At 43.4% G+C, this 72089-nt stretch overlaps 3 protein-coding genes and 1 long non-coding RNA gene across 5 annotated transcripts; 3 read left to right on the plus strand and 1 right to left on the minus strand.

Annotated features, from left to right (window-relative positions):
• The first annotated feature begins 10879 nt into the window (after nt 1–10879).
• On the plus strand, nt 10880–15417 carry LOC129586081 (uncharacterized). Of its 2 annotated transcripts, XR_008690099.1 has the most exons (5): nt 10880–11628; nt 11980–12456; nt 13388–14023; nt 14548–14761; nt 15052–15417. XR_008690099.1 is itself a non-coding variant. In XM_055479083.1 (3 exons), exons 1-3 carry the CDS (start codon nt 10906–10908, stop codon nt 13679–13681), a joined length of 1494 nt encoding a protein of 497 aa, XP_055335058.1. In that variant the 5' UTR covers nt 10880–10905; the 3' UTR covers nt 13682–14227. The 2 variants fall into 2 exon arrangements, 1 of the variants encoding a protein (XP_055335058.1); XM_055479083.1 differs by lacking the exons at nt 14548–14761; nt 15052–15417 and having other exon boundaries at nt 13388–14227.
• An 8783-nt stretch (nt 15418–24200) lies between these two features.
• LOC129586025 (E3 SUMO-protein ligase ZBED1-like) lies at nt 24201–25936 on the plus strand. The gene is made up of 2 exons (XM_055479004.1): nt 24201–24824; nt 25136–25936. The coding sequence occupies exons 1-2, from the start codon at nt 24201–24203 to the stop codon at nt 25934–25936; spliced, it is 1425 nt and encodes a 474-aa protein (XP_055334979.1).
• A 31570-nt stretch (nt 25937–57506) lies between these two features.
• Nucleotides 57507–58489, plus strand: LOC129586078 (uncharacterized). The gene is made up of 3 exons (XR_008690098.1): nt 57507–57692; nt 57968–58118; nt 58254–58489. It is a non-coding gene; the product is annotated as an uncharacterized LOC129586078 (long non-coding RNA).
• Nucleotides 58490–65433: 6944 nt separating this feature from the next.
• On the minus strand, nt 65434–66699 carry LOC129586095 (uncharacterized). Its single transcript, XM_055479103.1, has 2 exons — nt 66132–66699; nt 65434–65754 (listed from the first exon to the last, which is right to left on the minus strand). Exons 1-2 carry the CDS (start codon nt 66580–66582, stop codon nt 65645–65647), a joined length of 561 nt encoding a protein of 186 aa, XP_055335078.1. The 5' UTR covers nt 66583–66699; the 3' UTR covers nt 65434–65644.
• Nucleotides 66700–72089: the final 5390 nt, after the last annotated feature.

Genomic DNA, 72089 nt, shown 5'->3' on the forward strand with positions numbered 1-72089 from the left:
AGGCTGCACCATTGAGGTTGTAATGTTGTACGCACAATACAGTAATACAGCGCATCTGCCGAAATTTATTAAGCGCCCCGGGGCGATAATATCTGGGAGGGGGCGTCTATTCGGAATTTATGGCACATACAAACTTAGCCCTGGAGTGGACAAAGTTGTGAACATTCCGATTCACAATTTTGCATTCCAACAGCGCGTGGCAGGGGCCACCGCCTTAGTGCTTCAGTTACGTTGTCACTTAACAATCAGCAATTTCCCACCCAGTGTGGCTGAGAGGTCAGAAAATAAATTTGTTTATACTGCACGTCTGAACGTAAAATACATTTGTAGTTTTGTGCACTGTTCATTTTCCAACACCGCGCGTTCTCTGTGCACGTGTACTTGTATACATACAGTACATATGCGCCTGCATAATATACCGGAAGTGGATCGATCGATTATCGCATCGATTACGTCTTCAAGGGCGCTATCCCACATATCCGCATATCCGCATGCATATTCCCTTATCTAATCGACCGGAGCGTAGCGAAGGTCCTCTATATTCAAGACCAATGCAATGGTTGATTTCTGTCCGTTACGAAAATCCGTTACGGAAGTTCGTTACGGAAGTTTGTTACGGAAGTGTGTTACGGAAGTGCGTTACGGAAGTTGGATATGGAAGTGAGACTACGGGATCATGCAGCTGACCGGTGTGATGCAGTCGCAGCCAGTGCTCTACGACATCGTGGTTCGCTGCCGTTGCCCATGGCGTCTCGGCTACAGAATACACAGCGGCACTGCAACCCTTGAATTGTTTCCGTTACAAAAGACTTTTACGGGATAACGCTATGACCTCAGGATATTTAACCTAATGCCACTTGTGGTGCCTGTTGCTGTGGGTCTGTACAAAATCTAGAAGCTCACCGCTTTGTCGTCATTTTTGACTGCCGTGACCCAGCGCAGCTTCACTACATAAATACTCGTAATATTCTTTGCTTCTCGACAATTCACATCGGTCTGATCAACTGTAATAAATAACTCCCGACAAAAATTTCCTTCTGAAAATTTTACTCCTGTTCCCTACGCTACCGTCGCTGAAATAGTAGGTCATAATGGTCATGATGGCGAAACCCAGGACTGGCATGGGTTTTCGTTGTGGATGCGACACTTCTGCGACACACTTCTGCGACACACTTCCGTAACAAACTTCCGTAACGAACTTCCGTAACGGATTTTCGTAACGGACAGAAATCAACCATTGCATTGGTATTGAATATAGAGAACCTTCGCTACGCTCCGGTCGCCGGTCGCTACGCTCGGTCGAAACCCAGGACTGGCATGGGTTTTCGTTGTGGATGCGACACTTCTGCGACACACTTCTGCGACACACTTCCGTAACAAACTTCCGTAACGAACTTCCGTAACGGATTTTCGTAACGGACAGAAATCAACCATTGCATTGGTCTTGAATATAGAGGACCTTCGCTACGCTCCGGTCGACGAGAAAGCTTTTGATGAGAAAGAAACTTGGGAATATCTTTTAAATGGGACAACAGTATCTGTAGAAGTATGGTAAGCAATAGCACAGCCGCGTTTTCTTTATGCGACAGGGATGACGTAGTCGACTGTTGCTTAGTCCGTTCCCAGTCCGTACAATGTTTGATGAAGTTTGATGAATTTTTATTTTCTCTGAAGTTTATTTGCTATCTGTACACTGTTTAAAAAAATTCTGCATTACAAGAGGAGTCAGACTGATTTTCGAGGTTATTTAAAACAAAATGACTACCCACCTCGCATGTACTGTGTTGTCGAGTCAACTTGGCACCTTTCCGTACAGTGAGTTATACGTTAAGCGGATACGACTCACTGTTAAAAAAGGTCCCAAGTTGACTCGACAACACAGTACTTGTTCTTTTTGCAGATGTGGAAGAAACTTGCCTGGATGAGCTTGCGCATCCGATTCTAGCTGGCATTCTACTTAATCTGGATGTAGTTACCAAGACCCGAATGAACCGGTATGTCACCTGCTCGTACTATAATCTCATTGAAGAATTAAATTTTCTCAAAATAAACTTACTTAAATGTTGATGCAGCGATGCCGATAGAGCATCGTAATGAATTGCTTATTTAATGTCATTGTACGCATTTCGTAACACGGTAGGCTTCTGGTTAATTATGTAATAGTCACGGTTCAGTTTTCTTTCTTTGTAATTTATCGATCGTCTGAATTTATCTGATACCTGAATTTATTTTTGAATTGATATCTTTTACGATTAATCTTTCTCCAGTAACGCTATAAGAAAATCAGGAGTCAGTTATCCTTAAACAAAACACCATTTTCGGCAGTACCAATAACATAAAGGTTGTTTAAAAATCACGGTTGGGTTCGTTATAATCAGGGTGTGCCCACTGTGGATGCTTCTATTGCGAGAATTCGCCAGTCCTCGGGATATTATCATCGACATTCGCCGGCTGTGCGGACAGGAATCCGAGACCGCGGAGTTCCGTTTTCACTATTACAACTTCCAGTATAAACTTGTCACGATCCTGGAGCGAACCGTTTCGCCGTGCACGCAAATAGTGGCTATGTTGGAAAGTGGATTGGCTACGGCATCAAAGGGAGAAACCTCCACGTCTTCGTCCAAACTGTGGATTATCGAAAAGTTTTTAGAAACAAACGGGTTTAACGGGTTTCGCCTCAAGTTTATCATGAGCAAAAACCCCCGTGATGTGTGTTTCGTGCGGACGGGTTTGATGCGGACGGGCGTGTTCTGGATCTTCAGCGGAATTCCCAGAACGGGACGTATGAATGCGAGAAAATGTCGCAGTTGCTGGCAGTGTGCCAGGAAGTGGTGCTAGTCAACTACACCGCATGCGACCTGACCGGGACGGTCTCGCTGCTGAAAAGGCTATTCGACAGTGGTAGCGCGGCCTGGCCGGAAGTAGCTCCAGAGCGCCGGCGATATGAAGACCATGGTGAATTTGATGTGCTCATTCCGCTCATGCGCTTCCCCTGCACGGAATCAGCGGCACAGCTGTGCCGGTACTATGTAACAGGGTTAAACGCTAACTGCCCGGACGTTTCCCATAAGACCTGCGAAAAGGTCAAGCGGATGCACGCACGCTGGGTGAGGACGTTGGCTTACCCCGCTGAATGGATCGCCGTCCGCAGCTTCTTTAAACTGTGAGCAACAGGATTCACATTAATCATTGCAGAAATAATGAAATTTTGCTCCGTCGTCGAATATCGTCTGACGAAACCGATGATTGTCGCAAACTGTACAAATTTCTTCTTGCAGGTTTAGTAGTTTTCGGCCCGAGCACAGTGCAGATTGGTGGGATACAGTGGACTTGCGGGAATTTGACGTATCGAAGCTAAGCAAGGTGGCCGTACACATACTGGACGGATGCTACAAGGACGACAACGAAAGTGGAGACGGCCAAGCTTAATTACTGATCTAGGATGCCCCGTATAAAAACGCTAGGAACTATTTTGTTAGAGCTACCGCCTAGGTGGCGGTGTGACATTTTTTTTCATTTGTGCTTCGGTTTTTCTTTTGGACTTTTGCGTTTTGTGATACCCAGCTAATTTAAGAATTTCGCAACTTTATGAAATGCAGTAGCCAAACTTTCTGTAAATCCACAACTGTTTCAAAGGCGCTTTTTCTTTATCAACATACTTAATAAGATATACAGCTTAGGACAAAATGGTCGCATACCCAACATCTCCACATTCAGTACGAATGCAGTGCAGTGCACTGTACGACTGAGTTCAAAATATCCGTTTCGTACAAGTGCACTGCACCGCTTGCGTACAGAATGCTGGGTATGGGGCTATGCGACCATTTAGTCCTACATTGTAAGGCAAGACATTTCGTATGAAGTGGAACCGCCCAATTAAGTAACTGAATAATGCTTTTTCTTATCAGCACACTAGCTGTAATGTAAGGCAATCAAATTTCTCAGATAGAATATATAATGTTAGTTTTTATAAACCCGTTACAATTTACAATGGTTAATCTATGTACGGCAGTTTTTAAGTAAACATTTGAAGGAAACATTCTGCAAGATAATACAGGAAGGGCAAACGGATCTAATAAACGGATGCAACCATGCAAATAATCTTACGAACTGGAATGTCCGTGTACAAAATCCGTTTTCAGAATAATTCCTGACTTTCAACTTTTCGGCTGTTCTGTCCGCAGTTTCTATATCGCCGTGTTAGTGCGAATTATTATGCTACGTAATACACTAATACAACGTTAGGCAAGATACTGTACAGTAATCCCTGACCTTTAACAGAACATCTTGGGGCATTCCGCTGAGCTTTCTCTGCTAACGTTATCTTGGACAGTTGCTCTCGTCAAAGGAAATGTTGGAAATTTTTCCACTTCCCGAAAAGATTTTTCGGTGGAACGCCGTGAATGTACCGGGCCCAGGTGGAGTGCTCCAGTACGGCTTAGTCATCGACGCTCCTCGAAACGGCCTCGTCGTCGACTTTGACTGTCTCGGCCAACGCTCCCAGTTAATAAAGCGCCATACAGCACAGCCTTGCCGCGGTTTCTACGGCATTGAGAACTTATCGCTCGGCACCGGGGAAGCGGATTACGAGACAGACTGGGACCTCAACACTCCGCTGCGGGTTCTAGCCCGGACGGCTGTCGACCGCCCGTGGACGTGGTACCCGGCACGGGCTCTTATACGACGGGTGCTCTGGAGTCATGGAATGTATATTCGTATCCAACTGGGTGATATGTTCCTCGATAGGTACGTCAATGTCAAAGCAGTTCGTCTCGGAAACGTGGAACAAATTCAGCTGGGGGAGGAGTTCTGCACGCGATCTTGTCGGTTACCGCGCAAATATTGCGCGGGCGCCAGTATTAATCCGGCCCTGTGGAGTTGCTGGAAAAACGTCCTTGACGTCCACTACGAATGTTACCCTGTACGAGTGGAAAACGGAACACTCTTTTATCTAGTCGAGGCGCATTCACCAAGTCTCATCTGGTAAGAGAGTCTCTTTTTTATATTTTCAATGAAGCTTCGCACAACCTCCTAAATTATATTTGTGCAAAATAAAGAGTAAATATAACTCCACGGAAATTTAAATAAGTATCACGGTACGAGTACAAACTATGCACCACAACAAAACAGCATTTATAAGCGAAACAGTTCTTCTATACTATCCTGATCGGGGATCCTACCTATTACACAAATCGCATTTCCTCGTTGTATTTACATAGATATAAAATACGAGTATAAACCATTTATGATTTAGTTTTAATTTTTTTAATTAATTTTTAATTATTATCCTTAAATATTTTATTTATTTTTTAATTTTTTTTAATATTTCTTTTTATTTATTTTCATCTACTGTTTATTTATTTTTTCATGATTTGTTTTAAATTTTTATGATTAATCAGTTTGACAGAAACACGTTGTTGTCTAAAATTTATGAATCTCACGTTTAACATTGCGTCCAAACAGGAAGAATCGCTGTCGAGAGCCAACGTCAATTTGGACCGACGCTCAAAAACTGGATGGACTTACGCAGACGGAAGCTGGTGCCCTCCTCCAGAGAAAGCGTACATCGATTCTCACCCCGAAAGCGGCAGCAAAGGCATGTCGGTTTTATCTTCGAATATTTTGGAAGGCGTTTTTCAGTCACTAGACACGATCCATCGTACAAGAATGTGCCGAGTGTCCGGATTGTGGGACGCGCTGATCAACCGGTCGAATCAGTTTAACGAGCTTTGGGTGACATTCAAACGCGAGAAAGATCCCGCCCACTTCATTGGATCCGCGATAGTGCAGCGCATGGCGACATTCCCCACCCGTGTGCTTATCGCGCTGGCCGAGGAGGCTCCAAGGGAGAGCGCTTTAACGGACTGCCTGCTCCTCGTGGCGGCGATGTACAGTCATCTGCAGCCGCGCCAGCCGAGGAAACTTCATATATACTGCAGTCATTGCCGCTGGAATCTTGGCGGTTGTGCTGACCTCCACAAAGAAGTGCAGAAAATGGCCGCGGTGCTGCAGGAGTGTGCCACGACTGTGACGAGCGTAGTGTGGAAGAACTGCATTTTATCGGGGCTTGGTGGACGCATTGGCGAGCAGCTAGTCGTCCACGATAGTATCCCGCTGGACACGGATCGTGCCCGGATGGTGGAGGCACTATACGCGCTCGTGGAGAGGCAGTTGCCGTCCCGGGACAGCAGCGTTACGGCACTGGTAAAATGGATTGGCGAATGTATCGACGTCGGCCATAGCTCATCCGGGCTTCGCGCCGTTTCCGAGGTAATGTTTGGAGATAACAAAATTGTAATGTAAGGGACAATTTATGACGGTATTCTGCTTCCGCCGGGCCGATTGCTTAACTGTTTTGTGCGTCAGACGAACGTCAGACAGTCAGACCCTGTATGGCCGCTTTTAAAGAGTTATTTTGTTCCGCTTTGTGCGATGATTTGTGACGGAACGGGAATATTTTCTGGAATTGTAATCGGTGTCGCAGTGAGCGTAGACTGTAGCCGTGTCCTTTGTGCTTACAGATTTTGATATCTTACGAGCTTGATCGGCCCAATTCGCTGTACCAATGGCCGCGCCAGGAGCTGCGCTTTGTGGACCTAGAAACGCTGACCACGCTTACGCTGTGTGCGTTGACACGGGAAATGGAATGGTTTAAGCGGAATAGCGAGCGTCAAACCGCGACTGCACGCAAAGGCCTGCCATGACCCGTTTGACAATTTTCCGCAGTGGACGATGCTGATTTCCTGGATTTGCTTGTTCTTGATGCGACACTGCAGCGACAGAATCGTTTTAATAATTTTATGTTGCAAGTCCATAGTTGTTTTGTTCCTGCTATATAAATTTGAACATTGAACCTTCGCGTGTTTAAAAATGTGTAGACACATTGTATAAGGTCACTTTTGAGGGTTTCTATACATTTTTCTGTTCAACTATTTTGAACTCTCGGGAAAATTTTGGAGCTTGGGCATTCTGCAGTCAGTTTGGTATCTAATTTATACTAGTACTTCTGGCACGCTTCATATTTTCGACGCAAGCTCGCGTAAGGCACCCTTAAAAAACGTAAATGGGTGTTTCCGCACGTTTAACGAGTGTAACTAGGGTTGTACACGTATATTACCGAGTCAATATTGTAAGTAACGTAAGGCTGTGTAAGTTTACTGTTTACCCAGGTCTATGTGTACACCCAGTACTTAAGTCAAAGTACAGATAACTGAGATAAGTAATACAAGCGCGAATCTCTGCACTCGGGTAGTGTACGCTGGAGGGCTCGTTTTACCGCTAACAAAACTACCGATCTTGGATGCTTCGTTGTATTGCGTACAAGTACTTCAAGGCTGGACATAACTAGCCAGCAGCGCATCAGGTAGCTTTCCATGGTTATTTGGTCCCGGTTAACCCGGGAACGCTCGGTACTCGAATTAGTGCAAGTTTCTCCTTGGAAATCGAGATTTCCTGATGAAAACTTTCCATAAAGAAAGAGAATTTTTCTGTTTGGCTATACTGACCATAGGTCGCCGGCGGTGAACAGTGTGTCAGGTTACACCGTTGGGTATACACAGTCATTAGTATAGAAAATATTTAATACTCTAGAACATATACGAACAGCAATTAACAAAACCCAGAATGCCCATTAAATAGCATTTCCAGAGCACTACAAAACAGGAGTATTTTAGTGGTCAGAAAACTGACCACTGGTCAGCAAAAACAAAAGAAAAAGGGAAGCGTTTTACAGTACTCGAATGAACCTTATGAGTACAAAAAACCTATTTAGCAAATTGTATGTTTGTATGTTGGGCTATTGGCAGCTGTATTCCCTTTACATGATCCCCCTATGTTGTAGTCAGCGGGACGCGCCGATTATAGTTAGGATGCATCTGCTAATTTCCAGGTGTATTGTTTAGAAGTCTACTTTGCATGTCGAGACAGGTTTACTTCACCGGGCTAATGACCATCGACTGTCAATACAGATTGACAGCAATAAATGCATTCCTGAGGAATAACCAATATGCAAGTGCAACTTCGGCCTATCGGTGTGATAACCCGGACGGTTAGACAGAGGTTATTCATTAGAAATACAATTAATTGCTGTCTATCTGCAGTGACCGTCGGTGGTCATTAGTCCGGTATAAGCAAATGCTGTGTTATAAAGCGGGTCCTTAATTCGGGATTCTTGTTCATAGGTCTCTGCTGTTCTCCGATGAGCTGAAACGGAGCTCGTTGTTAGCTGGGGATGAATAAGAATCAGAACAAGACGGAAAAGCTGATTATCTTGCAGTAGTGCAGTGCTATGCAGCTACTGGCTAGAGTGCCGCTGTGATCATTTTTACCATGTGCAGCCGGAAGTCAAGCTGAACATTCTCCCTGCTCTGTATCTCTTCTGTCTTTCATCTATTTACTGTACAGCCGCTGAGTAGGCTGTCGAGACCAAAAAATTTTATGTAAAAAGCTCCTGCTTTTGGCGGACGTCATCACGCGTCCTAGGGCTGAGCGCACGTATCCGCGTATGCGTGCATGTTATGCACAAGTATGAAGACTTAGCGACTTTTTAAAACTGAAGCAATTCCAGTCCATTTTGCTTTCACAATTTAACTGCAATCTAGAATATTCTGTCACCAGAAGTGAACTCGCACAGCTATGTGCCATAAAAGCAATTACAACTGCTACTAGCTCATGATAGAATTAACAAAAGTGAACATGTTTTCTTCGTCCTGAAACATTATTAGAACAAACAGGATATCACTGAAAATCAATTCAATTATTCTTAATCAGACAAATACATTCGGGTACCACAGTTTTGCGAGGTAATCGTGGGTTTTTGCAGGCTGCCTCAACATAATGAAAGCTCAAGATAATATCACGTTCTTGGAATAATTTTAAGAAAACTTTCAAAAGACAAGATCCTTTGGTCGCTTATTCTACAAATTTCAATAAATTCTAGACATGGCTGTTCTTTTAACGGGAAAGCAATCTACAGGCCAAAGTGTATAAGTACATTTAAGTCCCAGCGTACAGCATAGTTTATCCCATAGTGAACTACGTAGTTGATCCCACAGTTTATCCCGCAGTAAACCACACAGTTAACCGCACAGTTCTTCCAACAGTAAACCCCACAGTGTATTCCGGAGTTCTTTGGGTATCGTTTTCGCGTGCAATTCAATCCGTAGTAAACAATACAATATATTCCACATAATATCTCGAATTGTTTTTATTTTATTTTGCAATATTTTGTAGTCTCAGAGGGATACTCGCTTATACAATTTCACAAACAAAACAACTACTGAAGTTTGTATGCAGTTGCCGACTCGCGCTTGCACTTTTGATTTGTGATTTGCAATGTTAAATAAATACATAAGTGACCTCACAACAGTTGAATTTTCGCATTTAGTATTCAATATAATTCTTTATAAACACAAACTTCAATAAAATTTATATCTGCAAACAGTTTCTGAGTTAATATTGGGATCAAAACATTAACGAAACATCATAAATCAAGTACTTTTATGACTAAGCACATAGCTGTAGATTCGATTTCTATGACGGAACTACCGGAACAAACATGCCGGAACTTCGTTAAAACAAAGAAATTTACTTTACATGCCTGCCAGTGTTCCTAATAATAGCGTTTACAAATTACCTAAAGTTGTTGCGCAAATTAGTGGCAGAAGTGATTGTTAATAAATCATCAGTTTTAAAAAATACTGCAAAAAATATTGCTCCAAAAATAATGCAAAATAAAATAAAAAATTTGAGATGTTATGTTGAACATATTGTATTGTTTACTACGGATTTAACTGTACGTGAAAACGTTATGCAAAGTAACTACCGAATACACTGTGGGGTTTACTGCTGGACGAACTGTGCGGTTAACTGTTTGATTTTCTGCGGGATAAACTGTGGGATCAACTATGTAGTTCACTATGGGATAAACTATGCTGTACGCTGTGATTAAAATGTCTACACTTTGGCCTGTAGATTGACTTGCAGTTAAAGAACAGCCATGTATAGAACTTATTGGATTTTTTAGAACTAAACGCGACCCATGGGTCTTGCGTCTTGAAAGTTTTTTTTTCAAATTATTCCAAGAACATGATATTATCTTGAGATTTTATTGCCTTGAGGCAGTTTGCGAAAACCCACGATGAGCTCAACAGACATTGTGGTACCCGAATGTATTTGTCTGAATAAAAAGAATTGAATTGCTTTTCAGTGGCATTCTGTTTGTTTTAATAATATTGCAAGACTAGGAAAAAACGTTCACTTTTGTTAATTATATCAAGAGCTAATAGCAGTTGTAATTGCTTTTTCATTTTCTTTTGGCACATAACTATGCGAGTTCACTTCTGGTGCCAGAATATTCTAGATTCCAGTTATGTTGTGAAAGCAGAATCGACTGGAATTGCTTCAGTTTTAAAAAGTCGCTAAGTCTTCATACTTGTGCATAACATGCACGCATACGCGGATACGTGCGCTTAGCCTTAGGACGCGTGATGACGTCCGCTACAAGCAGGAGCTTTTTACATAAAATTTTTTGGTGGCTGTCGAGCACATGGCACAGCACCATCGGGAGAATAAACAGTACGTACTATAAACATTATTAACAGCATCCAGGGACTTCAGTGTTTAGAATTCTAAAATCAAATCAATTCTAAATTAGAATTGATTCATTTTATATCGAATTGTTTATCTTTTAATGGTGCATTTCATTATTATTTACTAATGTATTCATCGTTTAATTGTTATAGAACCGCAAAATCCTATAAGATTGCGGTGCATTTGTACGGGCCAGTGCGGCCACATTTTTCTTTGGTATGGGAGCTACGAACCCGTACCGTCTAATTACTGTTTTCAGTGTACATGTAATTGCACTGTATATGCATTGTAATGCCGTAACCATATTTATGCGTGATGAGCAGCCACGAGATCCAATCGTTAGATCATGTGAACTCATCGCCCTTCTGTGAGATTTACCCTGACACTGACATCTACCAGTGGAACGCGGTGGACGTGGAGAATGCTGAAGGATTCCTCGAGCGCGGTCTAGTCACCAACACTGTGAACGGCGGTCTGTTAATAGATTTCGGCGTTGCCGATCGACGCTCGCAGTTGATCGAGTTAGAAAGGGCGCTGCACTGTTGCTGCTCCGGGCACGAGTTTTGCGCCGCTACCCACTCGTGGGGCCTTGACTACCACTGGGCGTCGCGCAACGAGGAGCCCCTGGGCGGCTTTGAGGTACTGACGCGGACGGCTGCCGATCGCCCGTGGATGTGGTACCCGGCGGTGTTCTTAGCGCGCCGGATCTTGTGGAATAAATATGCCTACATTGGAATCCGGTTGGGTGAGAACGTCGTGGCGAAATTCGTCAGCCCCCTCGTGGTGCGGTTGGCGCAGCGCTATCGGGGGGAACGCGCTGTTGACGCAAAGGACTACGTCACGCAGGTGTGCGCCCTACCGCGAGAGTACCTTGAGGGGCGGACAGTGGAGCCGGAGTTGTGGAGCATCTGGGTGGACGCGCTGAAGTCGGCCTATGCCAGCATCTTGTACCCCATCGGTGTGAACAACGAGTGCCTATTGTATCTTCAGGATGGAATTGGGCCGTCAAAGTTGACGCCAATATTAACGGAAGTGCTGGTACGAGCAAACACGATCATTATAAAACAACTTACAGATTTACAGTTATATCCCTTTGAATGAAAATGTTCAGGTAATGCGCTAATTGCAGTAAAAACAATTACAGATCGGGTAAATTTTTTCTTATGAAGGCCCTCCCCGAAACAATAAAAGCCCCGCGATACTAGAGCCCCCCAAAAGGATCTTTCGAAAATTATAAGCTACACTTTTTCCGAATAAAAAGTCATGCCGCAGAGTGTGCTTCCCTGCTGCTTATAATTCTATACTCATGGTAATCAAATAAATGAACATTTGTTGATAATAAATAGGAGTCGTAAGCGGATGTGAGCAGTCGTGTTTAAACGTTTATAGAATCGACTGAATTTGATGGCCAAATCGGAGCTGACGCGCCGGCTGCAGGCCGGCTGGACCTTCGCCGACGGCAAGTGGATTCCAGAGAACGTCGAGCTAAGTACTCGAGGTCCTCTGTATCCCACAACGGCTCAGCCATCCAGCCCGCTGGCCGACGCATTCCCACCGGAGCTCTTCCAAGAGATTCTCTCCTGTTTCGGTACGAATGAGCGGCCATTCTACCGCCGCGTCAGCCCGTTGTGGAACGAGCTTTTCCACCAGGATGACATCCGCCAACGCCTGACGCTGAACTTCCGCGACGCCGGCACGGCAGCCTATTCGATGGGCATGTCCATCATTAAGCATTTAACCGCCGCCACAGAGTTGGTCGTGATTAACAACGCCAGACAAAGCATGACAATGCAGGAGTTCGGGGACTGCATGCTGCTGATCGGCGCTGTTTACAAGCAGAGCGGCAACAGCCTGCAAAAGCTGCAGGTAATTCCACCGGGAACGTGCGCTAGCGTCTTTGTAAATTTAATTAGGGTTAAACTAAGAAAACAGCCCTTTCAATTAATTATTGTGAGACTATTAGTACCCCGTTCCACTCTTTTACCATCGTTTACCATTCGTATTGTGAAGGATGAACCATGAGCTTATATTATTTTATGTTACATATATTATATTATATTGTGTGCTTTTTTATTTAGCTGAGATACAACGTTGTATACAATAACTGAAAACATCACAATTTTACAACAATCATCATAATTTAATTAAACTTTTCTGCTCCTTCGTTATTCCCAAAACCGATGCCGCGCTTCCTCGCTGAATCTCCTGTCTGGAAGGTTTAATTGACTTGGCTCCTTTAATTACGTAACTTAAATTCATTTCTTTGATTATTAATTAAACCACCTAATTTTAATCATAAAAGTGCAATTACTTTACGAGATGATTACAGGTACTTCCTTACGTGCCGGTTTTTTTCGGGCATCGGGTGCCTCCTCTTTTATCCAGCAACTCTGCTAAACAGTTTCGGTTCGTTTCAACTTTTATAGAAACCGTACGCTCTGATAATATTGGTTAATATTGATAATATTTTCGGAATATCGTTAAGTGCTTAGCCATCTTACAATACGTTAGCGATCATACTAATAATAATGTTGACGTATCTAGCTCCGGAATCCTGACACTGCAATTATATGCTAAAGCTCCAAAGAGGTGCCTATAAAAACAAGGGTGTACAAAAGAAATCATTTAATAAAATAAAGGTGCCTTTAATTAACGGGGTGCAGAAAAGGGGTGCCAATAGTGAACGGGGTTTATTGGGTGCCTCTTTCGTCACCCATTACTTTAACCAGATACTGTCTCACGCGGCAGTTGTTTTTCTTTATCGAGGTGATGGAGTACAGGTGCTTTTGTTTATCAGGTGATGGCGTATAGGTGCCGTTGGGATCTGGGAGATGAACGCTTCTCCTCGGAAGTAGAGTTGTTGGCCAGGACGTGTGTCGACGTGGCAGCCGCTGTGGAGTCCATACAGTGGCGCAACTGTCTGTTTTCCGGTTGTGGTCCCCTACGCGACGATAATACTGTCGCGCTTGATGTCACCGCCACCCACGAGACGTTGAGAGAGATGGAAACGGATTTGCGTGCACTTCTGATGCGGCAGCTGTGGTATATTAATCGCCCGCCGATCCCTCTCCGATGGTACCATGCGTTGTAGTGATGCGGGGCTACCGACACTGGAACCTTCCAAATGGCCACAGCCCTCCCACTGGAACTCACGCGAGAACTACTTCCCCGCTTGGCCATGAACCAGCGGCCGTTCTAGCGCCGTGGCAGTCTGTTGTGAAATGTCGTCAGACAGGACGAGTTGGGGCTATCTCATGATAAATTTCGACAATCCTAGCACATCAGCCTGCTCTATGGGCACGTGCATCGGTCAGTATCTAACCGCCGCCACGGTGATGGTCATAACTAACGTGAAACAACGCTGGACGCCGCAGAATCTCAGCAACGAACTGGCGACGCCGATCAGCATATCAACCGCCTGCGAAAGCTGCAGGTAACACGCGCTGGTACCGCTGTGCGTTAAGCTAACCTTCGCACTATTTTTCCCGTTCTATTTCTGCCGGTGCTAAACGCAGTTTTTGCCACCATGTTGTGGTGGTTACTGGTTATAATGGATTTTTCAGCTGTCATAATGCGATGATATTTTGAATTTTCGATCTGTTTGAATTACTTTGTTGATCAATTTCTAAAACAGCTGCAAAGAATAACTTATGTGAAAGAGGCAAATACGCTGTTTTGAACTTGAATTGTACCAATACTGGCAGTACAGTATCAACGGTCAAGTAACCCAGTGCATAGAATTAAATTCGCATAAAATTACCGGAACTTTCGCTAGGTACGCGCTCACTCGTTAAAGTTTTTTTTGTTTTTTGCCATTGTCTGGCTTAACGACTTTTAAACATCGGCGTGAAAAGCTTGTTTCTGCACAACCATCTGGTTAAGAAATATGGCTGAGATAGCTACCGAAATTTTCACTTGCTAACAGGTGCAACAGCAATTTCCTAATTCATTCTGTAGCGTAATGACATTCGCTCCCTTCGTCTTCGACTTCGGAAAGCTTTGACGGCTCCCAATGACGCATCGATCCAGCTCTGAATATGACAAGACCACACATGCAGGCAGATTTTATTCAGCTTTCTGACGTCCAAATTGTCCAGCGTCCACTTAGCGGGATGGTTGTCCGCATCCCATTCCGGACAGTGGTCTTCATACACATTCACAAGCTTTACAGGTAACAACAAAAGAGGCATGCAGTTAGTGCTATCAATTCATTTTCGCTCATTTTCATGTTTCAGATCTGTACTTCATACTTTCTACATATTTCTATGTACATATTTCTATTTCTACGTATTTCTACGTATTTCGATATTGTATTTCTATGTGTTTCTACGTATTTTTATGTATTTCTGTGTATTTCTATGTGTTTCTACGTATTTTTATGTATTTCTGTGTATTTCTATGTATTTCTATGATTTCTTAGCAATCCAACTGATAAAAGCGCGAATAATTTCTGCTGTTCAGTTGCAGATACCTTGATCAGGTTTTGGCAGGCATCCCTGTATGGCTGTGCAACCAACTTGGCCGTCCACTGTGCAATACGCTCCACATCAAGTGGCTGATTCCGGTCCAAGTGTTCTGCGAGTAATTACCAAAGCGCTTTTTTAGTGAGGCCGCTAGGAGAAAAAGCAGCGTGCGGAATCCGAAACTTCATTGTGGGAGTACTGAAGCTGTCGTCGTAGTTCAGCTGAAAATCCTTCCAAATCACACGACCGCAACAGGACGCCAGTTTGGAATATAATTTCGCGCTGTTTTGGAAGTAATGGCGAAGGCCCCACATACCATCGTGTTCGCGGGAAAGCGATCGGCGGCATATAATTAATCGGTCAATGCGGATGTTGATTGTTTGCAAGACTTTCCTTGCGTGCTTGATGAATTTTCCTTTAAAGGATGCGGCTTTCGAGCCATCCCTAATTAGCTCGTGTATTATTAATTAAACAAAACTTCTTTAATATTCTGCAATGACCTATGCAAATAGCATCCCACCAAATGTTGACAGCAAAGAAATAAAGTACCATTCAAATTCCTTTTAGTATAATAATATATCATGCGATCATTATATCTGTAGAGAGCATCTAGTGAAAATTTGTGCTGGGAGGATTATAATGAATTTAAGAGAAAACAGTAGAATTTGGCGGGTTCACCTTCTGTGCGTATTTAGAAGTACTATTTACAAGTATTTTTACGCTCATATTTATTTGTTCAAAATGTTAGAAATAACTGAAAAACTTCATACCGTGTCGTGATTAACGGCTCCCCGAATGTAGATAGTCCGCGTGGCCGATGCAGTGTGCTTGAAGACGCAGGTGTACGCAGCTCTAGTGCAGTTCAACTTCTCGTACGCCTCGTCTTTCTGCGATAAACAAAACACTTTGCACAGCTCGTCCGACGTCAGAATATTATTCCATAAAGGGCAGACGCGTCGACAGCGCAGCCGCTCCACGGTGTCCAGTGTCTCGAAGATTTCCGTAATAAGCTCCGGTGGTAAAGCTAAACCGGGGCCGTCAACGGTTAAAGGTGCCTTTCGCTTGGGTTCTCCCGGTTTCAGCTCTCCACCAGTCGCAAGTTTTGATTTCACGGTTTTTGCGTCTCGGATAGCCTCTTCGAACAAATCAGCCTGTGGGACAACGAGCAATTGACACATATTGTGCACGTCAGCGAATCCGTTTATTTCGATATTCAAAAAAGCCGGTGCTGGTAACTTTTATTTGTGCAAACAGCGAGTACTACACTACAACTTACTGCTTCTATATCCGATACCGGTGATTTGTCGCCTCGTTGCTGTAAGTGATCGTCTGACTGAGAACGGATAGTATGCGCAATCCTGTTCTCCACTACTTCGTTTTCCATTGGTTTTTCTTTTTCCAACCGTTTTTCTTTTCACTCCAGTACCTCCTTTTTGAATGTATGAACCTTCCATTTTTTGCCGGAATAATTCTTTCGCTGCACGAATTTCCCTCACCCAGTACCCTTCCGGTACACTGCACGTGCGGATGACGAAATGACCCGGTTGAATCATTCGTCGCTTGAAGTCTTCTTCCGAAGACGGCGGCCGAATCCGCTCTTCGGAAAGCAGTTCACGGACGCGTTGCCACGCCAGAAGAACCTCTACCAGGGCGTCTCCTAAACGATAGTCGATGTTGAACAGGAGGAGCTTAGCGGGATACCAACCCAGGGGCTGGTCAGGATGGATGCGCATCAGCACTTCCAGGTCCCCATAATCGGCTCCTACCGGGACGCTGCAGAATTTATTTGGCCCGGTTTTATTCGCTGGCGGCACGTCGCGGAAGTCGAACACCGTTCGGTACTCTACCAGCACGGAGCGCTGTGTCGCGCAGCCGAAATCGATGAGCAGTCGTGGCGGGTATGTGGACAATTAGAAACTCTTCCAGCGCGTAAAAGCAAACGGTTCAGTGCTGCGGACAGTGTAAATAATTTTCTTTCTGGCTCTGCTAACCGGGTAGCGGTGGTAGTGCTGCACTCACTCACCGACAGTGCCGGTAGTATTGTAATCGCTTACTTCTAACCGAGATCTCTAACTGGACAGTCGCCGTTCTTTGCAGAATGCAGATGCGTTATTTTACAATGTTTTCATGCTTCCAGGCAGAAGTCTGAGGCAGAGGGTCTACCTGGATAACTCACGTCATCGCCCAAGTCAAAAAGTCGTACTCGTACTTGCGAAGTTTCCAGAAAAGTTCCATACCGGTTCGAAAGTAGTGTCACCTTTTCCACATAACCGTAATCGCACTACATTAGACCCATAGATCTCGCTCGACCAGCTCCAAGTTCGAACCGGAAGTGACTGTTGCAGTTTGGTATGAATTTTGCAGGTGTTTACGAGCTTGGACACGTGGACTCTACTAGAATACTGTGCGAAATGGAAATCGCACATTCGACCACATGGGACGCTCTACAGCTTTCAACAAAATATCTACCGCATAATTCATTATTTAATTTGTTACTGTAATAGAAATAATTATTTAATCCCCCTATAATTACTATTCTAAGTTACTATCTCTTGCCATAAATTAGTAAATTTATTAATCAATTAATTTAACAGTTAATTAATTAATTAATTAATGTGAATTTAATAAATTAATTAGTTTATACAGTAGATATGCTGTTGAATAGTGTGTCCGATACGGTCTATAGTTCGACTTCCATTCCGTACAGTATTTTAGTAAGTACACTATTCCAAGCTTGATTTATAAATAAATTTACACTTCTCCAAAATTTATTTGGAAATAAATTTCTCAAGTGTTTACTTGAAAATTGCAGTAAACAGATTAATCGTAGTAAATTTTAATGGGTTTTAATACAGAATAACATTAAGCATTTCATTGGTTGCCAGTTTTTCCTTCGATAAAGCAGTTGTTTTCAGCACGGCATCTATCCCGGCTGTTACTGCAATCCCGACGAGAAAGCCAACCCCTCCCCTCATACTGAGTTTTAATAAGGTTTTCACACACGGAATGTGTTCCTTACATTCCAGCTAGTGTGCTGATAAGAAAAAAACATTATTCAATTACTTAATTGGGCTGTTTCACTCTCACATGTAATGTCTGGCCTTATATCTTTTAAGTATGTTGCTGAAGAAAAAGGGCCTAAACAGTTGTGGATTTACATAAAGTGTGCGTACAGAACTTCATAAAGTTGTGAATTTCTTGAATTAGTTGGGTATCACAAAACGCAAAAGACTCAAAAGTCCTAAAGCAAAGCCGAAGCACAAATGAACGCAAAATGTCACAACGCCACCTAGGCGGTAGCTTCAACAAAACACTGCCTAGCGTTTTATAAGGGGCATCCTAGAATGATCATTAATCAGGCTTGACAATCTTCGCTGAGTTCACTCCCGTTGCCGTCTTTGTAGCATCCATCCAGGATGTGTACGGCCACCTTGCTGAGCTTCGACACGTCAAATTCGCGCAAGTCCACTGTATCCCACCACTCTTCACCGTGCTCTGGCCGAAAACTACTAAATTAAACCTGCAACAAGAACCAATCATGAACAATTGCCAACAATGATCGATATTCTCGGACTATCACATATTATTTTGACGAACGAAGCAACATTTTACTTGTTCTTTATGAATTTCCTGTTGCTCACAGTGTAAAGAAGCAGCGGACAGCAATCCATTCAGCGAGGTAAGCCAACGTCCGCACCCAGCGTGCGTGCATACGCTTGACCTTTTCGCAGGTCTGTTGGGAAACGTCCGGGCAGTTAGCGTTTAACGCTGTTACATAGTACCGGCACAGCTGTGCCGCTGATTCCGTGCAGCGGAAGCGCATGAGCGGAATGAGCGCATCAAATTCACCATGGTCTTCATATCGCCGGCGCTCTGGAGCTACTTCCGGCCAGGCCGCGCTACCACTGTCGAATAGCCTTTTCAGCAGCGAGACCGTCCCGGTCAGGTTGCATGCGGTGTAGTTGACTAGCACCACTTCCTGGCACACTGTCAGCAACTGCGACATTTTCTTGCATTCATACGTCCCGTTCTGGGAATTCCGCTGAAGATCCAGAACGCGCCCGTCCGCATCAAACCCGTCCGCACAAAACACATCATCACGGAGGTTTTTGCCGATGATCAACTTGATGCGAAACCCATTTGTTTCTAAAAACTTTTTGATAATCCACAGTCTGAACGAAGACGTCGACCTTTCTCCAGCTGATACCGTAGCCGAACCACTTTCCATTAAAGCCACTATTTGTGTGCACGGCGAAACGGTTCGGTCCAGGATCGTGACGAGTTTATAACGGAAGCTGTAGTAGTGAAAACGGAATTCCGCCGTCTCGGATTCCCGTCCGCACAGCCGGCGAATGTCGATGATAATATACTGACGACTGGCGTATTCTCGATCCACAGTGGGCACACCCTGATTAAAACGAACACAACCCTGATCTTTCTGTTATTGAAACTATGGAAAACGGTGTTTTGTTTAAGGGTAACAGACTCTTGATATTCTTATAGCGTTATTGGAAAGAGATTAATAAATTCTGGTATCAGATAAATTCAGACGATCGATAAATGACAAAGAAAGAAAACTGAACCGTGACTATTACATAATTAACCAGAAGCCTACCGTGTTACGAAATGCGTACAATGACTTTAAATAAGCAATTGAAGTTACGAGTTACGATGCTCTATCGGCATCGCTGCATCAGCATTTTAGTAAGTTTATTTGGAGAAAATTTAATTTTTCAATAAGATTTTAGTACGAGCAGCTGACATACCGGTTCATTTGGGTCTGGGTAACTACATCCAGATTAAGAAGAATGTCAGCTAGAGTCGGATGCGCAAGCTCATCCAGGCAAGTTTCTTCCACATCTGCAAAAAGAACAAACAAAAGAGGTGGGCAGTCATTTCATTTTAAATAATCTCGGAAATCAGTCTGACTACTCTTGTATAACAGAAATTTTTGGAACAGGGTACACTGTATAGCAAATAATTTTCAGAGAGAATTTAAACTTCATCAAACTTTATCAAACATTGTAAGGACAGGGAACGGACTAAGCAACGGTCGACCACGTTATCACTGTCGCATAAAGAAAGCACGGCTGTGCTATTGCTTACCATAGTTCTACAGATAGTATTGTCCCACTTAAAAGATGTTCTAAAGTTTTTTTCTCATCAAAAGCTTTCTCATATTTTAAAAGGTTATACTGAATATAGAAACCTATAATTGGGTGGGTGGAAATAAAAGAGGTGAGAGAATCTGCCGAGAAAATAGACAAAAACACGTATCTGTCACCATGGCAGCCGCCCTTAAGTGTGTATGCGATGGATAATGTCAAACGGATGGCTCTCAGCCCTTTCACACTATACTGACTATAGTAAGCACTAAGTACTTGACTTCATTTATCTACCGTAGTTACGCGTTACTGAGTCACGGTACGTACCATGCAGGAGCATACCCATTGTCAAACCCTTGACGGCAATGCCTGGCCGCGACTGTTGCTCGGTAAGGCAGTTGCGGCCGGCTTCTTCCAGCGAATCGCTGGTCCAGAACAAGCTGCTTCCAGTAGCACCACCTTGCACTTCCGCGCAGATGAAGGTGACTGTATCGTTTCCCACCCGCGCAAACATACGACACCCGATGGGGAACCTGTAGACTCTGCCCAAGTGAGTCGGGCACACGAATTGTGTAGATTCCAGCGCATTATCATGAAGTACCACCAGTAACGGTTACAGTGGACACTTTCATCACACACACCCTCACGCTTCTCCAACACGACGGAGCACGCGCGCGCCACAAACTTGGGAAGGAAATGGACGTCACGCAGCCGATGGGCCTGGTCGAAGGAAGCAATGTGTTCCGTACAGGAACCCTTCACTCTTCCCGAAGAAACTTGGTTCTCTGTCAGACACGGGCAGTCGGGCGACGAACTGAGTTTGATGCACGATGCAGGAAGTGGTTGTAATTTTCGGATGCGCAGTATCTTGGCAAACAACGGCGAAACAGTTGGTTAAATACCCAACTGCAATATTTCCAATAATTCATAGAACTATTGGCTTTGCCCGCTTGCCGCTGCTTATATCTTAGCCGGCTGTTTTACACAATTTCCTAAAAGGCACGCCAGATGCAAAAAATAGCGGCGTGGTTGTAACTTCGATGCTCTGCAGACGTGGCCTTCATTTTGTATATAATGGCTTAGACTGAATACAGAGCTTTGGTACTGAGAACTGAAAGTAGAGGGTCTGCAACTGCAGCATCCAAGTACAGCATCCGCTTGACTGATCAACTAGCACAATTCGTGTTACATAATCTAATCTTGTTACTTTAACGAACGCCGCCCGGATGGTTGCACGACATTTGCCTGGATGCGCGGATTGTGTCTTGCATGAGATTATGTAACTCCAATCGTGCTAAAACATCATAAAAGAGGATGCTGTACACGGATGTCGCAGTTGCTAATTTGCTGAAACTCCTTTATCCTTTGTCAGTACCATAGCTGTGTTGAAGTGTATTCAGTCCAGTTGAAGCCATTGTGGAAAGAAAGTCTCAAGAGCATCTAACTGATATTAAGTAGCTAAGCCGTACTAGCAGTCTTTTCGTCTGCCATTAAAAATTTAAAAGAACGGCTCAGATTTTAGTGGCGGCAGAGCTAACTTATGCAGAAAAGATGTTGGAAATATTTCCTCGGCAGTGTCGGCACGATATTTTCCGCTGGAACGCGGTCGATGTACCGGGCCCTGATGGACTGCTCCAATATGGTCTGGTCGTTGACGCCCCTCGCAACGGTCTCATCGTGGACTTTGACTGTCCCGGCCGACGCTCTCAGTTGGTGAATAACGATGCAGCACGGTTATGTCTTAGTTCTCAGAGAAAAGACTGCCACCTCGTTGCGCCGTCAGACGCGGAATACGGGGACAATTGGGACCTCCGGACACCGCTGCAGGTTTTAGCCCGGACCGCGTCCGACCGCCCGTGGACCTGGTACCCGGCAAAATGTCTTCTGCGGCGGGTACTGTGGAACCGCTGCATGTTTATTCGCGTCCAGCTCGGCGACGTATTCCTCGACCGATACGTCAATGCTACAGCGGTTCGGTTGGAGAATTATAAAGAAAATCCACGGGATAAGGAGAAAAAGTTTTGCACGCGATCCTGTCCACTGCCGCGAATATACTGTGCCGGAGCCGGTGTTGACCCGGCCTTGTGGAGCTTGTGGATAAAATTGCTGGATATGGAGTGCGAAAATTATCCCATTCGAGTGGAAAATGGAAACCTTGTGTATGTGATGAAGCGCAGTACTTGGCGAAGTTCACTCACAACGGCTCATTTCAAGTAGTGTTGTGCTACTAAATAAAACTAAATAAATCCTATTTAATTAGTAAATACTTGCCTAAAATTAAAAGTGTAGTAAATAGTAAAGTTCCGGAGGTAAAGTTAGTAAAAGTAAGTAACTAGATTACTGATAAAGTAAATAGTAAGTAAATAGTAAGCTTTGTTTATCTTAAAATTAAATACTTTATTAATTCCAATTACTAAATCGTTTTTAAAAAAACGTTAAAATAAAAATTACGAAGTAATTAATTTAATGTGACACTGGAAATTCCTATTATTTTGCTGGCTGCTGCACGAGGCAAGTGGTTGCCCTAGCATGAAGGGTGATATTTGCTACGTGCCTCGGATGTGTTTACGAGCTTGGCACGGCGGTTCCGTTAAAAAAAACAATTCCCATACCACACTCGCACAGTCGCACTCCATAAGCGTTGTATTGCATAATAGCTAATTATTTCGCACGGATACGAGTGCCGTTTTGGATCTATAGTTTGTCTCTGGTATCTTGTATTTTACAGTCCCCAACTGTTTTTCTATTTTACTCGTAAGGGAGTATCATGCTCCGTTTAAAAGAAGTTGAAGTTAAGCGTAAAGTTTCCAAAACCGTCGCCCAAAATGTCAGCTCTGCAGAAGAATCAGCACCGGAGACCTCTGTAGTGATATCTGATATCGACGATGATGGACCTGTTTCTCCCATGTCTCCAATGCCTCCGCCTTCCCCTTCGTCTGTATCATCAGCAGACTCATTACAGACGAATCGTAAAAGCGGCGATTTTGGGCGCGCAGTGGTTTCTGCAGTCTGGAAGTATTTCGAGTACCTGCCATCGACAAATCTCTCGAAATGTTTGATTAGTGGGTGCGGATATTCGCTTAATGGAAAAAACACTGGCAACCTTGTTACTCATCTGCGCGGCCGGCATCCTGAACAGTTCAAGGATTACGGCATTAAAGAAGCGGAAAGAAAGAGTGTGAATGAGAAGAAAGGCGGGATACAGACCACCTTGACTTCGTTTCCGAAGAACCCAGAAGCGTATCGCCCGGCGAACCGCGGTAATGCATTAGCTATAATGATTTCAGATAAATTATAAAGTAAAGTATTTCATATTAAAAGGATAGCAGTCATTTTTTTCTTCTGTATTAGTAGTTTTGGTTTTCTAAAGATAATATTTTGTGTACAGTATACACAGTACTCGTAGAAACAAAAGTACTGCTGTCAGTGTTATGTCCGTCTGTGCAATTCAACGATTATTGTTTAGTAGTCCGTTTTGTCGTCTACTTGTTCCTGTTAAGGATGCTCTTTTAAACTGTGACTTTGAAATCTCAAAATCTGGTTTAATTCGGCCAACAATTTTTAGGTATAATATAATACTGCGCGAGACAGCACTCTTGATTGCGGATACCACGTCGCCGTTTAGTTTGGTGGAGCATAAACGATTTCGCAAATACAGCAAAGTGTTGGATGCGCGATGCCCAGATATCGGACGAAAACGACTCACAACGGAAATTACAAATGTGTGGAAAGACACGAAAAAGAAAATGCAGGCTGAACTGGATAACGCAGGACTCATTGCGCTTAGTACAGGTACATTTTGCCGCTAAATTTAATTTTTTAATTTTAGTTATCATTCCGATGTATCTCTTAAATTCAGTGCTGTAAAGAGAAGTGAAATTTTTAGACGTTGTTGTGCACATTTTGCAGATATCTGGACCAAAAAGGGCATGACAGAGTCGTTTTTGGGAGTGAATGCTCACTACGTTGACGCAGCTACCGAAGAAACCCGCAGCTGTACACTTGCGTGCCGCAGCTTTCCCTCCCCACACACGGCTGAAAAATGTATGCGCTGGTGAAAGAAATTTTAGATGAATGGAAGATTACTCCCGAACGAGTGATTGCTATTCTGACTGATAACGGCTCAAAAATGGTTTGCGCCTTCAAAAACTTCATTAGCGCAAAGCTGGTAATCCGGGATGAAGAAGAATTTCCTTGTGAAGATTCCGACGAAATGTACATGTTAAGCACGTGCGAACCATTACCGGACGGCGCAGCCATAGATCTTGATTCTCAACAGTTCTTAGATTACGAGGACAACGAAAATAAACTGTATGCAGACTATAACCGCCACAGCTGTTTTATTCACACCCTGCAACTTGTGGTGAAGGTTTTTGAAAAATCGGAAGAAGTTAAGCCCGTAATGAAGAAAGTGCGGTTTCTTGTCTCTGCGTTCAACAAGTCCGCCAACGCTACTACGGCATTAATTCGCAGTGCGGGACGAAAATTGATCTGCGATGTATCTACGCGATGGAATTCTACTCTGCTAATGGTTTGCCGTTTACTGGAGCTGAAAATGGATGTGCGAAAAGTTATTGTAGAAGAAAACCTGAAGATATCTGACCTCACACCGGAGGAATGGAAAATTTTGGAGGGCATCGAACTTTTGCTGGGAAAATTCGATACAGTAAGAGCTTAAATTGTATGAAAATAAATAATTCTACAATTCTTGTCGTTGTAGTAATCTTTCAAAACAAGATAGGTTTACACATCGTTGACGTAGCCTAATATGTAAATAATATAAAGCAGTTGCACTTGCTTCTCGTACTCTATTATTATGCTGTATAGTGTATATACGCTATACGAGTACTGCATCTTAAAATATTTTCGCTCAATGCATTAGATCGACCTTTCGACATCCTAAAACATTATTTAAAAATTAGTGGTAATAATTTTATACTTTGGTTATTTCAGTGTGCATCTGTATTGGTTTTGCAGATTACTGATAAAATGAGTTCGGAGAAATCGGCTACAATCCATATGGTTTTACCGTATGTCAAGGAAATTAACTCCCACTTGGAAAATCAGTCGGCGTTAGATATCTTCCTGGACTTGAACTCTTTCGGCATGGAATCGATTTTTAGCGAAGTCGTTGAAAAAATGAAAGAGCAAATGGTGCTACGGTTCGCGTACGTTGTGGACGAAGCTAATGCGAAGTACAGGCCCATCTACCTGGCAGCCAACTTCTTGCACGTCTGGTTCAAAGACTTTCTGACAGTAAATGAAATTAAAGCGGCTCGTGATGAAACGACAAGAATTTTTTTGCTCCGAAAAAATGCGTGCCAAGGGACATCAAGAGAAATCTCAGTGGCGGTGGGTGCCAATGGAGTGGAGATGGAGATATCAGCTTCTAAAAGAAAGAAAACGACTGAGCTGTCTTATCTGGCGACGCTCGCCCCCTTACGCGCAGCTATTCCAGAAGAAAGGCAAAGTGGAACTGCGAAGCTTATCAAAGAAAGGGATTCTTACTGCGGGAGTTCGGCGTCTGCACAAATTGACGAAAACTATGACCCAAGGAAGTACTGGATGCAGCACAGTGCTTTATTTCCTCTTCTCAGTTCTGTGGCTTTGGACATTTTTGCTATTGGCAGTAGCACGGCTGACGTCGAACGCTTGTTTTCAGCTGCAGGCAACACAAGCAGCGGTCGGAGAAATCGTATAAACGGTTCCCGGTTGGAAATGAAAGTTTTTTTGCAGAAAAATATGCGTTATGCCGACCCATCAATGAATGAAGAATGATATCTTAGTAGTTGAGATGAGATTCTGGGTAGATTATTGCGGTGCTAATTTTGTTCTTATGACGATTAAATGGCAATTGTACTAGCCTGTCTTAACTCCAGTGGATTCAGTTACGACATTTATTTGAAATTGCTAATTAAAAAATTATTTATTAATTTTAATTAGTATAATTAGTAAGTAAATTGAAAGGAAAGATTAAAATAGTAAGTAATAGTAAGTAATAGTAGTTCAAAATTTTTGAATCATTATAGTAAGTAAAAGTAAGTAACTTTTTTTAAGCGGTTATTAATAGTAAGTAAGGTTGGAGAAAGCTGTACAGTAGTAGCACATCACTACTCATTTGGTAAGACACATTTGCTTTTCCTAAGCGTTTCGACAAACATGAACCTAAAACAGTATGTGGCAGGCAGGCTTTAACACGCATATTAGGACATTCATTACTTCGTATGCGTTCGTTACATTCGTTCGGACATTCGTTACTTCTTCTATAAGGACATTCGTTACTTCTTCTTCGTTACAGGACATTCGTTACTTCTTTAAACGAAGCTTTTAAGAAATTATATACCTGTACCTTGAGATATAAATTATATACCTGTACATTTAGACCTAACAATGACATCAAAGCTAGACCCCTCGTGAAAAGGAAAGTTACTAAAAACATCCAGTTACGAAAAGAAGTGCATGAAAAGTTAGCCTAAACTTACAAAAAAGTTTTTATGACAACCGATTATAACTTGGATCTTTAATATAACTTACGGGACACTTCAAGTTGGTCAAAAAGTTACCTACTGCACTAGAGCACTGAAGCGCATGTTTGTAATTTGAAGCAGTAATAAGCCGCCACCAGTGGACACAACTGCAAGTAACGTCACTGCATAATTGCATTGCCACCTGACACAACGCAACTGCACAAAAAATTTTATTGATACCACGTATTTTTAAAATATTTTTTTTATTAATTGCACTTGCATACATACTACCGAAGTAGTTTTCCACTTCAGATTGTATCTCTCTAGTGCTTCTCTACTCTCCAGTTCATACAGGCATTTAACAAAACAATCAATTGTATTTCGGTGGCTTCGTAAAACAAATTAACTAATGTGACTTTTAATTACAAATATTAGCAAACTATAAAATAAATAAGACTGATAAAATTTTATAACACAAATTACAAAAATAACAAATTACAAAGGTTTTGTGGCATTACTGCAGCAGCAAAACCTCAAAATTTAATCTCAAAAAGCAGCTCGTGAAAGGTATGCATGTAACCCCACGAGGTGGCGGCCGCGATAAGGGCGCGCGGTCGACCACGTAATACGGCCCGCGCTGAAGCGCTGAGTCTGAGTCTGAGTCTGACCCCTAAAAGGCTGAGTCTGACTACTGAAAGGCTGAGTCTGAGTACTAAAAGGCTGAGTCTGACCATTAAAATGCTGAGTGTTCCTAAGACTGCTAAAGTAATATCTCGATAACTTTTAACACTTGACCGGAAATATGCGCCATATGGTCCAGCGAATCCCCCTATTACAAGCAACGCTAAAACAAAGTAAAGTACAACTGCAAGAGTTTATTTGGCAACAACCCATGCGGTAATCGAATACGGGACGTTTGTACTTTGTACTAGTGTAACTGCATCAACACGAATGTTGAAAAGAAAGACTTAACCATAATTACAGCCGCTATTCGACATTTCCGGCCAAAATAAAACTAAATCCATTTTAATTATGACTGTAAATACCATGTACAGTGTATAACTATTGAAATGCTGAGAACTTCACGTCTGAGTCTGGAACCATTGAGGAAGGAATAAATAAAGGAAGCAATGTTTTTTTGTCAAAAATAGGAAAGAAATTTCGATGGTTAAAAAAGGAAGGAAATTTTTGCGGCCAAAAAGGCACTAGATTTCTGATGGTCCAAAACAAGAGGAAAAGTTTTGTAGTTGCACTTGATGGTCTGTACGTTTCAAAAAAATAGTAAATGAAGTACGTAATGCAACTGCAATAAGCGTTACAGCTAAAAATATTTGTCGAGAAGAAGTAATTACCCGTGCACTTATGTGCTACGCATATCGTGAGAAAAAATAACCTAGAGTAGGTATTAAAGAAATGCCCTTTGATGTGCTGAATCATGCAGAGCAGAAAAAACTGAAGTTTGAACGTCGTGAAAGACCAGATGTCGCACGCCATTGATGCATCACATATTTCCTTCGAGTGGGTTATTCGTAAAGCGCCAAAGACTCTTTACCGTTTCGTTAAACTTTAAATGCAATCGATACATCTTCCAATTAATATGAGTTGCTACCGTGAAAAGTTACCGGTCCCAGTTCAATCCATCATACGAGTATTTACTAAGCTCACAGCTTATTTTAATTTATCAGATACACTGTTCGCCAGTTACTTAGACAAATGCTGATACTAAATAATTATTTAGCTAACTATTAATTATTTTTACCCCTATCATGTGACGCATGGTAGTAGAAACAAAAAGTTCACTTGGTCAGAAACTTTATGCACATGCAACTGCTATAAAACGCTGCGACCACCTTGTTAATGAGCAATCACAGTTGTAGCAATTATTTTAACTAGCTTGCGTGGAAGTACCAAGTATGCATGATAAGCATTTAATCAACAAAATAATATAATACAGATCTGTAGTTAGCTAATACTAAATAATTCTAGAATAATACTAATAATAATCAGTTGTATGATGCTAGAATCACTAATTACGAGTATTATAGGGTACTATATCATAATTATCACTCTACTAATTAGCGGCATCGTTAACTACTATCATTATTTCTTTTTTTTGAAATAGTTACTTCATTTACTTTTTTTTGAAACGTACAGACCATCAAGTGCAACTACAAAACTTTTCCTCTTGTTTTGGACCATCAGAAATCTAATGCCTTTTTGGCCGCAAAAATTTCCTTCCTTTTTTAACCATCGAAATTTCTTTTCTGTTTCTAGAAATGGAAATGGTACCGCGGACAGCCGTTAGTGTTGGTCGTGACGTGCAGAAACACGATGTGCGATTCATACATTGTTGCGACTTCAAAGTGTGCTGGCGCCGCCGCCGAACTGGCTTGCCGGGAGAAGATTGGAAAATACAAGTCGCTTACTGATCGCTATAATTTTGTCCCCTTTGCATGTGAGACTTTTGGCACTTGGTGTGAGACCGGCATTGTTACGTTAAAGGAAATTGGAAAGAAGTTGTTTTTAAAGAGTGGTCACCATAACCTAAACACATGTACGCTACAATATAGATACATGTATATTCTTATATCCAGTAAGTACTTTACGTACGTGTTCAGAGTATATACTAGAAGAAGGGACCATTCCGTGGAGGAAGGGTGTCCGAGAAAATAGCGGACCGTGTCCGGGAAAATAGCGGAGAGTGCCTGTTGTCCGTAACTCTGGCGTAGTGTACAGCTACAGTGGCACTTGCGCCTATATGTTTTGTATGTGTACTTATATACTCGTATTTTACAGACGAGAGCACTACCGTCTTCTCTGATTTTATTAATAATAACTAACAATATTATGAACATCGGAAGTATGTATTACACTTAAGACAACCAGTAAAACAAATTATACAACACTTACACAGTGTAAGATCTAGCAAGCATATAATAAATACATAATACACCCCTTCACCACTAACACCATCGCGACTATCGCCGCCCATGCCGACCACCACCACCGCCGCCGCCGTCATGCCGATAAACACTACCACCGCCGCTGCGGCCGGATCATTAACCTGTCAGAATACCGTCGGTGGTCGGCGTGACTTGCATGCTGCCGGTCGTCGCTGTAATGGGCACCGTGACCGACAGATGGATAAGAAACCAGTTGAGTGTCCGATCATACTTCAAGTCAGCGTAGCGCTGTGCGCAGGCTAACTTGAGCAGATTGGTACGGGTGGTTCCGTACAAGGCGGCTATTTTGCTTAGCTCTGCTTCTTCGTCTTTTTTGAGCTGCGCTATTCTTTGCTTGGCATCAGCAAGCTCATTCTCAGCAGTGGTTTTGCGGTACACCCATAAGGCGTCCTCGAGCGCCTCATCCCGATCCCGATTTTTTGGATCGGGATACCGTTTGATAGCGTCGAGCTTTATGGCATCCCTTAAATTTTTAGGGATATTGGCGGGGATGATGCGACTTTTGTATGATAACAAAACACTCTCGATGTTCTTCACATAGTCGCGCGCTTTGACGGCATCATCCTGAAACTTTATGATATTGGTAGAAAATTCTACTATACGCCCCCCAAAAGTAACGTTTTCGACTGCGTGACTGATGGTTTCGTCTGCCGTTGCAGTAACATCGGAGCGCACCGTCGCTTTCAAGTGTCGCTCCGCTTCCAGACGACGCACGCAGCTGTTGTAGTCCTTGATGGAGATGGTAAGTAGATCCTCCAACTCCCGCACCCGGTTGAGTGCAACTCCATAATCGCGCTGCAGGCGCTCCCTCTGCTCAGCATCAGTCGTCGCTGTCTTTTGCCTCTTCGCGGACGGCTGTGGCATCTATGAAATATCAAAGATTAAAACAGTACAAGTATAATACAACAAACAAAAGTACATGACATTGATGAATATGTAACATACACACCTTAGTAAAGCAAATGTGTAAATCAAAAGTTGGTATGTAAGACGTAAGGTAATACCAAGAAATGTGCACTCAGAAACGGAAAAATTTACATTTTGTTACTTGTACGTGATATTATATAATGCAAGATGGCTCTGGACGCTGTTTCTTATGTATAGGTGGCGCGTTTTGGCTTGGTGTTTTTACCCCGCCCTGTATCTGTACACAGACTGACCAGAGAGGACAGAACAGCGTCTTCACGCCATATTGCTTCGCTGAGTTATATAATACCGTCCGCTATACAACGTCTGAATAAAACATAAAATTGTATTTTCTGATGTACAATCCTGTTTTATGAATACTCCACATCGTTTGTCTATTAAATTGCGAAGAAAACGCGCATTATGAGATAGTCAACAATCACCATGTAAGTAATCACACATGAACGGCACTATATATATTGTTTTCTCAGTGAAATGCACTAGGAGCGTTGCAGAACGCTATTGCTCGGTATTTTTCCCTGCTGCACTAGTTTGCACTGGCAAGTGGTGTTAGCACTCGTGAAAAAACTGGAAAATCATGAAAATAGGGCAAACCCCTGCCCGATTTTCCAATTTTTAACTACAGAGGAAAAAAACAATGAACGCTATACAATGATATAATACATAACAAATAACTGTTTAATACACAGCACCGCTTACAGCATACAGCATGAGATTCTGTTCTGCGCGGTGGTGAAACCGACAGCAATACAGCCACAGTAAATGAACGGCATCCGCACACCGTACGCCGGCTGCACTCGGAGCGTCCACGGTGGTTTTGACAGAAACCACGCCGTGCACGGCATGCCCACACCACACACCCGCCCCGCGACGTCCACGGCGGTGTTTGCAGTATCATGGCCGTACACGGCATCCCACAAAACTCCAGCTGCTGCACCTACAACGTCCACCCAAAGTGGACGGCATCCGCACACCGTGCGCCGGCTGCACACAGAGCGGCCACGGTAGTGTTGAAAGTAGACACGCCGTGCACGGCGTGCCCACACCACACTCCCGCTCCGCGACGTCCACGGTGGTGTTAATATCAGACACGCCGCGCACGGCATGCCCACACCACACTCCCGCCCCGCGACGTCCACGTTGGTGTTGATATCAGACACGCCGTGCACGGCATGCCCACACCACACTCCCGCTCCGCGACGTCCACGGTGGTGTTAATATCAGACACGCCGCGCACGGCATGCCCACACCACACTCCCGCCCCGCGACGTCCACGGTGGTGTTGATATCAGACACGCCGTGCACGGCATGCCCACACCACACTCCCGCTCCGCGACGTACACGGTGGTGTTAATATTAGACACGCCGTGCACGGCATGCCCACACCACACTCCCGCCCCGCGACGTCCACGGCGGCCTTCGTAATAGCCACACCGTGCACGACATCCTCAAACACCGGCTGCTGCACCCGCAACGTCCACCCAAAGTGGACGGCATCCGCACACCGTGCGCCGGCTGCACACAGAGCGGCCATGGTAATGTTAATAGCAGGCACACCGTGCACGGCATGCCCACACCACACACCTGCCCCGCTCGGTCCACGGCGGTGGTCGCAGTAGCACCACCGTGCAAGGCATCCCCACACCACACCGGCTGCTGCACCCGCAACGTCCACCCAAAGTGGACGGCATCCGCACACCGTGCGCCGGCTGCACACAGAGCGGCCACGGTAATGTTAATAGCAGGCACGCCGTGCACGGCATACCCACACCACACCCGCTGCTGCACCCGCAACGTTCACACAACGTTGACGGCATTCGCACACCGTACGCTGGCTGCACGCAGAGCGGCCACGGTAGTGAAAGTAGACACGCCGTGCACGGCATGCCCACACCACACACCCTCCCCACGACGTCCACGGTGGTGTTAATATCAGACACGCCGTGCACGGCATGCCCACACCACACACCCGCCCCGCGACGTCCACGGTAGTGTTGAAAGTAGACACGCCGTGCACGGCATGCCCACACCACACACCCTCCCCGCGACGTCCACGGTAGTGTTGAAAGTAGACACGCCGTGCACGGCATGCCCACACCACACCCGCCCCGCGACGTCCACGGCGGCTTTTGCAATAGCCACACGCTGGCTGCACAGGCGACGTCCACGGTTGTGTTAACAGTAGACACGCCGTGCACGGCATGCCCACACCACACCCGCCCCGCGACATCCACGGTGGTGTTGACAGTATACATGCCGTGCGCGGCATGCCATCACCTCACACACCCACACCACACGTCGGCTACAACAGCGAAATCCACACACCGTGAACGGCATCTGCACGCCGGCTGCACTCTTGACGTCACCGCACCGGGGGCTTTGTGAACACCACACACCGGCCACTGGCTGCACCCACACACGGCGTTCACGGCATGCGTACACCACACACCACACCCCGGCTACACCCGCCACGTCCATGCACCGTGAACGGTATTCGCACACCGGTTGCTGGTTGCACTCGCTGGCGGTGCTAATCTCACTGTACCATCCTGTACATGACATTCACGCGCCGGCCGCTAGCAGCAGCTGCATGCGCCACGTCCACGCCGGTACCAATCATACTGTACCACACTGCACGGCATTGTCGCACTGCGTCTGTTGGTGTTTTACCACACACCGGCGCTGCATCCGAGACGTCCACGGTGGTACTAAACACAAGGTGCATAACAAATGCCGACGGCATTGTACACGACACACGTACTGTGTCTGATGGTGGTGCTCGCCACGCGTCGGTTGCAACTATGACGTGACACTAACCAAGCTATGTAATAAGCGTTAAGTAACTGCACACCAGCCAGGAGCCCCCCCCCTTTGCTTAACATTGTACACAATAAGCAGGCTGGTGCATTCGCACGACATCGCCGCGCAGCGCTTCGCGTCCGGTTGCAACCGGCTTTACCACACAGTATCAGGTGGTATCGGCCACACCGCAGTGTAGAATAGCTAGAGCCGTACAATGTACCAACTAGATATAATATACTGTGCATGTACCAGTATATCTGCTGGCCCGATTCGACGCCATCTTTGCATCAAGTTTCAGTAGTCTATTGTACCACACCGCTTCTGCAGCTGTGCAGGAACGCTACGGGTGCATAATGCAGTTACCCAACTTCTAATACAAATTGCGAACGGTGGCCTCGTAATACAGTGTATTTATCACGGTACCCGCAATATGCAGTAGTGATCAAAACTCTGCGGCTTCATCAACAACATCAACGGTTGTGCTAACCGCACTATTTGCACATTGTGAAGGCACTACTCAGCGCCATGCGACTCTGTCCCGCTCTTCTACGCTTTAATAAGCACCAGTTTCCACACACCTATATACTCAGAATGCATATGCTTCCTATGTTTAAAACGATGGACCGGAAAAAGGTTCCGGCTACCGGAATCCGAAAGAAAAAGCCACTAATCCAGAAGTCGCTGCCAGATCCCGTCCTACTCTCGCTGCTACCAAAATGCCCATGCTGTCAGCTCGTTGTCGAACCATCCCGCCTTCCATCACACCTTTTCAACGGCTGCCCATTCGCGCGCGATCAGCTCGAACAGTTTCACGCAAAGGACAAAGCCACCACAGAGAAGGCATACCTGGCCTTATCACGCTTCCAGTGTCCCCCATTGGAGTTCATGCACTTTGAAGATGGATTCCATAACGCACTAGCCAAAACGCTCGGTGTGCGTTTAGCCAAGGCTCACGATGCGTTCAAGTATAATGTCGATTACAAGAGCCGCCAATATACCGACGAATGGAATTTGAAATTGCTGACCAACAGTATGGGGCTTACCTTGAGAGAGTTTCTTGTGGAACTGTCGCGGTCGAATGTTTTCGTCATTCCTCTTGTTATCTGTACAGCATCGCAGCGCGATCAGTTCAGCCATATGTGTGTCTTATGCATCGTTGCTACGTGTAAGGCTTAAGTTTTTTAAGAACCTAATTTGATGATGTAAAACAGTTTGTAATGCGTTTGCAGACGCCAAAGTCAAATGTTTCGTTTTTGACTCTTGTGGCGAAAGCCCCGGACACGAAGTGATTGTCAGTGCTCTGCTTCAAGCTGTCCGTAAAAAAGCGCGCAAACATCCAGATTTGTTTGATCGTTTTGGTGATGACCGATGGGAAGACCGACCGCCAAAGCCGTTGAACAGTTATAACCTCCAGCAAGATGGCGATTACCTGCAAGATTCTTGCTATTGCCTGTCGCGTCTCTTTATAACCAACTTCCTGCACAACGTAGGTTATTTCTATTAGGTGCGCACTAGTACAACTGCTGAATAAGTTTTAATTTATTTTCTTCCAGTTTGACAGCGAACAGAACATGGACCTGCTGCTAAAAAAGGCTAGCGACTACACTGAGGACGACGCATTCCGACTCAACAAGCCGAAAAACAGAGAAGAATTGGACAACGTAGCTGATCTTGTGCAGAAATACATGGGTGGGAGCTACTTGATGAACCTTATGTCGGATCGGCTGATGGATTTCATGACTAAGAACAGGTAAGTCAGAACTTAAGCTAATTTATACTGCTGTTTTACATCTAGCCAACTTTTTAGGAAAATAATACCGGAGAAACTTGTAAAAGGAATGGATCCTTTTGCAAACGACGGATTCAACTTTGACATGTATGAGTCGCCGCCATCTTCCGTTGCCGCACCGGAGGATTTGGATTTTCCAACCGGTGGAATGGATTGGGATACAATAGATCCAGATGTCCTCGCGGCTCAAGTTACCCAGAACAGCGAAGCGGTGCCAAACGCAGAACTCGTCCCCATAATCGTGCAACCGCTGCCCATTGCCCAGAGTCAGGAGATAGTGCCCATGGAAATTGATCAAGATGGCGGTGCGACCTCGACTGCAGAGCAGCCAAATGTCGAGGAAGGAGATCTGGTTACGGAAGATCTCAACGGGTATGCACCGATCGTCGACCAGACAACGCCAATTTTGATAGCTCCAGCAGCAGTTCCCAAGTATGACTGGAGCAACGTGTTCGAGTTGCATAGGGATGGTAGAGCGGCCAACCGACAATGGGGCCAGTCGAAAGTTTATTGGAGGACGCATTTTCAAAACTTACCGGCTCAATTTGACGGTCCTACGTCGATTCTCGTTCTGCCGGACGCGTTGGAAGAAATTTTGCGTTTATGCACCGAAGATTTCCATAAAGATGACAAAGTCGGTTTGGAGATTAGCAGTTCCGTGTTCCAATCTGAAAAACGCGCTATTTGCGTCCCTATCCGAAAACTGGAAAATTTACGCGTTGATGATATAATGCAGATTGTTTCATTGGTGAATTCCGGAGATAAGCTTTGCATTGACGAAAGTTTTTTTGTTCGCGTTACACATGTGGCGCTTCCAAGAGGTGGCGCAAAGCCACGCAAGCATATCCATTCTTCTTTTGATCGGAAAAAATGGAGTAAGTCCATTGTGCAGGTGAAAGTCAACAAGAATTTGTGCCTGCCCGCCTGCCTTATCCTTGGCAAATACCACAACGCTGTCCACAAAGATAAGAAAGCTTGGAAAGTTCTAACTGACAGTCGTTGCAAACGCTTGCAAAATGAAGCGGAAAAATTAGTGAAAGATGCTGGTCTTACGGTCGGAGATAAGTTTGGGATTGCCGATATCCCGCGGTTTCATGCCACAGCACTGAAGAACTTCCAGGTTAAGGTGGTTTCAGCTTCCACCTTGAACCAAGTGTTTGCCCGCCATCCTGAAGAGCGTGGCAATCGTAAGATAATCTATATCTTACATGAGAACGACCATTTCGACCTTATTACGAAACCGTCAGGATTTCACAGACGCGGGTACTACTGTCACGATTGTGACCTCCCACACGACCACAAAGAGCGTCACAGGTGCCAAAACATTTGCAATGGCCGTTATCGCAGTAAAGATGAATGTGCTGAAGAGGAGAAGGTTTTTTGTAACAACTGTGGCCGCACCTTTAACAACCGGAAATGTCTTGAACTACATGAAAAGCCTCGAAAAAACCAGCTGACCTTTTGCGAACAGCTTTTTGTTTGTGGGTCCTGTAACAAGTTCGTTAGTCTACTGCGACGACCTGGCCAGAAGCATGTATGCGATGAGATGTATTGCGGAATCTGTAAAGAGTGGGTGCTGCAATCGCACCGCTGCTTCATGAAGCCAATCGAAAGTCGAGTATATCCATCGACACCGCAGCACATATATTTCGATTACGAAACTTACCAGGATGAGGATGGCGTGCATAGACCGTGCTATGTTGTTGCCCAGTATGTGGACGGGCAGGAGTTTCGGTTCCCACCTGACGGGACACCAATGGAAGGTTACGATGTGCAAAAAGAATTTGGCCAGTGGGTTTACTCTGAAAAGCACCGGGGTTTCACACTCATTGCACATAATCTGCGTGGCTATGACGGACATTTCTTACTATCATACCTTCTGGAGAACAACTTAAAAGGTGTGGAAGTAATACGGCGGGGAAGTCAGCTTCTGGACATCAGATACCCGGCGTTGGATATGAACGCTCGTGATACGCTGAATTTCGTGATGACAAAGTTGTCGGCTTTTCCGAAGGCTGTTGGTTTGGATGAGTGCGAAGAAAAGGGAACGTTTCCCCATGGGCTCAGTCATCCTGAAAATTTCGACAAAGTCGTTCCGTTTCCGAATACGGACAAGTACATGTATGAAGGGCTCAACAGGAAGTCCCGAAGAGAATTTGAACAGTGGCACGCCGAAGAAAAACAACGAAAAAACGGTAAGGTTTTAGAAAATATCTAATTTCTTTTACAAAACAAAACGTTCAAATCCTTTAATTTTTTTAAATTCTTAGGTTTGTTCGATTTTCGGCAAGAAATGGCATCGTATTGCTCTCAGGATGTCACCATATTAAGGAAATGCGCACTAAGATTCCGTCAGAACTTCCTTAATATGACAAAAATCGACCCCTTTGCCAGTGTTACGATAGCATCTGCCTGCAAGAAATATTATCAAACCCAACTTCTGAAGCCAAATGAAATCGCTGTAATTTCCGGGAACGGCTATCAGGCAAACCGGAGAACAAGTATGGAAGCTACGCAATGGTTGGAATGGGAAAAGATGGATCACCCCGGCATAGAGCATGGTCGTACTGGAAAAGAAGCTAGGGTTGGTCGATATTTTGTGGATGGCCACGATAAACCAGCAAAAACGGTTTACGAATATAACGGCTGTGTTCATCATGGACATCCGGAATGCACAGAAGAGGAAGATCGTGCTCCATATTCAAACAAAACTATGCGGGAAGTTTATGAAGAGTGGAAAGAGAAGGAAGCATACCTGAAAAGCCGTAAGCTCAAAGTCGAAGTCAAGTGGTCCTGTGAATGGTTGAAAGAGAGAAAGGATCCGGACATTGCGCAGTTTATCCTCAATCAGAATTTGCGTGATCCCCTGCAACCAAGAAATGCCTTTAAGGGCGGTCGCACCAACGCTTCGCGACTATACAAAGTGGTCGAAGAAGGAGAAAAGATACTGCATTACGATATCGTTTCGTTGTATCCTTTTGTGAACAAGACGGCAGAGTATCCTATTGGCCATCCTGATATCATCGTGTCTAATTTTAAACCAGTCACGGAGTACTTTGGGTTTGTTCACTGTAAAGTTCTTCCACCTGAACGACTGCGCTATCCTGTGCTGCCAACGACGATAAACGGCAAGTTGATGTTCGCTTTATGCGGCGAGTGCGCCAAGCAGTGCAGGAATGATTACTGTCCACACACAGACCAGGAACGATGTATTGATGGCGTCTGGTGTACCCCAGAACTCAACTACGCGATAGCAAAAGGATACAAAGTGGTTGAAACGTATGAAGTATGGCATTGGCCGGAAAGACGATCCGGATTATTCGAAGACTACGTGAACATGTTTTTGAAGGAAAAGATTGAAGCGAGCGGCTTCCCCGTCGACTGTAGTACAGAAGAACAGAAGCGCGCCTACATCGAAGAAGTTTTTAAGCGTGATGGAATCCGTCTAGATTACCACAAAGTTGAGGATAACCCTGCCCGCCGTGCCGTAGCAAAGCTTATGCTCAATTCTTTCTGGGGGAAATTTGGACAAAGAGATAATCTACATCAAACGCGTTTTATCTATTCACCGAAGGAATTTCACGATTTATTGCGATCCGAAGCCTTTGACATCTTCAGCATACACGCTGTGACACCGAACTGTATGATGGTCACCTACGCAAAGCGGGATGAATATAACGAAGGCAGTGACGGTGTGAATGTCGCCATCGCTGCTTTTACGACCAGCCATGCTCGCTTAAAGCTTCTTGAGACTATGAATCGTCTTGGTGAGCGGTTGTTATATTACGACACGGATTCCGTTATCTTCGTTCATAAAGACGGTGATTGGCTCCCCGAGTCAGGATGTGGTCTTGGAAAATGGACGAATGAGCTTAAGCCCGGGGAATCTCATATTGTCCGATTCGTTTCTTGCGGTCCCAAAGTTTACAGCTACGAGACCGACACAGGTCGCGTTGAATTGAAAGTGAAGGGGCTTACCCAGAATGGATACACGGAAGACATCTTGGACGAAGAAATGGTCCGAACCGGTCGCGAGTTGAACTTCGACGCATTGGAGACACTGCTCAAAGACCGAAATTCAATGAAGGTTAATACAAGTTTATTGCACGTTCTTGTTATGTGGTTTAATACTGCAGAGGCATTATTTCACTAATTTTGTTTTTGCAGATTGTGTATCCGCAACACATAACCCGTAATGTGAAAACACAAGAGATCTGTACGGTGAAGCTTACCAAGCACTTGCGACTGGTCTATGATAAGCGGATCCTTTTGGATGATTTTCGTACCGCCCCTTTTGGTTTGAAAAGCGTGGTACGTATATATTGCCAGCTGAGTCTTTTAACGTGACAGAAGTTTACGAGAAAGTATATGTTGCAGAGCATGAAGCAGTTAAGCATACTCGCTTAGGATGAAGCAGTAGTCATTACATTGTTGGTTCTTGTGTTCTGTAGTTAGACCAAACCCAGCCAGCGTCTCAGCCGGTCGAGTGATTCCTGTTTGCCAGTTTGAGCGTGTTTGATTACGGGCCACAACCATGAAAGTTTTCCTCGAAGATGCTACGACAAAGTGGTTCAATTTTAAAGACGATCGTTATGTTGGATTTCATAAGAAGACGCAAGCTGTCACCTTTTGCCGCATATTTTCGACAGAAGGAGACCAACGCTATGTATATACTGCTATGGAATTATCCAGTCATATTCTTCGTCAGATTTTCCAGGCCATTGCCAATCATACTATCCAGGACCTTTTGGATACTGCCATTTTGAAGAACAGACCGACGCATCTTATTCTTAAAGGCGACGGTAATGACGACGACGAACTTGATATTTCCTTTAAAGCTGGAAAATTTTGTTGTATCTTTTTTAAGCAAAAGAAAAATAGAACGACCGTAAGATTTTCGCATAAGAAATTTCATGATATGTTTGCCGCTCTGGAATCGTTTTGCTGTCCTTCTCCTGATGCTGTGTAAATAAATCTGATAATTTGCATGATTATTTTTTTACAGCATGTTGTACTTAAAATATTTTTTAAAAAATGGAAAAAAAAGCGAAAATGAAAAAAATGCAAAAAAAAATAAAAAACTGGAAAAGAATAAAAAAAGGGGTAAAAAAATTGAAATAAACTGAAAAAAATGCTTAAAAAAATGAATAAAAAATGAAAAAAATATTTAAAAAAAAAAGAAAAAAGAAAAAAAACCCCAATCTGCGGTTGTGCTAAATTGTCCTATAAAGGCGATCTGGTCTGGCTGCAGTTTGGGTTTTCTTACTTTGTGACAGAAGTCTACGAAGAATAGTATAGTTTATTGCACTAAGGAGCGGTCACGCAAGTAACCAGGTATCACAACTGCTTGCCACTCGCGCGTTTATTCAGTGTAATATTTGACAGGTATTGTTAAAATGGCTTCAGAAAGTGATTTGACACCCACGTTTACTGAGCTGCGAAATGATTATCAAGATTATACTTTAATTTACAATTTAAACATGCAGAATAACGATAAGCGCGTCGCATCATTTTTTGGCCATTTTTCGAGTTTTCCTGGTCTGAAACCAGCAGAGTTAGCGGCAGCAGGTTTTTATTGTGTGGGTATGGGGCGTATCTACTGTTATGCCTGCGGTCTGGGTTTGGAAGACTTACTTCCCTTTGAGGACATCAATGTTCACCATGCACTTAATCGTCCACTTTGCGATCATTTGCGTACAGTTGTTGACACACAGTTCATCAACGAAGTATTGGAAGCAGCAGATTCTTGCAGTGAATGGACACTTAAACGCTGGAATCGTAAAGTCTTCAGTTTTGGCGGGTATTGCCGTTGTAACATGGAGGAAGGGCCAACGGGTGACGTTATCGATGGTCCGTGTTTTATGCATCCTCCTCGCTAACGAGTTGACATCGTATGGTCAGAAGTCTACCAGAAAATGTATGTTGTAGACGTTAAGGAAGCTCACTTTCGTTTGTAAAGCTATGATCATTGCTAGATATTAACTTAATCAACACCAGAAAATGGATAATTTTCCTCAATTAGAATTCGTTTCGCAGGCGGGTACGGTTAAATGTTACAGAGTCACTAAAGTCTGTTTTGTATGGTTTGATACAGATGCAAAGACCGCCCTTTTTGCACGCTGCACCTCACCAACTCCGGAAGCTTACTCTGAGGCGGTGAATCGCGGTTTCGTTTTGGATTTACCAGCCATCAATAATCTCCTCATCTTGCTTAACAATGGAGAAATCCGCAAATTACTCGATAAAGCCTCCGTAGAAGACCGAAATACGCATACGGTAATCCGAAACGCCAAAGATGATGTCATTGATGTGAAGCTGGCATACCACTGCATGTTTGGTCGAATGGTTTCATTTAACCACGAAGGCCGCTCAGTAACTTTTGCATATCGGAATTTTCGGAGCGTGTGCAACCTTCTCTCTCAGTTGATTTCAAATAATTAGTTCTTCTATTCCGTTAGCATGAAAGCAGTAAAAATACCCCTTTTTCTCTCACTGTCAGGTAATATACAACTAAGTAGATTTGTACAGCAGCATCTAGTATAGACAAATAGAAAAGCCAAAAAAAAAGAGGGCGTTGCCCCAAATCTGCATTTCTCTTAGCTTGTCTACGGCCAGGCTGAAAGCACTGCGGTTTTGGGATACACTCATTGGCTGTTGGGTGAAATGTTTACGCCTTTTGTCTGGACAGTGGTCAATTTGCAGTGACAGAAGTCCTTAAGAAAAATACTGCTAAAAGTACATGTAGCTTCGCGAAACCGAACCTATCTTTTAGTTTCAACTTTTCCTGTTTCAAAGTTTTGAATATCTTTTGCTAAAATGATTCACCACATTATTACTGTCCTAACGTTCGACTGCCAGTTTGATTTGAGACATATTGCTCGATCAACAGCTTCTCGTCCTGTTAAAGATTTCAATGCAGTTATTCTTACATCCAAAGACGGAAGTTACATTCAGGTTTTTAGATCTGGAAAAGCGATCATTAACGGTGGATCAAATGAACTGGAAGTGCGTAATCTTGTCAAACGTTATCGGGCACGTTTAACGCATTTGGGTTACTCTGCTAACATCTTGGATAAGAAGACCGCAAATATTATGGCTACACATCAGCAAGAATTTCCGATAAATCTGTTTAAGTTTGCATCCGCAAACAAACTATGGTATGAACCGGAGCGAATTGATAATGTTCAATTGCGTTACGATGATCTTGGAACCACAGTGAAAGTTTTCAGTACCGGCAAATGTGTGATCATGGGCGCCAAGACCGAAAAAGCTGTGGAAGAATGCATTGCCCGTCTCAAGGCTACATTACCAGCGCATCCGCCTCCTCCTGGAGCTGAAATGCCTCCACCACCACCACGTAGAAATCGGAAATCGTTGAACACGCATGAATGGGAGAAGTGGTTTGTTGATTTCGATAAGGAGATTTTAGAATCTGAACCGGTCGAAACAACTAAGGCAGTCAATCATGCCAAAGCAAAGACAGGGAAACGTAAGAGACAAGCATCAGAACCAGATAGCTCGAGACCGGTTAAGCAGAAGACGGCACCTCCAAGCGCACAAAGTACAACTCAACCAGACCGAACGGATTTAAAGCCAACCGAAACTGAGCCATCCCAACTAATAAAAGTGGAAGACAACAGTGATTTGGATAAATGGATTACAATTTTAGACGATGAAATTTCGTCTGCGAAAGACTGCTTAAACGAACCGGGTAAGACTGAGGTGAATACCACCACTGAAGATTACCTGGCGTGGGTGGACGAAATTGTTCTTAGCCCAATGTGTACTGCAAAAGATGAGGATTTATTTGATTGGTTTGAAAGAGTCCAGGACACTGTAGCCGATACCAAAGAAACGCCGCAGACAGACGACCCTCTTGCCTGGGTAGACCAAATCGTTCTAAGCCCGCCCTGCGTTGGTGAAAGTGAAGACTTATTTGAATGGTTTGAAAAGGTCCAAGACACTGCAGCTGCTACGAAGGAGGAGCTGCAAACAGACGATTCTCTTAGTTCTGTGGACCAAATCGTTCAGAGTCCGGCTTGCACAGACAACATGGAAATGGATTTGTTTGATTGGTTTGATAAAACTCCTACATTTTTAGAATTATACTGTCATTTTTAGATCATTGGCGCCGTTGTTTTCGGAGATTTTCTTAACCGTTTTCAAGACATTAATTCTTCGTTCATTGTATAGCATTACCATGCAAACAGTTGTTAAAATTGTATTTTCTTTCTAGAAAATTTTGTACTTTCTTTGGGTTGGATTTATTAGATAAAAAACTCTAAAACTGTTCCAAAAAAAGAGGGCCATGCCCCAAAACTGTGGCGGGTTTAACTTGTCTTCGGCCAGGTTGAACTCGTTTCTGTTTTGGTCATTTGCTCATTTAGCGAGGAAAACGTAATGAATATTTTCGAATAGTCGATAAAATAAACGGAAGCGAAGAAATGGAACGTATCCGCTTTGATTTCAGATTTAAAACACCGTGTTCAGTTTACGTAAGTGGTCCAACCATGTCAGGGAAATCCATTTTAATAGTAGAACTATTGAAAACTCCAGAAAAATACTTCTACCCGTGCCCCAAGCGCATTGTCTACGCATACGGAACGTGGCAAAATGAGTTCAAGGAATTCCCTCCATCAATAGAATTAGTTTCTGATTTTAATAAACTTTTTGATGATGGATTTTTTGATTATAATAAACCAACCTTGCTAATCTTAGACGATTTAATGGAAGAATTATCAAGCAGTGTAAAAGCGTCAACTCTTTTTACTCGTGATGTTCACCACAAGAATATAACCGCAATATTTACGTCTCAAAATCTTTTCAAACAAGGCAAAGCAATGCGCGATATAACACTGAACGCTCAGTACTTAATTTTATTTAAATCTGTGCGAGATCTACAACAAATTCGTGTTTTGGCAAGACAACTCGGAATGAAGCACTTAGAAGAAGCATACCGAAAGGCCATTAAGGAACCATTTGGCTATTTAGTTGTTAATTTACGCTCAGAAACACCGGACAATTTACGATTACAATCGCATATGTTTACACATAGACGCATATACACGCAATGAAGCCTGCTGATATTTTTGACGTAGTTAGGGCTTTGCAGGCTATGACACCTCTTCAACGCAGGAATTATTTTGCACAATCAACGACAAAACAGTTGCTTGCTATAGAAGAGGCGTGTTTGAATCTTTTGAAAAATCCTACCGGGTTAAGCAAAGCGCAACTGACACTAGCCAAAAAGTATGCAACAAGCATTAAGCGTCTGGCAAGCCGTGACATACCACGTAAAAGAAAGCAAAAGATTTTACAGCAAAAGGGCGGTTTTATAAGTGCATTGCTTCCAATCCTTGGAACATTATTATCCACATTTATTTCAAAATGAAAACTTATGTGCTTGTGCCAGAAGCTGAATACAACAATGTGATAAAACCATGTCCAACTCCGTGGACAAAGTCGTATCAAATACGTAGCGAAGTTGAACGCCATTTACAAAATGATAACCGTATGGCGCATGCTAAAATCCCTACGGAATCGATTACATCACCACCAGCACCACCACAACGGGGTATACCAGTATCGGACAACCCACTTCAGTCGCGGCCAACACAAGACCACGGAGTACAAGTAGATACCCAGCCAATAACTGAATACAGAGACAGACCAAAACCCGAATCATTTGATCACCAGGCTCAGGTCGACGCTCCACCAATAGTAATACAATCCGATCCTATTACTCAGTACGTCACAAAAGACGTACCTGTCCCAGTACCGATAACAAGTTACATTCCAGTTCCGGGAAAAACTCTTGTGAAACACGTGTACAAATCGAAAGAGAAGAAAGGTGTGGTTAAACCGGTGCGTGTGAGACCAAGACCACCGCGCAATTTTCGAACTGGCAACGCTGTTCCAGCGGTAGAGAATATGACGCATCAACTCAATCAAATCACATATCAAAATCCGTTGCCAGAACTGCCTTACTGGGAGAAACGCAGCCCATCTCCAACATTAGAGCTGGCTCACAATGCGCCACTTCCGCAAGTAGAATGGCCAGACAGCGATGACGAGCATTCCGTCCACACTCTAGCAGCCGTACCGCAAAATTTATCACTGCAGCCTGCAGTAGCAGCACAAGCGCTAACATACCACCAGCCGCAGTTAATCAATAGCAATACTGCGCCAGCGCTTGTTTATGCACAGTCGCATGTACCTCAGGCACTGACATATGAACAGCCTAGATTAACCGCACCAATTCCCAAAAACGCTTTGACATACGAACTACCTAGTGTTACAGCGCCACCTTTAAGAAAAGCTTTAACATACGAACAGCGCAGTTTGCCCGCACCGACGGCTATGAAAGCTTTAACATATAGGACACCATCAATTGCGCATAGAAAAACAGCTGTACCAGCAATATTACATAAACCTGAAGAGATTGTTAAACGATCCAAACGGTCAGAGAAGAATCAGCCACCATTAAAAAAGTTGAAAACAAATAACCAAAGCGGCGCTGGCTGGATATCTTATGCATAATGGTTTCTCTGGATGAACTGTATCTGGATCCATCCAGTCCAGGCAGTTTGGGTGGAGTCGGAAGACTGTACAATGAAGCCAGTAAATATGGATTTACAAGGGCGCAGGTGAAAAGGTATCTACTGTCAAAGGATACGTATACGGAACACCGACCGTATCGCTCAAAATTTAAAAGAAGAAAGATTATATGTGTTGATGTGAATGCTCAACATCAGATCGACCTTGCAGATATGCAGAAATTTCATAAAGAGAACGATGGGGTACGGTACTTGTTGACATGCATCGATTGCTTTTCACGGTATGCTTGGGCAATACCGGTTGCGTCCAAAAAACCTAAAGACATAGTTGCTGCACTTATTGATGTATACAAGGAGAAAGGACCGCCTAATCGCTGCCAGAGCGATAACGGAAAAGAATTTATTGGAAAGGAAGTGCAGACATTTTTTAAGGAAAACGGTGTTATTTTCTTTACTACAAAAAATGATGATATAAAGTGTGCTATGGTCGAGCGTCTAAATCGAACTATCAAAGAGCGTTTGCATGTATACATGACCGAGAATCAAACCTATAGGTATATTGATGTGCTTCCTAATGTAATTGAGTCGTACAATAACTCTGTACACTCAACAACAGGCTTTGCACCTAGTGAAGTTGGACTAGACGAAGCACGTATTATTCGACAGAAAATGATTGACGAGCAACAACTTGAACGGCAGACCAAGCCAGTATTTACACAAGGAGACTATGTACGACTTGCAAAGAAAAAACTCACGTTTGAAAAAGGATATGAAACAAATTTTACAGAGGAAATATTTAAAGTGATTAATGTTTTCTCTAAGGGAAAGATATACTTATATGAAGTCGCTGATTTGAATGGAGAGCCGGTAGATGGTTTATTTTATGCAAGTGAATTATCGAAATTTATTATGACGGAGCGCCCGATGCATAAAATATCACGGATATTGAAGACAAGAAAGCATAAAGGACGAGAGCAGTACCTTGTCCGATGGTACGGCTACGGGCCAGCTTATGATTCTTGGGAAGATAAAGATAATCTAAAATGAGTTTTTATATGTCACTGCCGAGTTCGGCATCACATCAGTTGTTTCCTGACAATAGAGCAGGTAATTTTATTACACAATTAGCTCGTCCAATTGATTTAGATGGATCTTGGGAAGTCGGTTTGTCAGAAATTATTCTTCCACCAATGGAAATGCGCTTCCACACCCAGCTTAAAGTTGCGATTGGCAAACCTTGGATGCCTACGACTGAAGTCCGCGTGCTTCCTAGCCGAATATCTTACAGAGACGAATACGATCTTATACGTAGCGTTAACGAGCTCTTAGTAGTAAACCCACGAGTATCCCGTGCAGTAGACTTCCCGTTTAGCACCCTTGATCTTATTAAAGAGGTTCTTCCAAAGTCAGAGAAAGAAAGCGAGGAAGCATTAAAACGGTTTCAAAAGCTACCGTTTGGTATAATACGCATCAATGGTGAATCTGCGCAACTTGTTGTACGTCGCGATACACAACTTACCTTTGAAGGACCGGAATATACGCGAACACTTGGTCTGTACAACTTATACCCCTATTCCGGTATAGAAGAGGAACCGTTTGCGCTACGCCACTCTCAACACTGCCGACTACTTCACATCTACTGTGACTTAGCCGAATATGGTCTGTTAGGGGACGCAATGGTGCCCGTTTTACGCACATTATGCTCGTCGGCCAGTTCGTTTGATAGTACAATAATGCGCTTTGAAAATCCTCATTACGTCCCTGTTCTAAAACAAACATTTAGCACAGTAGCGATCGAAGTGTTGGATGATCGAGGGGATGAAATCAGATTTCATGCAGGCACGGCAGTTATTAAGTTACATTTCAGACCGAAAAAACATTAAAGAATGGTGTTAAAAGAACATTCCTTCAGCGAGACGCGGTATACAGAGCTATTTGCCAAGCAACATGGCTTTGGAATGCCAAGGTACAGAGGAGCGCCGATTAGTGGAGGAAGCTTCTGGGGACGCGTCATAGGATTTGCAAAAGGTCTATTTAGCAAGGCAGCACCGTATATCTCCAACCTTGTAACAAAAGCTCACCCACATATGAAAACAGTGGCTTCTAAAGCAGTAGAATCTGTCATTGACCAAGCAGTAGAGAAAGTCAACAAAAAACTGAGGCAATCTCAAGACAGTGAGATGGGCATTAAGGGCGGGAGAAAACGTCGACGCAGGCGGACAAAGCGTCGTAATTTACATCGAGTGTCGAAACGCTCTGTAAAACGCAAAAGCAGAAAACGAACAAAACGTCAAAAAGCCATTGACGCCATCGCCAATAGGTTTTAAGAATGGCGATGATTGAAGCGGGATCGGAGCCATCAATGCTCTTGGAAAGTCATTTATTTTACCTACCAGCAACTCTAACAGAACGATGGAACACAAAAGATTATGATATTGGACCAGCGCAGGCTACTTTCGATGAAGCGAACGATATTGTGTTTACTATTGCACCGTCACTAAGCGAGCTCGTTAGCCTTGCAGACATACGGTTTACCTGTGATCTCCATGTTACTAATAAGGATGGAACCGAAATCAAGGATGCTGATTGTTTGGCGCCGATCAACAATACCTTGCACAGCTTATTTCATTCGGTAACGATTACAATTGGTGGCAGAAATATAACCGATACCAGCACAATGTACCATTACCGAGCGTACTTGGAAACTTTACTGGGATTCACAACCCAGGCGCAAAAATCACAACTTACATTGTCAGGTTTTACATTGGACAATAACTTTGACAAAACCCAAATACATTACACACCGACCGAAGAACCAAAGCACAACCGTTTCCATAGCGACGGTGCTAACATTCGAAGAAACTGGATCCAAAAGTTCAAACCTTTACAGCTTTCAGGAAAGCTGCATTGTGACCTTTTCCAGCAAGATAAGCCGTTAATTCCGGGGATAGAATTAAGCATAAAGCTTGTGCGGAATAGAAACGCATTGGCATTTATAGCAGACGGCGAAAATAATGGACCCAAAACAGTTGCAATTAGAAATCCCCGAATAAAAATACGTAAATACGAACCTTCGCCCGACTTTTTGACTGCGATGAGTAAGCAATTACTCAGTACGACAGCAAAATATCACATTGAGCGTGTTGTAATGCGTGAACACACGTTAATGTTAGGCCAGCAGCAAGCGGTCTGGTCTAATATTGTGATTGGTCAGCTTCCAAAAGTAATGATATTTGGAATGGTGCCCAGTCGTTCGTTTGCCGGAGAAGTAATCTCATCACCGTTCAATTTCATTCATTGCAACTTAACTAGTTTAGTAGCAGAAATTGACGGTCAACTGTTTCCCACGCAAGGGTACAATTTAAACTATGAGAAGGGAAGCTCAATGCAGGGATACGAGGGTTTGTTGGATACCTTAGAACGTCTTAATGAAGGAGCAGGTGAGCTGCCATTTGATCGAGAAAACTACAACAAGGGAGGTTTTTGTCTATACGGATTTGATTTTACACGTGGACATACAGGGCGAGGAGCATTGTCATTGTCTCGGCATGGAAATTTAAATATACACTTGAAATTTGCAAAAGGACTTGAAGAAAACGTGGTTTGCATTGCAATGCTTATATACGACAACGTCATTGAAATAAACAATAACCGTCAAGTAATTTTCGATTTTGCACCATGAACAACTTTCAAATTGAGAACGCACTGCGTCAGGATCCTAAAATTCGCGAAGTTTTTGTTGGCGTATTTTCAGCAGACAAAATCCCTGAAAAGGAATTTCCCGGTGCATATGTTGTAAATACTGAGCCTGAAGGAAAGCCGGGGCAACACTGGGTAGCTTTTTATTGTATATCACCAGGACTGGTTGAGGCTTTCGACTCGTACGGACAAAACCCAGCCATATATTCAACGCATATAAAACAGTGGATGGGAGACGATTTTGTTACAATGTCTAATACAGAACGACAGAACGAAGATAGTACTGTATGTGGACAGTATTGTATGTTCTTTGTTACATTACGAAGCTATGGATTTTCGTACGTCGACGTCATGTCAGCCTTAACCAAACATAAAGGAATGAACGACAAATTTGTTTGCAAATTCGTTAACAAGTTTTTTAGTTTGGGAACTAGAGTGAGAGATCGAAATTTTATAAATGGACTTATCAAGCATTAATAAAAAGCAGGTCATAAGCACCATTTTTTGGGTGATTATGTTTGGCTTGCTGTTAAGTTTTTATACGTTGCAAATATATTCAACGTGGGCGGGGGCCAGAAATATTACTGAAATTGACATTAAGGCTTCCAAGGATGTTACCCAAGCTTTTCTAAACACGATGATGCTGACTGATAACTCGACGCACAATGGATAAACGCGACCTGATATTTTATAGCATAGTCTCCATACTTTGCCTAGCGCTGTGGAGCTTTGAAATTTACGTTCAAATGAACTTAATATTACAAAACTCTGGTCAGCCTGTCTTAATTCCCGATGTCATGTTTAATAAAATGTTTCAAAACATGTCTTCACTATTACGGGGGCGGCAGCTGTACCGAATCACCGGGTACGGACCAATCCAGATGTAGCAAAAGGTATGTGACAGAAGTCTACGAGAAACTGTATGCTTAAGTACACTTAGGTATCCACAATGACACCCTTAATACTACTTGTAGGCTTCAATGACAGTGCATGAAAATGATGTCTATGATGGTATTACAGCCTGGGGCAGCGCAGCCTTTACCTTTACTGAAGCATGAAAATGGTGTTTACTGGTACGGCATTAGTGACACCTGTCGTATGGGGTATCATGAAGCTGATAAGTCTGCCACTTTTGTTCGCTTTGCTACTAAACCAGATGGCACGGAAACCGATGTGCGTGTCAATGAGTTAGACTCTCGCCTTGTGAACCGTTTGGTTCAGTTGGACAGTGAGGGAGAGTTTGTGCGGTTTCTTGTTCAGTCGTTACTGCAGAAACGCCCAGTTCGTATGCTTGTCACCAACAAGAACCGTGACGCGTATTATTTCCGATCCCACACGAGGGCAACACCAACCAACAACTGGTTCCGGATCACCAAAGCTGTGGGTGAAACGTGGTCACTCGAGTTTTCTTACCAGCAGATCGTTAGCATCTGTGCCGAGCTTGCCAAACACATCTTCTAATAGGTAAAGGTCATGACAGATGTCTACGATCATCCGTACGTTGCGTAGCACTAAGGCCGTGACAGAAGTCAAGCGAGAAATATATGCTTAATAACACTAAGGTAGATAGGTATCAATAAATATGTAATGCGCAGTAAAAATGGAACCGTTACCAGAATTTCCTGAGAAACTGCAGTTTCTGTGTGAATCTGACCATATATCATGGTTTCAGGTAGACGGGGACATGCGTCTGGGATACCGCAAAGTGGATGACCATGTTTTGCTGGGTTACATCATCGATAATGTGTCTAACTTTGCAGTTTGTCGAATTGCGGCAGAACTGGATAACTCTGTAGTAGCTAAACTTGTTAGTATGCATGAGAATCATGATACCGTACGTCTATTCGTACGGTCAGCATATACCGGCAAAAAACAGCGCTATCGCATTAAAGATAATGAGCGGAAGCCAGTTCGTTTATGTTTTAAACGGGATAAAGTCTGGATCCACCTCCCCAGCGACAAGAAAATTCCAATGGATTATGCAGCCTTCCATTCCATGTGTGGCACCATATCGGACTTATATTAGTTATATTTCATCTCTATATATTTAGTGTAGCAGTATTTTAAATGTACAACAAAAAGTAGAAAAAAAGAGGGCGTTGCCCCAAATTAGTGACGGTCTTAGCTAGTCGGAGCATTGACAGACAAGCTGACATCGTTGCTAGTTTGGAATACCTCTCGAACATGTAGGGCCTTATGTTTTATTATTAATCGGAATATAAAAACATTTATAACAAATAATGGATGAAGGATTGGTAGAACACAGTTACCCTGGCCTGGAAGGGGTCAAGGCGTATCAGTCTGAAAGCGGTAAAACTGTATTTTGGTATTACACGGTTCGAAAACTATTGATTGTAGATAATTCTCCAACAATTGACGAACACGGTCTGCAGTTTGCAAAGCATCATGGGATTACGCTGGAGGGAGATGATCTGGAATTTTTGAAATGGATGGATCGCTTGCAATGGTACGATACCGTCAATGAAAAAGATTCGGAAACCATCTACACTCGCAGACGACTAGAAATATCTGTTGACCCATTTTTAACTATGAGTAGTGAGACAATTACTTTTATAAACTTTGATGATGAGATCGCTGTTTGTGTTTCACCTGCTATGGTTATACAACTTGTACAAATCATACAGTAGTCTTTAAACAATTAGTAATATATACAGTAAATTGGGAAATTTTAAAAAATAAAAAGAGGGAGGGGAAAAGCAAATCAAAGAAAAGGGAAAACTGTGCGCACACGGTCACTTCGCTGTATTACAAAACTCGGCGCAAGCGGCACTGTAGCTGTACACTACGCCAGAGTTACGGACAACAGGCACTCTCCGCTATTTTCCCGGACACGGTCCGCTATTTTCTCGGACACCCTTCCTCCACGGAATGGTCCCTTCTTCTTATACTGTCTATAATATACCGGCTGTATAGTATATATGTGCGCTTAAATACTGTCAACAGCCGGTCTGACTGCTGTTCTGGTGGGTTGGTTAATCCACCTTACCACGATCTGTCGGCTATTAGTGTGGGAAAGGCTGGCACGGTTGGCAGTGATGCTGACCGGAAGCTGACTACCGTTTACAGGGTGGCAAAGATGGGAGATGCACGATCATCCTCTAGCGATTGCACAACACAGCACAAGTTCATCGCAGGTGTTTGTTAGCAAGTACAACGTAGCAAGAATCAGCGAGCAAAGCAGGCGGAGGAGCAAGAACGCATACGCGTGGAGCAAGAAGCGCGGAAGGCGTGGAGCAAGATTCGGAACAAACTGCAGCAGGACTAATTTCAAGTGTTTCTGACCTTGAGATGCGGTCGGTAAAAGTTGAAAAATAAGGATTCTGATCTTCATAACACAACAACCAATAAACAATAAAGAAAAGCAATTAACACTCTTACTGGCAGTACCTGTACATCTAATTTCTATCGCTACAATACTATGTCGGCTTTTCTATGTCGGCTTTTCCCGCATGAAAACGTTGGACGTTGGACAAATTAGCGATAGAATCAGTTTTTCCTTGAAATTCTGCATTCGATTAATCTGGGGCCGTTTTTCTCTCCTAGAAGTAGAAAAACTGGCATGAAAGTCGAACAGCGCGCTTGACGGCAATGTGTATAATATTAATATTTTATTGTTATCTTTACGGCTTTGAAAACTCATGTAACTGGTTTAATGTAAAGTGCATGACCTTGACACTGATATGCCTTTACATGCCAAATTCGGTGGCGATTGGTTCATAATGGGACTCCCACTAGGGTATTTCTGATAAGCTGACATGGACGGACTGGGTGGACGGACGGCAGGACAGGCCGGACACTGGCTGGACATGGACGAAGACGTTGGACAGGACAGACACTGGACGGCCTGGCACCTGGACACTGGACGTGTGCGCGGACACTTGTATCTACACATCAGCATTTGTAATTTTCTGGACACTACCGACCCGTTTCAGTATTTTGAAGCGAGGATGTTGAATGGCTGCACTGACAGGAATTAGCTCTGCTAATTCTCATTATTTTTATGTCTGTTTACGGTTTTCCATTAAACTATTAAAGTATTACGAAGAAATTTGCGGCATACTAATAATTTTACGGCGCTTGACATTGTTATTAACGCTCTTTTTGGTAGGAGGCCTCATTTTTCAAACCGGTAACCCATAAGCTAAAAGAGTTTACCGACATCGATAGGAAAGCAATTGCTGCATTCAAGGTCAACAGCAGGTTCCGACCTATTTCACAATTTTACGACTTTTTAAACGTGTAACGCTCTAACAGGTTTGCATGCGATACAGTTGCTATACTAGATAAAAACTTTGATGAAGTTTTGCGGTCTTCTTGGTCATTAGTCCATCACAGAAGGTCATGCACTGTTATTCAACTAATTATGATTACGCTACCTAGCACATACCTTTTGACTATTCTTCCGACCTTTCACCACCATTTGGCTGTTCGCACTGTCTTTTAAAAATGAGTTCTAAACCCCACCTTTTGACTATTGCCACCGCCTTCGCAAACCTCTTCTGGCTATTCTCACCTCTTTTTATTGCATTTGTTACCCAGTGACTTGTTACTTGATAGGCGCTCATATTTTAAGAAACGAGTGAAATATTTGGCAACCTGGTACGTTAGTTAAAAATTATGAAAGATTTAAAAAAACGTTTAACATTTAGCCAGCAAAAACACAGTAATAACAGCAGTTTATATGGATACCATATAAACGGCTGTTATTTAATTTTGCTTTCAGTAAAACTGAATAACTTAGCGGTCTTACGGTTTGCCACACATGGCATACAGAGGTATGCGAACTTTCGCGTATTACACTGACGCGAATGTACCTGTGTACATTCTCGTCAGTGTGATACGCGAAAGATACAGATGCAGATAAGTTAAAGTATTCTAACTATAGAGTGTGCATATAATTTATTAACAATCATAATGCAGTGTTTCGAATTTAAAAAAATTATTACAGTATTCAAGAGTTATGACATAATTGGTATTAGGTTGTACGAGTTTACGGTGCGCATGTACGTGTGTTCCCTGTTGTACTAGCGATGGCGTATTCAATCCGTGTTCATATCGCTACCCTCCGATCGGCAGCTGCTCTTCGTCGTCGGCTAGCATCGGCACAGTTGTGAGAGAGTTGAGTTAGTGTGTGGCAGTCTTGGTGAGACTGGTTGAGTGAACATCAATAAGATTGAAGTGAGAAACAACATTGAGGTCCTGTTGGTGTTTGTATTGTGAGTGACCTTCGTTTAGGGAAAGCAGTAGTGTGTACCTAGGCGGAAGTTACTGTGTTGGTATTCCAGTAGTGTGGTAGTTTGTGGTGTGAGTGTGTTTGTGTTTGTGGCATCTGTTGTCTACGGAAGTGGGCAACAGAATCAACACCCTTCTCCAGACTTCCTTCTCTGCAGACTGCGGTCAGGTTGGTCGTTAGTACACGCGTGTAGCCGGCAAAACTGTTAAGATGTTTTGCTAACCGTTTTGCTTCCAAACGGTTAGCCAAAACAACAAGACTATTATCGCTACTCCTGCACTGATTGGTATGTCATCTTCTTGTTCCCACAAATTGTAAGGTGGTTTCGCATCAGACACCTCTTTTTGCGTTCTACTTTCGTTTTAGTCCCCTCTCGCCCGCAATTTTGCAAACTTTTTTAACGACCCGTTAATAAAAAAGCGTTTCTTGCAGCTGCGGCGAATTTAACGACCCGTTAATAAAAAAGCGTTTCTTGCAGCTGCGGCGAAAATAAGTAATTAAACTCGATTTATAGGTATCCATGTATGATTACATACATATGCAGGAGTTGTATCCATAACATAAATCATAAAATCCATGTACAACGTGCGTTAACATCTGGGCCCGACGGGAATGTTAACGTTAACATTCTCGCCCGGCACACAATGTCATGTTAATGCGTTGACCGTTAACATTTTAACTGTTTTGCCGGCTACACACGCGGTGCGTGTGTTATGTCAGTTATGGTTGTCCCATTCAAAGAAACTGAAGTCACAGGACGGCATTTGCAAGCTAAAAATACAAAATTCACTTAAAATAACTGTGTAACCAATTGTCCTGCCGACGATATGTCTGAGCGCGAAGTGTCCCTTTTACCAAATGTCTGATCACCACATGTCCCAAGATGAAATGTATCTCCTAATCTCCCCCGACGAGATTTTATGCGATGGGTTGATCGGTCACGATATGAATTTAGTTGAAGTTTCGAAGCATTAAAACGAACAAGTGTCCGCGCACGTCCAGTGTCCAAGTGCCAGGCCGTCCAGTGTCCGTCCTGTCCAACGTCCTCGTCCATGTCCTGCCAGTGTCCGGCCTGTCCTGCTGTCCGTCCACCCAATCCGTCCATGTCCGCTTATTAGAACTACCCCTCCCACTACAGTCCAGTTGACAAAGCCCGTTAGCTCATTGAGTGACCACACCACTACTGTACTATAGTTTATAGTCCAGTTAACAGTGCTCGCTAGCTCAGTGAGTGACCGAACTACCACTTCAGGGCAGTGGACACAACCCGCTTGGTCAGTGATTCAGGTTCGTTGACAATGCCAAAAATATGAAAAAAAGCAATAAAGTTATTCGCAGACCGGCGAGGACCACAAGAAACGCGGAGGCGAAGCCTTGTTTTGAACTGTTGCCTTAAACCTTGCTCAGGCCTCAGTTTCTTAGACGCCGTTGTAACTAAACATGCCGTGAGTTACGTTGTTGCGTTTGACCGCTTGGGATAATCCTGTGTCATCCCAATCGGAGCCTCCTGTGCAATAGTGTTGCATCAGTAAAAGCATCCTGGGCCAGCACCGTTGCCGGTTGTGCACACCTTTCATCCCAACAGCCGCATAATCATGGTAATGACTGATCGTCACCCCACTAGAACAGCAGTCAGATAGGCTGTTGTTACAATGTGAATTTTGAGGGATATTTTGAGTATTGTAAGGGATACTGTGAGTCATAATAAACAGTGGGTCATAATAAACTGAATCTTGGTAATTTTTACATGACGATAACGTCATTACGATTTTGTGGCAACTTCTAAAATTTAGACTGTTCATTGCAATCTTTACTTAATTATTTCGGATTTACTTCCAGCTAATCGGCTATGAAGGCGAATCGGTGGTTTTGTATGCCTATGTCGTGCATTATCGAAATTGTAATACTATTTCGGGAGAATAGGTATGTTACTGCAGTATAATTATTATACGTAGGCTGATAATGCTGCTGCTATTAACGCTGTATGGGTTTTATGCTTCATTTACATTAGCTGTAATTAGCGCTGCAATTAGCTGAATTATTTTAAACCTGCATGAAACGAGCATCAACAAATACCTCATAATATTATCTTAGTGAGAAGCCGACAGGTGCTTTTTACTTTCAGTTAAATCTGACCTGCTCTATTCTCTATTACTCTATTGCTGTAATGCATGTGTTTTATTCGATTTATTGAGCTTTGTTGCACTGGTTTACTAGTCAGTGCATATTAACGTATTATTTTATACGTAGATCTGGTTACATGCGCACATTAACGGCTTATTATTTACGTTAGTACACATGGTACAGTAACTACATAGTTGTAAAAGAAATAAATTTAATTTTATTTTGGCTGGAAATGTATAATAGCGGCTATAATTATGGTTAATGTTTTTGTTCTTTTCGACAATCGTGTTGCTGCAAGTTATACTCGTAAAAACGTACGGTGCACGTCCCGTATATTTGATTCCGAATGGGTTGTCCGTTGTTGCCAATTAAAATGTTGCAATTGTACTTGTACATTACTTGCGTTGCTTGTAATCGCTGGACCATATGGCGCATATTTCCGGTCAATAGTTTAAGTCATCGAGATATTACTTTAGCAGTCTTATGAACACTCAGCATTTTAATGGTCAGACTCAGCCTTTTAGTACTCAGACTCAGCCTTTCAGTAGTCAGACTCAGCCTTTTAAGGGTCAGACTCAGACTCAGACTCAGCGCTTCAGCGCGGGCCCGTAAATACGGTATAGCTCAGCTCGCTACTAACGCAGTCGAACCGTTGTAAATCAACGCACTCGTGTCTTGTAGCACATCACTTTGTTTCACTTTCTAGTTTTAGTTTTATTGCATTTTGCTTTGATTTTAAGGATTGAGTAGAAAATGATATGATCTGAGAGACGTGATTTGTAATTTTCTGTATGGAATTTCGAAACACTGAGTCAGAAGCAGTACCAGGTTAAATTACTTCACCACGGGTCTACGAGCAGAATCGCCGTTGAGAGCGTCTCTGCTGAATGAGGAGCCTGCAGCTGGGTCGCTGGACGAACCTGCCTTGATTCTCAATCATTCTGTTACGACAGGTATGATGACTGGTTTGAAAGCGTTTTATAAAACGCAGCCATACGATTTTGGAGTCGACTTCGTTCTAGTAAGCGTAGAAAATTGAAAATTTGGAATGTGTCTAAAAAGAGCGATTTAGATTTTTTATCTTTATTTTACGCTGGACGGAGTCGACTCTCTCTAATTTGCTCACATCCGTATGAAAATCCCTTCACACATTATAGTTTTGGAAACTGTCGGTGCTGCTTGTCAGTCTCAAAGGCAGCCCAGCTAATTTTATTGTATTTTGTCACAGGTTCTTCGGTCATTTTTGGAGTCGACTCATGGAACGATCTCTCTTCCCCTTTCGTAAGGCATCAAGCACTGCCACCGTCGTTGCGAACGCACACGAGCGCACACTGGGCCTTTGGATGGAGGTGTGAAGCACACTGCCAGTCTAAGCACAGGTGAGCTCTATAAACTGGATTTATGGCGTTGGGTAAATTGAGTAAGTAGGTGTGGAGTTAATTGTTAAGTAACTGAATTTATGTACGTGCAGACCAAAATTATTAATTTGTGGTACATATTTTCCCGTTCCTTAGGAAACTAACGGATTTCATTGCCCATTTGATGGACTGGAGTTGACTCCGGAACCAAAACAGGCTTTTTGTTGTTTAATTTTTGGCTTTTGCATTATATTCTTCCTATCTAAATTTCTGTAGTTTAAAACAGCAAGTGCAGCACTCAGACGATAGTTTGATGTTTATTTGTGGTTTTTTTCCTGTAATTCAGTGTAATTTTTGTGCTTGAATAGAAGTATGTGCAAAAGTACGAGTAATGTGCGGCAAAAGTTACAATAAAGCTTCGGACAACGATAAAGCAAAAGTTCTGAATACGGTACAATAAAACTTCTAAAAACGACTGCCAAATTAAGTTGGGAATTATAAGTTCCACACTAACTTTTACGGCACAAAAAGGTATAGCTGCTGTTCAAAGATTGTTACAAAAAAACTTATACATTTTCACGAGGGGACGTTTTAAAGATGGCTTTTGGAACTTCCGGCGCATGACTCAAGAAGAGCCGCCCGGTGTGGCACCGGGATCTTGCTCGTGAAAGTTTGAAAACCTCCAGTTCCTGTAAACACCGATGATCGTCCATGGACCGTGAAAGTAGCTCCTGTAAAGCTTTGATTGGAATATCAAGGATAAATTATAATGGCCTAAAAACCGTATATGTGCGCAATATCCGGTTTCAAAATTTGTTGCTGGAAGAAAAGTCTGAAAGGGCGTAAATGCAACCAGGAGTGCCAAAAGCCTCATTATGGACTTTAAATTTTGCACATAATGCAACTGCAAGAAAGTATAAAAATCGTTTTTACACAGAACCAGAGCCGCACTTTTTTTTTAAATCTTGACATGAGTTTAAAAATTTTTGAGATTCATTTTAAAATTTAAAAAAATTCTAGAATCGTGGTTCAGTGTAGAACGATTTTCGTAGCAATCTTCATATCGTTGCAAAACTTAAAGAAGAAACAATGACCTCGAAGCCAGAGTTTCCTAGTAAGGTGTTAAGGCAGCCCCATAGCGTCGCGTCAAGCGTAAAGAACAACTTTTTACGTCCACTTCAGCTACGGCGGACAGGCATTAATTTGTTGAAAGTATAGACTTTACATGTTACGAAAAAATACGAAGCAGTTGTCGGGGTGGAAACTTCCATGCGCTATAGCAGTAGATTCCACGGATTAGGGTGTTCAATCAAAATAGAACTTTGAATGCAGTGAAAAAATAGGTTCTGCAAATGCTTCTGTTATAGGAAGCCTTGACGACAAATGCCAGAAACGAGATGGGCAAGCGTTTGAGAGGCAGATGGGTCTTCGCTGACGGATGCTGGCACCCACCCGCGAAAGAACCGCATTTCTGTTCTGCACCCGCCGTCGATACCACAAGCCTATCGGTCCTTTGCCCGGATATTCTAGAGTTCGTCTTTCACTCGCTGGATACGATCAACCGAACAAGATTGTGCCGGGTATCCGGACTGTGGAAAGCCATCATCACTCGGTCCAATCTGTCCATCGAGTTCTGGGTGACCTTAGAGCGCGACAAAAACCCCGCCTACAAAATCGGCTCTGCGATAGTGCAGCGTTTCGAAAAATTCCCTTTGGCACCGCAACGTGTGATTATTGGGCGCGGCGAGCAAGCACCAAAGGAGCCCATCTTAGCTGACTGTTTGTTGCTCCTGGCGGCAGCATACTATCGACTGGAACCCCGACCTTCGACGAAACTGCAGTTGTACTGCAGTCAATGTCGATGGGATCTCGGAGGACCATCTGAGCTCGACAAAGAGGTGCTGAAACTGGCCAAAGTGCTTGAGCTATGCGCAACGGCCCTGCAGAGTATAGTATGGAGAAACTGTCGGTTCTCGGGACTCGGTGGACGCATCGGCGAACAGCTGGTCGTCCATGACACGACTGACCTATACACGGAGTGTCAACAGACGGTTGAAGCTCTTTATGCATTAGTAGAGAGGCAGCTGCCGGCCGGGAAAAAATGCGTGTCGGAGGTGGCGAAATGGATCAGCGAGAGTGGCGACGCTGGCCGCAGATCCACTGTCGACGCCATTTTTAAGGTACAAAATTAATTACTTAGGATAAGCTAATTTTGCTTTCCTTACGACCGATTAACGGACCAATCGACAAAAAATTTGATGGAAGTGTGGTCCCAGATGGCAGTCGGTGTATCGATCGCTGATCATCTTGCAGCTGTGTATGCCGCTTGTTCTTCTAGGTTTTGATGTCTTTCGAGATTCACCGAGCGATGTCGCCGTATCGAAATAAACAGCAATGGATGCCGCAAGAGCTGCGTTTCCTCGACCCGCAATCGCTGACCACCATGACTCTGTGCGCGTTGACGCGAGAAATGGAGTGGTTCAAACGGTACAGCGGGTTTAAGACCGGGACCAAACTCAAAGAACCACCATAATCCGTCATCGTGGGTGTTACGCAACCGGATAACAACTACACGATTATCCAATCTACGTAACTTATTTCGATAATTTTTACTCAGAACATAATACACATGTTGATTTGGGCACTCTAATGTACTTACACCAAAAATAAGCTGGACCAGGGTTTTATTTTGCGCATATTTGTTCATTTCCCTTCCAGCCGTCGCTGAATCCACAATTTTGACCATCTCTTGAGATCACCAGATTCAAATGGCCACAAAACCGCTGTGTCTGAACGTTGGTATACTTCTACTGGTACTGTACATACACATTGAGAATCCGTGTATCTCGCTTAAGTTAGTTGGTCAACAGACGCACCATTATTCGTAGACGTGCAGTTAATAAAACTAAATTTATTTTATCACATTGCAATCTAAACGGAGCATAGCAGTATAAGATCTTTGTCCTACCAAACTGACGGTTGAATTGTTCGGAAATAAACTCAATCACAATGTTTATTGCAGACCATTACATCGCCAAGATTCTTAACATATCGTCCAGAAACTACAGCGACTGCTTTACCGGTTGGTGTGGGTGAATCGACGATTGGGGGTTAACTGTGCGGTCCGGCACAGTGGCAGTCCGGAGGCTGTGTGCCGCAAACCGTCATGTCGTTGGCATGGGTCCCCATGCACACCGACCACTGGCCGCAGTGGGCCGGACATTTGCGGTCTATTTTAAATCAGAAACAACTTTTCCAAAATGTCGCCTATAATGATCATTATTGCGTTAAATCAGGTGCTATTTATCGTTAAAGTTACGTAGAATTTTTCTATAGGTCGTGAAGTCAGATCGGTTGGTTTATCACATAAACAGTGCAGAAAAGCCAGTTTTCGTGACGAAAATTTAAAAAAAAGGAAGAATTTTTAAAAGTTCTCAAAATGAAACTGTTACTACGACCCCACACCGAGCGGTTACGTTTTCTTCCAGCGCCGAAAGTTCCTGAATTCCCTAAAATTTTAAGTTTCGATGTTTTCGTGAACTATAAATTAATGTTAAGAGAGAAAAGTACCTCACAGGAATACAATCACTGTAAGGAAATGGCGTTCTGTTTGAACCGACTCAAATTGCCTTGCAGGCAGTCCCAATAACGGAAATGGTTAAGGTTATTCGGTTGTTATTTTTGCTGTAATAATTATTATCTCTTACTGGTATCGCGGACAGTACGTTGATGGTATGTCGGTACCTCCGCTGCAGTCACGCGGATTAGTAAAAGCACTCCAACGATAAGGGTCCACTTCCACGTTATCATGATTAGTCCCTTTCGGAACACTCTTCTCTTTTTGAAAATTCAATCTGTATCAATACTATTACTATACAGGATTTTGATGCGATTGTATAGCATGTGCGGACCAGTGCGGTATGTAATGAATAATTTGTGGAAGATACCGCAGCGCAAAAATTGTGTACGATATTAACGCAAAAAATCGTCGCAGTTGTGTGCGCAAAAAATCGCCGAGAGGTGTTTACCGCACCAGTATGGTTTATATCGGCAGTGGCTGTTATTTGTTGAAACTAATATGAAAAACCGGTTGCAGAATTGTGTAATTGTTTATTAACCGATGAAATCCATTAATCTGATGACACCGATAATTTACAACTCCAGTTTATCAGTAACCAGAAGATCGCTTTCCAAATTCCCAAGCTGACAATGTGCAAAGGATAGTCCGAGATATGTATCCGTTCTTTGAACAATGGAGGAAATAGAGAAATGGAGAGTGTAACTGACATTTTGTTGCTATAATTATTTTATAAAAATAATATGCATGTGTCTATGTTGCTGAATCAATAATGCTTAAAAAAGATAAACAGGTTATGATGCGATACAGGTCAAAGAAATCAATAACTACACTCCACTACTGTAGTGTTAATTTTAAAGTTATCGGTTGCTGGAAACTCACAAAATACGCACTTGTACACTGAATTTCGTTAGACTTGCACCGCAGGCGCAGACCATTATTAGAAGTGCGTGCTGTCCCGCTTCACCGGCACTCGCCCCTCGGACTCACTGAAATTTGACTTCCTTTCGCCTATACTGATTTCTTATTTGTGCTCAGTTTTGCAGAGGTGTTAATTCGTTTATTGTGTGAGCGCTGCTGTTTTGATGAAGCAAAAGGCAGTTTCATGTTCTTCTGGTTGCATGATAAAATGCACACGGAGGTTATGGAACGGATGCTTGTACTTTTGGTCTGTAAAAATAACAGTATCCGCGAGCAGCATCCGCATAACAGATTAGGTATTTGTCAGAAGCTCTGTCATTTCATGTGTGTCAGTCCCTGTAATTTAGAGGATAGGCTGTACTTTTATACCAGCAGACCACGACCCACGAGCATCGCCATTTCTATTTTTTAAAACGTTCGACATAACTGCAACTACCCTTAAATTTTTAGAACAGCGTCTAAGATATTTTTCTTTGCTAATTAAGATAAGTAATATACGGGAAATCTGTCAATAACTCGTTATTCGGGAATGTTGGAAATATTCCCCGACACGGTATATACCGGTGGAACGCTGTGGATGTACTGGGCCCCGATGGACTGTTCCAGTACGGACTGGTTATCGACGCGCCACGAGACGGGCTCCTCGTGGACTTTGACTGCCCCGGCCAGCGTTCCCAGATGGTGGAGCACGGTGCAGCTCGGACATGCCGCAGCTCACACGGCAAACTGTCGGCCCCACTTTCCAAGTGGGATGCGGAATACGGGAAGGAATGGAACCTCCACACCCCGCTGCAAGTACTGGCGCGGACCGCTGCCGACCGTCCGTGGACCTGGTACCCGGCTCGCCGAATCCTGCAGCGGCTGCTGTGGAGAGGCTATTTTTTCCTTCGCATCCAATTGGGCAATACTTTCCTCAACCAGTACGTTCATGCCAACGCGGTGCGGCTAGAGAACTGTTGTGCCGACAATGTAAAGGCCCGGTTCGGCATACAGTCTTGTCAGCTGCCGCAGAAGTACGCTACTGCAGCCGGCATTGATCCGGCAATATGGAGTTTGTGGGTGGAAACGCTGGATGCGCGATACGAAAGTTATCCTATATGTGTGGAAAACGGGAAGCTCTTGTATCTGATGAATAACGGCAAGGCCCAGTGCCACCTCTCAGTCGCTAACCCGGTAAAGCGAAATTATATGCTCCGCGTGGCGTGTTTTCTTGACCTTTATTCTCCCGGCACGAAAAAAATCGGGTTTTATTTGTAACTAAAATTGTGGAATTTTTTTTAGTGATTAACATTATTACGATCTGATGCAGCAAAGCAAACGAGCTCAGTTTCATTCCTAGAATGTGCAGGAGCAATTTATTGTAAATTTGATTTAACTACCGTACTGCACTTAAGCATACTTTAATTAAGAGCAGAAACTGCACTTTATTAAAACTTTAATAAAATTTTCAGTACTTATTATATCTGCGTAATTTTTCTAATTAAATTTTCCCGAAGTTGAATTCAATAATTTTTTTATTATTTCAATTTCAACTAAATTAATCTAATTAGCTTTCCTCTCAAACAGGAGCATCTAACGACCGAAGCTATCAGCGATTTGGAATGGCGTTTTAAGGACGGATGGACTTTCAATGACGTTCGCTGGCAGCAAGCTGTAAAGAAAGTGCCGATGGATTCTTCTTTACCTGTAGGCGTCACCCAGAGTCTAGCACCCTTATCTATGGATATTCTCCAATGCGTCTTCTAAGCAATGGATACAGTCCAGCGCACAAGGATAAGCCGGGTCTGCGCATTGTGGAACACGATAATCAATCAATCCGTTCGTTTCACAGAGCTGCGGGTGGACTTTGAAATCTGCAAACATCGCGGCTATACCATTGGGTCCGCGATTGTGCAGTGCATGATTACATCAACCGCACATGTGGCCCTTGTCCAGGCCGGAAACGGACACATGGAGACGATCATAACTGACTGTCTGTTTCTCATGGTGGCAGCGTACTTTCAGTTGCCGCAGCGTCCGGCTAAGAAACTGCAGTTGTACTGCTGTCAGGGTCGATGGGATCTCGGCGGTTCTGCTAACCTGCACCAGGAAGTCCTGAATTTGGCCAATTTGCTGGCACAATGTGAACCGGCTGTGGCGAGTGTTGTGTGGAAAAACTGCCGTTTTGCGGGACTGGGTATATACATCGGCGAAACAGTGATCATTGAAGACCGGATCGAGCTCAACCAGGACTTTACGCGCATGGTGGAGGAGCTGTATGCGCTGTTGGAAAGACAGTTGCCGACACATGCGAGCTACGTTCCTGCGGTGACGAAATGGATACAGGAATGCGCCAACGCTGATCAGTACACATATGGTCTGCACGCCACTTTTACGGTAATAACAACTCAGTAGAAAAGATGATTCTCTCGATCCGTCCCACCGCCGGCCTAAGAAGCCAAATGACTGGCATTTGTAGTGATGAAGCCGCTGATTCGTTTTGGCCACGGAAATGAGAACAGTCTTTCAGTTTATTGATAAAACCTCCATAATGCGTCGTCCCTTTTCCCCGTAGTGGACGTTGATCCTGCTTACAAGAATAGCATGCCCTTTCCTTGCTTTTTTTTGTTGTTAGTGCGATAATTTCTTGTGTAAATTCCACATATTCAATTACCAATATTATTATTCAAGCTCTTTAAGGAATTTAGTTTACGATAAGCAGATCCCTTGTGATCATCACTAAATAGTTGCCCCTTTTCTCTTATCATTATCATGGATACCATGTTTGTTTTTGCTGAACTTTATTGTGGATTACTTTGGGACTGTCAGAAGACGTCTTTTCGTTGAGGATCTCTGCTATTCGATACACCATTATCGGTCAAAATTTACTCGCGATAACGGTACAGTATACACGATGGAAAGATTGGATAAGACACGACAGAAAGAAAAAGCATAAATAGACAAAGGTTACAATTAGTGAAAATAAATATAACGAGTCGCAGTCACAACAGTGTCGTTGCCAAGTCTGTCTAAAGTGTAACCGGGGTCACAGGGCGCCAACGTGCGGACGTTAATATATGGTTCCATCTTTTCTAACATCCGGACAAGCGTTGCGCTGGCGGCATGGAATGTAGCCTCCCGTCGGAAGGGTCGCAACGGGCTCCATCGTGCACACATCCACTACAAAACACCCGGATTGTGCTGATGGCTGGCGCATGGGGATTGTAAGCATAATTTTGCCAGCGGACGAAAATGAAGTGCACTGGCAAACTCACCCACACTTAGCACGTTTTACAGCAAGTTTGAAAACAATTACTGATGTAGTAGAGGATTAAGCACGATTAATGTTTGGTAATTTTATTTCTTGACATTATTAGCATTATTGACCCCTCAGCGAAAAGACTTCCATTCGGACAACGTGTTTACTTGTGATGGAAGCGGAAAATCATGATGGTGGTTACAAAACCAGTCCGAACTTTAAAAGCAATCAGCAAGAAAATTCCTGCAACCTAATATCTTCTCGTGAAATAAGAGGAATATCGGAAAGGTGTACTTACCGTGCCATATCTCGCCAGGGTTCGCGTGTCTCTCCCAGTCAGGTTCCGTTTGGTTCACCGGTGCCAGATGGAAGCGGTACGGCAGAACATCGCGGAGGCTTTGCTTATTCTGCCAGGCCCAGTGGTGCGCGAAGCAGCACTGTGTCTGCACAAAATCACTACCCTTGTATCCCGGCACACAGTCACGGCAGTGAGGATCACCGTCCACGGGGCACCGTTTCTGTCCCGGTTCGAGAGCATCGGCAACAGGAGATTTGTGCCATAAGTCAGTGTCAAACTCGTCGTTAAAGGGGTGTGCATTGCTGCCTCCATTTATAAAGGGTTCTTCGATTAGGACGTATGGCGGAAAGCCGTCCGGCTGGAAAGCCGGGACACTGAACTTGACGTAGTCGCCGTTGGCTGATGAAAATGAGGATAAACCAGTTACGCACAGCAACAAGAAACTTAACATTTTGCCTGTATATGTAACGAAATGCTTAATATTGAAATGTTTTAATTTAAAGCGCGCCGTTGTGCATGCAAATACAGAGAACGCTTTTTATACCGCCGTCTGCTTATTCTGCTTTCGTCAGTATTTTCCGCGAAAACATCAGCTGGCAGTGCGCGGTACCGTGTACGTGTACCGCACATGATCCATGGAATTCTCGGGTTAACTGCGAATTTAAAGTGTTTTTCCCAATGCCACGTCCGTGTCAGCTCCGGAAATGTGCTGACTTAGCGAGTACCTTCGTTGAACACACTTATTCCGTTATGCGTAAAGCCGTAGAATTGTTAAGTGGGTGGCGGATTGTCGGACACCGTCAGCGATAAGTTAACTGTCTAACTCCTGGAGTTTGGTAATAGCTGTCACAGTAGATGACGCATCCCGTCATTTCCCCGTTCAACCGTCCTGGAGCGGTCCTAGACCGCTCGAGTCGACTGTTGTTTTCACCATCTTTTTTTAGTGTGATGGAATCACGCAGCGCGTTACCATTGCGCTGCAAGTTTTTGCCCCGTTTCGTGTTCCTGAATAAAACTACGTTTTATTCCTTTTCTTGCTTCTTCCGTCTCGTTCTCCCCATGCGGGGGTCCGTCATACACGCCACTACGTGTAACATAGCCATGCGCTCTTCGTCGTAAGTCCAAGACGCCGGCTGAAAAATTGCCCGTATTGGCGAAATTTGTGAATTTGTAAGGTTTTATCGCTCCCAGTGTCCAATATTTCACAGCCTTTTGGTAACGGGCCTAGATGAATGCAGATAAGTGTTCGAACTTCCAAGTAAGAGCTTTCAAAGTCAATTATTTCCAGCGCATGCAGTCAGTATAGTATTCGGGAAAACTCTTCAAATTGTGCTATCCGACAACTTCCTCGACAATGTGCGGCGTGCGGTGACCAGTACATATGCGTGTGGAGACGATTGCAGCTATACACGATGTACCTATATTACAGTTGAGCTAGAGAAAACCCAACACCGGTCAAAAAAAGCAGGGTGGAATCCAGTTGGGATCCGCGTTTATCCCGCGAGCCATCGGAAACCCTATCCTTTGAGACTGGTTGCGCCAATCTTCCAACTGTTTTGGCTATTATTTCATTTATCGCTCCACTGTTTTTGCTATTATTTCCAGCGCCTCTGTTGTGGCTCGGCGGTGAAAATAATAAGTGAAAAAATAATAATTGACTTGAAACTGATCTATGTACGAGTGCTATCATTAAAGCGTTATAAAAAAGCGACCAACGATTGATAGATAACTTCTCGTAGCAGACATTCTTCGAACCATTATCTATGGGTTAAGAAGGGAAATATCATCGAAACCGCTTACAATTTTTTCATGGGTGTTTCCATAGCCAAATTTCGATCACCGCTTGGCATATTCTTCTATTTTTTTAGAACGCAAAACTTTTCGAGATGTCTGGGGACCGCGCGTTCAGGTTCTTTTCGGAAACAGCTGCTGTTGGTCGAGAAATATGGCGGCAGTTGTACCGGTACGCACTTTAGCTCGAGGTAAAAACGCACGATAACGTTAAAGATGATAGTAATTGTTTTGGTTTGACTTCTTATGAAGCATGTATACCCGGTATACGTGTATTACGGTGTGTATGATAATAAGTAACTTTAATAATACAACAGGACGGTGACTGGCCAACAGAGCGTCTGAGTAAGGATCAAGAACAAGTACAACAGCAAGTTGCCAGGGCGTAAAAGTAATTACGAACGAATTGTGGCAACAAGGAATCACAAGTACCACATTAATCATTGTATAAAGTAGTAGTGTATGCCACTGTATAGCCATACAAATGGGAATAAATCGTGAAATTAGTAAAGCTTTGGAAAGTGGGCTTTCTACTGCCTGTATAGGAAACCAGCTTAAGTAATTCCACATATGGCTTAGCGCTGCCGAGGTAATTACGTCCAAAACAAAGGTTAAGTTGCCCACGGTACAGCTGCAGTTTAAAATTGTGCATTTCCGCCATTTCTCAAAATTTCCGCAATATTAATTTCCAAATTATGGCGGCAAGGGTCACTCGGCGAGTAACTGCAAAACTGCATCGTGCATGGATGGACCTTCCAGTTGCTCCATCGCCCGCTGCAGCGTTTGAACTGTGCGTTGGCAGTAACTTGTGAGAATACAGTGAATGCCTTCCAGCAATATCAGCGGTTATCGCATATGCAAGATAATCTCTGGAATATTTGTCCATGTCGTAGCTGATGAGAATTACACTTTGCATAAAGATGCCCGTCCACGGAATCCAATGAATATTGCTCAACGCCTGCCGCAGGTTGTCACATGCAGTTTTCAATTGCAATCGTTTCCAGGGATTGGCGATGTTGCGATAGACCGAAAGCGGGTTTTGACGCGCATTCCCGACCCGGGAAATGGTTTGAATGGCGCTGATGACGGCGCAAACAGGTGTCCGGACCGGAATGAAATCGGCTAATGCGGCTGATACCAGGAGTAGTACCTTCTATTAAAGATATTTTCAGCAGAGTCAAAATTCGCCATTCAAGGTAGGGAGATTGTGATTGAGAAGTGTTTTTTAGGTACCTGATAAAAGTATTCTTCAGCGCGGAACCAGAAGGCCGTGAATAGCATGAGAGCATTTCTGGGTGCCACTGTGAGAAGGATAAGGAACGTGCACCACCCGACAGTCAATGCCGACTTCCAAATCTGATTAACCAAATGAGTGGAATGTTCCGTCGGATCAGGCTGTGGGTCATAGAGGAAAACCGGGTCATCGGCTGACTGATATCGCCCTTTGTCGCCCTTGCGGCGCGTAATGCTGTATAGCTTGCACATTCCCTTGTAAATTAATTGGGAAAAGGGTACATAATAATATTGCATGAAATGTTTTGGATCACTGCGCTCGACTATCGCAGAGTTATAAGGTATAAATTAATTAACGCGGAACGAACATGAAAGAGCAAACATGGACACAGCAGATCCATATCATCGTGTCAACTAATTGCGTCAACAGGACCCGCATTGCGGATGCGCGAAAACCAAAAGTGAAACTATTTTTTGTCAGCACGATAGATCAAATTTCAAGCCAAAACCGACTTTCCTGCACTTAACGCGGAGCGCGGTGTCGTGCCGTTACGGTTTTACTGTTACTGACGACAATCTTTTGACCATCGGAGAAAAAAGTGCGCTTACACGGAGATGAGGCAAACACTCCACAGAAAATCATTTAATTCGTTTTTTTCCCGGTGCGGTTTGCTCTCCATACACAAACAAGTAACGTTATTTGTATACCGGTACGCGTTTTATTTATCTGTACATCCAGTTCATTTCTGCCGAAACTGAAACTTGTCTTTTCTCTTGCTGCGAGGAGAATTGTCGATGGTACCCACATCGACAGTGCCATGATTGGATAAAGATATACCAAACTGACCGGCAAAGCAGCGAAAGGATTAGGAAGGGTAGCATGCAAAGAACAGAATATGTATATAGGGGGAAAAATGTGTCTAGCCGAACCAATCCCTTGTACTTCTGATGCAAGCCAGCTGGTGGTTTACGTTGTGGCTGCACAGCGTTTTATGTAAAGCGCTGCTATTAAGGCTGTGCGGCACTAACGGTACATGTGGTGTTAGCTGCACCGGGCAGATCAGGGCTATAATACAGTTTCAGCTTGTTTACCTGCAGTTGTACGAGTGCTGCTTACCTGTTATCAGTACCTGTAATCTTAATAGCAGCGCTTTACATAAAACACTGTCAAGCCACAACGTAAACCACCAGCTGGCTTACATCAGAAGTACAAGGGATTGGTTCGGCTAGACACATTTTTCCCCTATATGCTTTTACAATCGAAAATTAATTACGATTTCATTTGTGGCCGTACAAACAGCAGTTAAAACACAATTTTCATTAGGTGCGATTCTCAATATCGGCGTTAATACCGATGGCTTTTCCTCTCGGACACCATTCAAAGGTCCGCTCTTCCCGTGGAACCTGAACCAGGGTCCTTTGGTCGATGGCGGTTGTTCATTGGAGGACCGTTCTCATCGACCCATCCATCCAGGAGTCCGATTTCTCGCAGCATGCGATTGGAGGCGATAATTCCGCAAAACAGTACGATAATCATGGCTCCGTTACACGCCAGACTCGGAAGCGGAAACCCGTACGTCAGCGTCGAATGATAACCATATCCACTACCGTTCAGCATCTCAGTAAAGTGAAGAATGTAATGGGAAAAGATATCTGGGAATGGACCTAAATAACTCACGATAACCTGATTCCGCTGAGTTCGGCACATGCGACGCATATCCGAACAATGTGACGAGAAGTCTCGTTCGGACAGCGATGAAAGCCGGCTACAGAGATTGCTGGCCGTTCGCACAACTTCCTGCGCATCCAGTACTTTTTGGTAACAGAGTATGACAAACAACAACCCCATTATTCCGAGTACCATCAGCATCTGTTTTCGTTTGGCATAACCGTACTCCTCTGACTGAAAATTATTCATACAATGTAAATTGAGCAAAGTTTACGTGAATATTAAGCGGTGTTCTCCCAAATTTATTTTTATTACAAGTGCACGTTATACATTGTAAAAGTAGAATACCGATCTACAAACAAGAGTTTCCTCTTTTTTAATCCAGGAAAACCGGGTACTAGATGGGATGATACTACAGTTTTGAAAGCTTGCAGTCTAGGACAGAAACTTCAAGTAAAAGAAAAATAGTTTTCAGTATTCTTTTCAACTTTTGTACTTAATTAACAGGTGCCCACCTTAAGCGAAAATTGATAAATGTCGGTCCACTGAAGGCTGATGCCATGTATTGCGATTCTTACTTCCGCTAAAAATAGAACAAGCCGCATGCATCCGGCGAACTGCGCAGCACGTTTTAGTACTGCTTGAGCTGCGGTGTTTCGTTGGGCGCAGTGCTGCTGATCCGTAAGAAGAGCGTTTGACTTATTTTCAGTTCGCCCTGTGTCCGTGTTCAACAAATCAGGCTGACATCTAATTCCGTCCATGGTGTCCTCCAAGGTAAATGTAAAATACGTACGAGTACGAATCGTGACAACAAGAATCCAGCGAGACACCACATTAATCAATGTTTAAAGCATTAGTGTATGCTACTGTATGGTTGCACCAAAATTGTATCGTGAAATAAAAGCTTTAATACATATATATATATATATATATATATATATATATATATATATATATATATATATATATATATATATATATATATATATATATATATATATATATATATATATATATATATATATATATATATATATATATATATATATATATATATATATATATATATATATATATATATATATATATATATATATATAATCATATCATATATATAATCATCATATATATATATATATATAATCATATCGTATATATAATCATCCACGTTTCTGTCGAACCAAGAGGTCAGTGTTGACTAATCTAAGAACGTCGCCGTTAAGTTAATTTCAGCCCGTTGTGAGATCAGTGCATGTCGCACCTCC

This window comes from Paramacrobiotus metropolitanus, unplaced genomic scaffold, assembly GCF_019649055.1.
Source record: "Paramacrobiotus metropolitanus isolate TYO unplaced genomic scaffold, Prichtersi_v1.0 Parri_scaffold0000019, whole genome shotgun sequence".
Taxonomy (NCBI): Eukaryota; Metazoa; Tardigrada; class Eutardigrada; order Parachela; family Macrobiotidae; genus Paramacrobiotus; species Paramacrobiotus metropolitanus.

Coding starts and splice junctions, on each gene's coding strand:
- LOC129586025 (XM_055479004.1), top strand. CDS start 24,201: ATGTATGCGCTGGTGAAAGAAATTTTAGATGAATGGAAGATTACTCCC. Junction 24,825..25,135: donor TGCTGGGAAAATTCGATACA/GTAAGAGCTTAA, acceptor TTGGTTTTGCAG/ATTACTGATAAAATGAGTTC.
- LOC129586081 (XM_055479083.1), top strand. CDS start 10,906: ATGAGCAGCCACGAGATCCAATCGTTAGATCATGTGAACTCATCGCCC. Junction 11,629..11,979: donor CAATATTAACGGAAGTGCTG/GTACGAGCAAAC, acceptor AAACGTTTATAG/AATCGACTGAATTTGATGGC. Junction 12,457..13,387: donor ACAGCCTGCAAAAGCTGCAG/GTAATTCCACCG, acceptor TTTGTTTATCAG/GTGATGGCGTATAGGTGCCG.
- LOC129586095 (XM_055479103.1), bottom strand. CDS start 66,582: ATGTTAAGTTTCTTGTTGCTGTGCGTAACTGGTTTATCCTCATTTTCA. Junction 65,755..66,131: donor CCCTGGCGAGATATGGCACG/GTAAGTACACCT, acceptor GGTGTTTTGTAG/TGGATGTGTGCACGATGGAG.